The sequence below is a fragment of the Humulus lupulus genome, chromosome 9, assembly GCF_963169125.1.
Source record: "Humulus lupulus chromosome 9, drHumLupu1.1, whole genome shotgun sequence".
In the NCBI taxonomy this organism is placed as follows: Eukaryota; Viridiplantae; Streptophyta; class Magnoliopsida; order Rosales; family Cannabaceae; genus Humulus; species Humulus lupulus.
Window position 1 is genome coordinate 79,548,402 of NC_084801.1, and position 72,089 is coordinate 79,620,490.

A 72,089-nucleotide genomic window follows, 5' to 3' on the forward strand; every position below is an offset into this window, starting at 1 on the left:
ATGTACATGTACTCATATAGCATCTTGAAAGTGTCTCAGACACAACACAATCATGATGGATCAATTTAAAATTTGGAATGAACTGAATATAGTAAGGAACTCTCTTTGTTATGCAATTTTCTTTATCACATGGTCATAAAAGTCTAATAAAATAGCAGCAAGTAAATATAAAGTAGACATGAAAAACATACATTAAATACCAGTATGTTGTCTTCCTTAAGTTCACAGTCGGTATTTATCACCACAATAAAATTTCATAGCTTAAAACCACATCAACACAAACTTTCGAAGTCAAGTCCTCAAAGTGGTGGTGCACGTCAAATACATTAACATTGATGACAAAAACTTCCGCAGCAATAGAGGAACTAATAAAGTTTAAAGAGAACATATTAATATTAGTTTTGAGAACCAAATCATACAAGCACTAATCTGTGTTGAAAAAATTCACCAAATAATATAGTGTACATAGGAGATGTGATCAAGGAGCTACAACATATATAAAAATATGCTTATGTGAGCCTTGCAATCCATGAACACTGACAAAGGACCAGACCAACTAACTAATAGCTACTATAATAGAACATAATTTGCTAGAATTAGCTTTTACTTTATTCCAATTGCATACCAAAAGAGTAAGACATTTTATAAGAATTATCTCACACTGACTTTCACTGTTATTTTCTTGAAGGAACTCAACAATATCAAGTTAATAGTACTTCCTATCTAGCACTTGTTAGTTATTAGATAGAGATCACATCCTCTACATTATATATACAATGGTTGTGGTTCCGAATACTATATATATATGTGTGAAGAACAAGTCAAATGGCACCATATTTGTGGCTACAAAATACGGACAGCTAAGATTGAAAAAGACTTCAACGCAATTGATCTAAGTTGCCAATTCTAATGAAAACCCATTAATATCTGACACATAAAACCATTAAAAAAAACCTAATTGTAGCACACCTCTTTCAATTATCTTCTTTTAATCCAAACAAACAAAAACCCATGTTTTGTATAAGATGTTACAATATGAAATAAATATGCTCAGTTACAGAGGAAAACAAACGAAGTTACCAACAACAAAATAAGTGACATGAATTCATCTGAAACAATCATACCATTTTTTGTGTTGTTGTCTTTCTTTTTTATATATGTACAGTAAAAGAGTTTTACAGGAAACATATATTGAATACAAAGGAGAAGACATTTGTGAATGCATGGGTCTCATCAACACACATTTTTCTGTATATAATTGACTGGTATTAACGAAAACGTGAAATCATCATTTTCCGTTTGTTTGGATAAATTTGAAATCTGTATTTGAACACAGTTGTTTAAGAAAAAACAACAAAACAGTGATTTTTGTGAGCGTTTTGTGTTTCAAAATGATAAAATCATTTTCACATTAGATATCAATCACGTCCTAAAAGTATTCTTTTTGTAATATTTAAGAACATTTCTCAGAACAAAAATTGATTTTTTTAAAGAAGAAAATGTTAGAATTTAAGAAACACTCGAGCAACATACATAAATATCAATATTTCAATACATAATCTCAGATCCTAATCATGTTACTAAAATTGTTTCAATATAAAATCTTAAATCATATTTTTATAGATCATTTGCTAAATCGAAGAAGATGAACTTGAGAGCGAAAGCACTAAACTGAGTACATTGTTGGAGATTGCAATCTTTCTATATAATATGTATCTCTATGAGAAAAAAGTTTATCTTTTCTTTTCTATTAATGGGATGACAGATAGAATAGAATGATACATATATATATATATGGGACCACAACTCTAATTTATAATTAGTGATTTCCAATTTTGCCTATTATAAAATTAAAAATTCACTTTCTTATTTCTACACATTAAATTCATGACACTTTAATACCCTATGATATTTATAACAGAATCGATCACTTAATTTTATATCACACTTTATAATAGCATTATACATTATACATATGTACTCATAAAATAGAATTTTAATCAACAATCTCTCATTTTGGCAACATATGTTTCCTTATAAATGTACAACCTTATGAGCTAAAAATTTGCTATCATATAAAGGTATTTTTTAACAATCTCGTCTATCAACCATATCCATATAGGATTAAAGCGGTATTTGTCATATTAATCATGACTGAACCCATCAGTGGTCACTTATACAAATACATTTAAATGACATAGATCAATCATGGATGGGTAGCATGGAAATTACATGCAATGTGAACCAAACATGTCTATTTCCAACTGGTCCTCCTTAAACTTTAGTGAAGTCAGAATCATAACAAAAACAGAGTGAATGAACTGAAAAACTTCATTTCTGATCAGAAAATAACCAAATACATAAATGTTTGAAATAAACATAAAGCTCATATGGTGTTTTTGCAACTGCTTTAGTTGGTACTCTATTCAAAATGTAAGTTGTTGTCTTTAATGCTTCTCCCCATAGGGACTCGGGTAAGGTAGAATGAACAATTATACCTCTTACCATATCCTTAAGAGTCCTATTGCGTCTTTCAGCAACACCATTCATGCTAGGTGATCCTGGCATGGTGTATTGTGGGACAATGCCGGATTCCTCTAGGAATTTAGCAAACGATCCTGGACGTTGTTCACCTGATCAGATCTGACGTTTTTAATCCTTTTGTTGAGTTGATTCTCAACTTCACCTTTATAAGCTTTGAACACATCCAGAGACTGGGGCTTTTCATGAATGAGATATAGGTACCCATAACGTGAGTAATCGTCTATGAATGATATGAAATATTGTTGACCATTCCATGATGCTGTAAGGAATGGCCCACAAACATCTGTATGAATCAATTCTAAGACATCTGAAGATCTGTTGGCACCTAATCTCTTAGTTTTTGTCTGTTTTCCCTTGATACAATCGACACAAACATCAAAGTCTGTTAAGTCAAGAGACTCTAAAATGCCATCAGACACAAGGCGCTCAACTCTACCTTTTGAGATATGACCTAAGCGCTTATGCCATAATGACGCTGAATTTTCCTTATTTAATTTGCGTTTAGTACCACATGATTCCACATGCAAGGTTTCATTATAGGATGTAATTGTTTCTAGCAAATAAAGGTTGTCATAACAATTCAAGTAACCAGTTCCAACAACATTTGAATTTAAAGACAAACTAAACTGATTGTTTCCAAAAGAACAACAATATCCAAATTTGTCCAACAAAGAAACATAAACTAAATTCCTTCTAAAAGACAGTGCAACAAAAGTGTCTTTCAAATCCAAATAATAACCAGTACCTAACAACAACCTAAAATGCCCAATTACTTCCACTTCCACCGATTTTCTATCGCCCATGAAGATGTGTCTTTCACCATCACTTGGCTTTCAGTAGCTCAGGCAACCCTGCATAGAAATACTTATGCGAGTAGTAGCACCAGAATCTATCCACCAAGTGTTCCTAGGTACTGAAGCTAAATTAACCTCAGAACAGACCAAAGTAAGAATCATACCTTTCTTTGCACGCCATGCGTGATACTTAGCACAATCTTTCTTCATATGTCCAGACATGTTGCAAAAGAAACAACCCTCTGAATCCTTCTGTTGTTTCTTTTGGACTGGACCTTTAGCAGCTTCATTCTCAGGTTTCCTTTTCTTGCCCTTATCCTTAGGGGCACTGGCCAAGTGAGCACTTTCAGTCTTGTCATTTTTTAACCTTTCTTCCTCTTGCACACAGTGAGAAATGAGCTCATTAAGAGTCCACTTCTCCTTTTGACAGTTGTAACTAATTTTAAATTGGTTAAACTGTGCAGGAAGTGTTAACAAAACCATAAGCACAAGCACATCATCAGAAAAGCTCAATCTGAAGTGTCTTAAGCCTTGAGACAATATGATGTATTTCCATAATGTACTCCTTTATATTTACTTAACCCTTATACTTCATGGTCGTCAAAGAACCTAGAAGTGTTGTCATTTCAACCTTATCATTTTTAGCAAAACGTTCCTCAATTTGTTCAAGGAAATTCTTGGCGTTAGTAATCCCTTCGGATTCTTTGCCCCAAAAGGCTTCTGGGATGCTATGTTTCATAATCATTAAACTCATGCGATTTGAACGATCCCACCTCTCAAAATCTGCTTTCTCATCACTGGTGCTTTCCTTAATAAGAGGTGCAGGTTGTTTATCCCTTAATGCATGGTCTAAATCCATACATCCCAGAACTATAAGTAAGTTCCTTTTCCAATCCTTGAAATTGGTCCCATTAAGCATGGGAATAGAATTAATATTAGCAGATATTGAGGTAGCAAAAGATGAACTAGCTGATTATAGAACAAAACAAATAAAACAAGCTCACATCAATATGCATAATCAAACAATAATTCAAAAATGGTTAATCCCATCTCAAGATACCAAACACAACATTAATATCAAATATTTGGACAATAATATTAACTGTAAGCAGTACTCTTGTTGTAGCAATCAAACATTGACAATAAATTATGTCAAACAATATGTCAATCTTTGGGCTAACATATTGCTCGCACAAAATACCTTATAATTTCCACACATTTATCACCACAAATGTGCATGATATTCAACGAAATATTCGCTTACCTTTGGGTCAGTTAATATATGCATAAATTACAAACACGCAAGTGTAATGACCCAAATTCGCTAATAAGGCTTAAGGGCCTTGATTAGTGTGCCTGAAGGGCATAATGGTAATTATGTGTGACTTTGATGAGTAAATGCATGATTATGATTTAAAGCATGATGTATGACTATTTGAATATTTGAGATGCATGACTATGTGTATTAATATGCATGTAGGCCCTGATTAGGTTAGAAGGGTATAATCGTAATTTTTGCTAGTATGGGCATAACTGTATTGATGTATGTGATAATTGTCGAGACCACATTATTATGTGGATATATCTGCGATCTGTGACTCGAGACGATCCTAGTGAGCAAAGTAGCGAAAAAGTCATGGCGGGGATTTATACCCGGCCCGGGGTGAGCCTAGGGGTATAAATGGGAATTTAGTGAGTATATTGGGGTCTATTTTGACATTGAGGAATATTATTGGTGATTAATTAGGTATCGGGAATCAAGCGGTAAATATTAGAGACACTTGAGGAGTTAGCGGGAATTGGGGTGAAATGACTAAAATGCCCCAAGAGGATTAAAGGGTTAGAATTAAAAGGGAGGGCATAATAGTCATTTGGCTTACAGGAGTTAAGTGTTACTAAGGCTTTATGTTAGTGGAAGTTGTAGAAAAGTATAGAAGCCTGAAAAGAAAAGAAGGGAAAAGAAAGAAAAAGAAAGGGAGAAAACAAAGAGTTTCTAAGGTCGGTTTATGCTTTCTTCATCATTCTCTTGAGTATTTTTGAGGCAAAGCTCAGGGAGGAGCTAAGCTAGGCTGAGCATCAAGAATCCTAAGCTAGGCTTGGAGAATTGGCAGAGGTTTAGCAAGAACACCCTAACACTTGAGGTAAGGTTTTGTAGTTTCTTCAGTTTCTGGTTTTGGTTTTTTGAACTATGGTGTGTAAGCTGAGTTTGATGGGAACTTTAGGGAATTCAAGGCAAAGATTGAGGAAGAGCAAGCTAAGGAGGTGTAGAGGTTGTATTGAAGTCGAAATCCCATTAAAGGTATGAATTCTAAGCTTGTAACTTTGATGTTTTGACTGGTTTCAGCTGAGTTTCTGAACTTAGGGTCAGCTATGATGAATTTTGAGATTAGGGATGCATGCGTTTGGGTTTTGGGTATTTGGGGTGCTTGGGATGAATGGAGTATGTTCATAAGGTTGTTTTTGAGCTTGGTGAAGGTTTGGAGAAGTTTTGGTTGAGTTTGGTTCGAGGGAATCGTAGGAAGAAAAACTGAGGTGGTGTCTGTCTGTGACTAGCGCTACAGCGCTAGCCTTTGGGCGCTGTAGCGCTAGGCCATGCATGCTAAGGGGGTTTTGCTTCTATTTGTAGCGCTGTAGCGCCCTCCTAAGAGCGCTGTAGCACTGCCCTTTTTCCAGAAGGGGATTTTAGGGTTGTTTGCAAGGGTTTTTGACCAAGGGTTTGATTCCACAACCTTGTTTGGTGGAACTAGGACTTCCCAGGGGCTCAGGATTGGCCCCGAGGGTAGGTTTTGGACTTGAGGATTGATGATGACTTTGGCCTATGGTTTTGTTTAGGTGAGCGCTAGGGCTCGAGGGGGATCGTGCTCAAGGAGTCGAGAGATCAAAGCTAGCGAATCGAAAGGTAAGAAAACTACACCCGGTTATATGATTGTGATGGGACTAAGTGCTCCCGATACTTGTATTATGTCAATGATGGTATTACGCCATGGGACATGTGATAGCAGCCTAAGGGTGTCGTACACAATATTTGCGCACAGGGCGCGGCTTGGCCACTGGTAGCCGAGGACAGCTTAATATTCACTGAGCTCGGTTTAAGCGGGCCAGAGTCAGTGGGATAACGGAGGGAGTGGCCTGAGGGTGCTAGCCCTAGTTATCATTTGTGAACTGATATAGGATATGAGTTGATATGTTTAGTATGTAGAATACTTGATTATACTGAATACTTATATGGTTGAGAATATGTGATGCAATATGAGATATTGATTTGCATGTTGATTTCTTATGCTCTACTGTTGTGTTTTCTTGCTGGGCCTTGGCGCATGGGTGCTACGTGGTGCAGGTAAAGGTAAAGGCAAGCTGGACCAATCCTGAGATGGAGTGCTGCGGGGTTGAATGTACATAGCCAGCTATTCGATCGCCATGGTCGAGGAGTGGATCAGGACAGGGATTGCCTAACTGTGTGTTTTGCCTTAATATGGCTTGATATTGTACTTAAACCTTATGACTTTTGTAAATGGTCTTGAAACTTATTATATTTTTTGGGATCCCGTGTAAACAGACAATGGTTCTTAATGAAAAATGTGACTTTTGAGACCAAAACATTTTAACCCTAGTTCCTTTATAGTTTCAATAGCACGTTTTCAATTAAAGACTTGATTAGCAAGTCTAGCACTTTATAAACACACAGTGTAATGGTCTTGGCTATCCAGGGTGTTACAGCAAGCATCTTGATATTTTAAATAAATTAATCTACACAAAAGAGGTCACTTTGGTGACTTATTGTTTCAATTAACCTATTTAAAATATTAGACATTGTTGATGCTCAAAATCCCACCAAGGGAAAATATGAGATCAATGCCATGAAGCCCCCATTTACACGACATAGAAGCCATGGCCTCGCTCAGCCACGCTCGGCCACGCCCGCACGCACCAGGTGGCCTCGCTCAGCCACGCCCGCACGCACCAGGTGGCCTCGCTCGGCCACACTCGAACACACCAGGTGGCCTCGCTCGGCCACGCTCGCACGCACCAGGTGGCCTCGCTCGACCACGCTCGCACGCACCAGGTGGCCTCGCAAATATGGGCACGCGTCATCTAGGCCCGAATGGCCTCGCCCATGCCCACGGAGTGGCCTCGCCATCTAGACCCCGTGGTGGCCTTGCCCATGCCCACGGAGTGACCTCGCCATCTAGGCCCCGTGGTGGCCTCGCCCATGCCCACGGAGTGGCCTCGCCATCTAGGCCCCGTGGTGGCCTCGCCATCTAGGCCCCGTGGTGACCTCTCCCATGCCCACGGAGTGGCCTCGCCATTTAGGCCCGAATGATGGCCTCGCCCATGGCCTCATGGAGGTCACATCCGCAGCACACTCAGCCTCGTGAACAGCCAAGAGAGCCGCGCCATCAATAAGCCTTCCAAGGGGGCCTCGCGAAGGAATGAGAGCTACGTCACCTAATGGCCACGTGAGTAGAGCCATGCACCAAGGGTCCCATTCCTTACACCTTGAGACCCATATGCTTAGAGGCTCCAGTACGAGTCGAATGGGACATACTTGTATGACCTAGTACTGAGTACGGACACCGGTATCAGTGGGACTGTTGGGATAAGAGTTATGGCTTGTACGCCTACGACCAAGGGTCAGAGTCGACACCACTACCACCTGCGCCACTATGCCTGCCACCACTCATCAAACATGGGTACAGACAAGTATTGGAGACATCCTCCTGACACCTGCTCCTGTACTGGAGGTACGACCACAACCTCCGAAGCCACTCCCCTGACATAGTACTTATGTACCACTTGGTCTCCTGGACCACCATGTACCTAAGGCCATTAGAGCCTACTATAAAATGAACTTGAACACCACCTGAAAGGGGGTTGGAAATTTTACTGTAGCAAAGGCTTGAGTGTGAATGAAAGACTGAATTCTCCATTATTATTCTATCATTGTTCTTGAGTGATTGTTTAAGTTTCTACAGCTTTTCCATTAGAGACCTTGACTTGATAATTTTTCCAACTCAACTTAGTTGACGAGTTCTCACCATCAACAGTTTGGCGCCGTCTGTGGGAACGTTAGTTTCAAGCTACTGTTCCACCATTGTTTCTGGCAAGAAGAAAATGCCAAGACGTTCAAAGCGACTGAGGGAGCCACGAGAGGTAGAGGTTCACCTGAACGTAGTCCAGCTGAAGGCCTCCATGAAGGACGCTCCTCCACCCAGAGACGTGGAGCCCCCGAAGGACCCTGAGGTTCACGGAGGTGATAGAGTGGCATCGTCACCGGCCGCTCCACCTGGAGAAAGTCCTCCAAGAGCACCACCAGGAAATGCTAATGAGTTCCCTCCTCCAAAACCACCGCAGGTACCGAACTCCGGCCGGCAGGACTCGGGCCCTTCTGCCCGTAGGCATGATAAGCACCCCCAGGTCCATTCCATGAGCTCGAGTTCGAAATCTCGGTTTTATGAAGAGGAAATACGTGAGCTCCACCGTAAGAACCAAAGGTTGGAAACCACCTTGGAGAACATGCAAGAGGTCCTGAACGGCCTATTGCAGGGTAAGTCGAGCGTGACCTTGCCTAAGAGGAAGGAGAAGGGCAAGGATGGGGTGGAGACCACTGTACCGGTAGAAGATGGGAGAACCCGACACTCAACCAGTAACACCCCCCGAGCGAAGCAACGTGAGCACCCTGAACCGCCTAAGCAGGCCCAGAAACCAACGCTGAGGACCAACGCTGCCCCTCGTAATGAGGACGAGGTCACCTCTAAAAGAGCACCCTCAGACTTACGGGAGGAGCTCAATAAAAAGAGGGCGGGCAAAGGGACCAGGCCGCCTGTGGCGCCTCGAGAAGGCAAGGGAAAGGCGGATCTTAGCCCGTCCGCTCTGAGGGACACTCTAAGCAAGAGGAGGCAGGACCTGGACACGGAGATGAGGAGCCTGCGAAGCAAGATCGTCACCGCATCAGGCGGCCATGTCTTTGAGGAAGAATTCGACCATGAGTCACCCTTCGTCAGGGAGATCCAGGCCATCAGGCTCCCTGCCAACTTTAAAGAGCCCCATATGACCCCCTACGAAGGAGACACGGATCCAAAATATCATCTAGATACATTTAATGACCTGATGAAGCTGAGGGGAATTGGCTGCGAGGCACGATGTCATTGCTTCGCTGTCACCTTAAGAGGACCTGCCTACAAATGGTTCAGGAGGCTTAGACCGGGGTCCATCCGATCTTGGCAGCAACTTTCTGTGAATTCCTCCAGCAGCACCACGCCATGCGAGATTACACAATGCCAGGCACCAGCCTCGCCAATGTGAAACAAGGAGAAAGTGAGAGTTTGAAGAGCTATATCCACCGGTTCAATATGGAGGCGGCTAAGGTAGGGAGCCTGACCCGTCGAGAGCTGAAAATGGCCATCACTGCTGGAGTACGCCCAGGGAGCAAGTTATGGGATAACATGCTCAAGAGAGAGGTCATGGACTTGGATGATTTCTACGAGCGGGCACAAAAGTACATTCGCGTGGAGGATGGTCACGAAAACCTTAAAGTTGGAAAAGGCCCATCGCCCCTGAAACCTTCTGCCCAGGAAGACCAAAGTCGTGCCAAGAAGAAGGGTGTATATGAGGGAACGAGGGACGATCGTCCCCGGAAGCACCAACGCTCTGGCGAGCGCATACAGAGCCCCTACACTTTTTACACAGACCTCACCCATGCGAGAGAGGATATTTTCGTTATGAACGAAAACTGGGTCCCTTTTAAAAGGCCCCCGCCAATAAAAAAGGATCGGTCTAAAAAAGACCCGGGCAAGTATTGCCAATATCACAAGGATATCGGCCACACCACCGCGGAGTGCAGCCATTTGAAGGTGGAAATCGAGGAGCTCATCCGCCGGGGACATTTGGGCAGATATGTGCTCAAGGAGAACCAAAGGCCAGAAGAAGGAGAGTCCCCTCCGCGGGCACGAAGGGTGGCCCCAGAAGTGCAGGGAGAGGTCAGGACCATCTTTGGAGGACCAGGAGTCGGAGGCAAGTCAAGGAAGGGGCGAGACAAGTACGCCAAGGAGGCCAGACGAAGTCCACCACCTTGTGTTTTAAGTTTGGAGCAGCGCCCCCCAAAGAGCTTCAAAGGCGAGAATGACTCAATAACTTTCACTGAAGAAGATGCACAGGGGGTGCGTTTCCCTCATAATGACCCCCTGGTGCTAACCGCCCAGCTTGCTAACATGAGGGTACGTCAGGTCATGGTGGATAACGGGAGCTCTGTGGACATTTTGTATCGACCAGCGCTGGAGAAGATGGGGTTGAGCCTCCGTCACCTAAAACCTTGCACTACGACTTTGTATGGGTTTACGGGAGATTCGATGCAACCTCTAGGGACAATCGAATTAGCCCTCACCATGGGGGAGCAACCCAAGCAAACCACCATAATGGCTAACTTTGTCGTGGTGGAGTGCACCTCAGCCTTCAATGCGGTATTAGGGAGACCCTCTCTGAGAGAATTGAAGGCGATAACTTTTGTGTATCACCTAGCTATGAAATTCCCAACCCCTGGGGGAGAAGCATGTGTGAAAGGGGAGCAGAAGGAAGCGAGGGAATGCTATAATATGTCCCTCCGCGCAGCCACTAAACCATCTATACCAATGACAATGGCTGTGTATGAAGGAGCGACCCACACAAGTTAGATCCACACAAGATTGGACCCACGGGTTACGGAGCCTCTCAAGAAGTACTACCAGCAAGGCTTCAGCTCTCAGGGCCAAAAGAACCTATGTTTAGTTTGTTCTTCGTTGTTTTAGCTTAAGCAAGTAAGAATCAAAGAGGCTACCTAGGTAACCTCCTAGTTAGATGTAACCCCCTTTTGTATTTACAAAGTGAGTTGTAAACCGCGTGTTATGAATGAAACTGTTTGCAACTTCATGTGTTATTTTTCTTCGCTACGCAGGCATCAGCCAAAGTGTCAGCCGAAATAAATTTCACCAAACACTTGGGGGGCAGGACAGGAGGCAATAACATGCAGCTAGCGAGGGGAGCCTAAAAAGGGCCCTCTAACGGAGGATCCTAAAAAGGACCCCTCGCCCTCCTAAAAAGGAGACTCCTAAAAAAGAGGCTCCTAAAAAAGACCCTCTAATAGGGGATCTTAAAAAGGGCCCTCCATCAGGAGGAAGTGGCATGTGAAGACAAAGCAAGCAACAAGCAGGAGAACCCAAAAAAGGACCCCTTGCACCCGGATCCTAAAAAGGATCCTATGCACCAGGAGGATCCTAAAAAGGGCCCTCCATCAGGAGGACCCAAAAGGGACCATGGCCCTAAAAAGGACCCTTTAATGGGAGGTCCTAGAAGGACCCCTTATATCGGGGCCTTAGGCGAAGTCCTTAAATACAGAAAACAGGGAGAGGACCTTGCAAGGCATCCCTTGGGTTTACAAGGATTAGCTACCCTTGTGAACATCAAGGAGGCCAAAAGGTCTTACGAAAGAAAAATATATAGTGACAACACTAATAAGTCTAGAGCGGCCACCAAGCCGTCTAGCCAAAAAGGGTCCTAAAAGAGACCCTTGGAAAAATAGTACTATGCATAATGACGAGAGGGACGCTTCTCGCAAAAAATAATAAGCGCGCGCAAGAATATATAAAAGGATAGCTAGGACCCAAGGGGTCAAAATATCCTTATAAGAGTAATCAAGGGGCACCAAAAGAGGTCCCAGTGAACCCTTTCACATGGGCTCCCAAGGACCTCCAGCCTGGTAAATAAAAGAGGGGAACCAACCAAACCCCATCATACAGGCTCAAAAGGGCCTCAAATGCAGTAGAATAAGAGACACTCCACATGGCCGCTCGAGTGACGGCATGCTCACCAAAAGAAGAGAAATCAAAATTGGGATCCTGCCTCCATACGTTGTAAAGGGCGCGGTCTATGGACCTATACTCAATGACAGTCTTCTCTGCCTCCAAGGAAGCACTTCTCTCCTGCAAGGGGTCCTGGTAACCTCGACTTCGGCCCTTGCAGTCTGGAGTTCGACCCTGATAGACTCGACTTCGGCCTCTAAATAAGTAACCCTCTCCTGCGACACCATCACGATATCCTTGGTCGCTTGGAGTTCGCTCTTCAGGATGGCAACTTGGTCCTTCAGCTCCTTGGCCTTGGCGACCACCTTCAGCTTCCTCCTCGGTGAGGTGGCAAGTTCGGCCCGAACCTTCTTTAGCTCAGACTGGGTTTTCTCAAGCTTTTTCTCGAGCTCCTGGACCCGGGCTGTAAGGCAGTCCCTCTCAGCAGTAGACGCAGAGAGGTTGCTAGACGAGTCGGGAAACCGTAGAGCCACAGTATTGGCCTGCAAAAATAGACCAAAAGGATGTATTAGTCTCCAAATAGATACCCCAAGAAATTAGCCCATACTTAAAAAAAAAAAAAAATTTAAAAACTATGGAAAAAGTGAGGTGACGGGGGATTGAACCCCTTACCTCTTGAAGGAAGGGTTCTCTAAACCACTAAGACAAGGAAGTAAGGTGGAAATATTAAGCCACGCATGAAGGCCTACTTATAAGAACTAAGGTGAATAGTCTACAAGAGCACCTAAAGGTACTCTCTTAGACTGGGGGGGGAAATGTTGATGCTCAAAATCTCACCAAAGGAAAATATGAGATCGATGCCAAGAAGCCCCCATTTACACGACATAGAAGCCATGGCCTCGCTCGGACACCAGGTAGCCTCGCTCGGCCACGCCCGCACGCACCAGGTGGCCTCACTCGGCCACACTCGGACACACCAGGTGGCCTCGCTCGGCCACGCTCGCACGCACCAGATGGCCTCGCTTGGCCACGCTCACACGCACTAGGTGGCCTCGCTCGGCCACGCCCGCACGCCTGATGGCCTCGCAAATATGGGCACGCGTCATCTAGGCCCGAATGGCCTCGCCCATGCCCATAGAGTGGCCTCGCCATCTAGACCCCGTGGTGGCCTCGCCCATGCCCACGGAGTGGCCTCGCCATCTAGGCCCCGTGGTGGCCTCGCCCATGCCCATAGAGTGGCCTCGCCATCTAGGCCCCGTGGTGGCCTCGCCCATACCCACGGAGTGGCCTCGCCATCTAGGCCCCGTGGTGGCCTCGCCCATGCCCACGGAGTGGCCTCGCCATCTAGGCCCCGTGGTGGCCTCGCCCATGCCCACGGAGTGGCCTCGCCATCTAGGACCCGTGATGGCCTCGCCCATGGCTCCAGAGTGGCCTCACCCATGGCCTCATGGAGGTCACATCCGCAACACACTCGGCCTCGTGAACAGCCAAGAGAGTCGCGCCATCAATAAGCCTTCCAAGGGGGCCTCACGAAGGAATGAGAGCTACGTCACCTAGTGGCCACGTGAGTAGAGCCATGCACCAAGGGTCCCATTCCTTACACCTTGAGACCCCTATGCTTAGAGGCTCCAGTACGAGTCGAATGGGACATACTTGTACGACCTAGTACTGAGTACGAACACCGGTATCAGTGGGACTGCTGGGATAAGAGTTATGGCCCGTACGCCTACGGCCAAGGGTCAGAGTCGACACCACTACCACCTGCGCCACTATGCCTGCCACCACTCATCAAACATGGGTACAGACAAGTATTGGAGACATCCTCCTGACACCTGCTCCTGTACTGGAGGTACGACCACAACCTCCGAAGCCACTCCCCTGACATAGTACTTATGTACCACTTGGTCTCCTGGACCACCATGTACCTAAGGCCATTAGAGCCTACTATAAAATGAACTTGAACACCACCTGAAAGGGGGTTGGAAATTTTACTATAGCAAAGGCTTGAGTGTGAATGAAATACTGAATTCTCCATTATTGTTCTATCATTGTTCTTGAGTGATTGTTTAAGTTTCTACAGCTTTTCCATTAGAGACCTTGACTTTATAATTTTTCCAACTCAACTTAGTTGATGAGTTCTCACCGTCAACAGACATCCTTAAGAAAATTCTCAAAACCAAAATTTAAATTTAATTATTACTTAAAAAAGTATCAATCCTTAACTTTTTATCTTTTAATTAAATATAAATCGAATTGAAAATCTGTACAAAATTAGTTAAATGAAACCATATATGAATATATATACATATATTTAGTAACTATTCCATATATATAATATACCAAAAATAATAACCAGGCTTGAGTATAAATCAACTATAATAGGCACATAATATATACATGCATCAGATTGAAATTATTGTACCCTAATTTTAGCCCGAGTTCATTCACTCAGTTTGAGTACAGCTAGCAACTAAATATACAGAGAAATAATCAAGGGAATGATATCTGCTTTATCCACGTAGACAACTCCAGTTTATGTGGACATGTGTGGTATTAGGCGTCCTGGGTTTAACCCGAGCTACAAACACGAAGGTAGTGAAGCGCATAATATTCAAATGGCAGTCGAAGTACGAGCTTCGAGGAGATATTCAGCTCGTGGTAATTCGAATATATTGCACACCCACAGATCCCCAGAGACTTGGGTCCTTTTATGCGTTTATTTATGACCAGACTGTCATATTTAATGTCTCAGATATTAGAAGAACATTAATTGTATGATCAAATCATATCCCATTATAAATGGGAAATATATGTATTAAATGTAATAAATATGTATATGTGTGATTGACTCACGCGGTTACCCAACCCTGTCTATGAAATTCCCTTATAAATACTGGGAATGTAGGACAGGGAGGGGGCCATTATTCTGTAATGCTGAAACTCTGCCAAAATAGAGAGAAAAACAGCAATAATATAGACTCGTGGACTAGGTGGATTTTAACCACTGAACCACGTAAAAGATTTTTGTTCTTGTGAATTCAATTCATTTTTCATTACGGTTTATTACTAAGCACGAATCTACCTTATTATTTCTTAATACACTGTTGGCAAAAAACCGCGTCAACAGTTTGGTTCTTTCATTGAGAGGGAAATTAGAGCTTCAACAAAATCCCAGTCAAATCTCAGCATGGTTCTCACTCGCTCAATGCACAACAATGAGATAGAACAACCTGGTGGGCAGGAAGCCCATCATACCGCTGTTTCGAACGAGCATGGCCCTGAAGTCCAGCAACGTCCGGGAAAACAACCAGCGGGTCATGGCGACACTGGGAGCTCAGCGTCATTGCCACCGAATCCAAACCTAGACTACAAACTGTCGTTGAGATGGAAAATATGCAATTAAGAAGCCATCTCGCTGAGGCAAACAAGCAAATTGAGGAGGTTTTGGCTCGATTACCCCCTCTCGCAACCGACATTAATTTTGGAAAGAGGCAAAGTGGGTCTCACAAGTCCCACAGGAATAACCAATCCAAACCAAGTCGTTCAGTCAGAATTGCCACCCCCAAGTTATGTGCCTACAGGGCGAGACCGCCAGAATGCTCATCCCAGTGGCCCTCATAGGGGTCATCAGTATATATCAGTCGATCGGTTAGAACCGCAACCCCAAGTTCGGTGCCTCCTTTACAAGCACCTAGGAATGCCCATGGAAACCCACGAGGAGGGGCTGGGATAGGCTCACAGATACAGAATTTTCCAGAAAAGCCTTCTACGTCACGATCAGATCGTCAGACGCAAAAAGCTAGAAATAATGGGGCACAACAAAGGCGAGCTAATCTAGTTCGCCCTGATGGGACAAGGATTGCCTAAACAATAAGGCATCCCCTGTCACCTATAAGACATCCGACGTCACCTCATCCTACACAAGACATTCCAGCTTATGGAGACAGCAGGAGAAATCTTCCTCCATCTGCCAATACCTACGTCCCACGGACACGTGTTGAAAACCCAGATCCTCGACCCCAACCATGAGCTGTAAGCTTTGCAAATGCGAGTTACTAGACCAAAATTCATCAAAGTGGTAGGTCCGAGGGCGATCTGAGAAATCAGCTAAGTTCGACACAAAGCCCTCGGTACAATTCACAACCTAATTTGCGTGATCGTATGAATTCGTAGAGAAGAAATCCAGCTCAGAATGAAGATGTGGACGAGTTTTTGGCATGAGCTCAAAGATGGATTAACCTAGAAGAGGTGCGAGCTTCCATCGCAAGAACCAACCAGATCCTTGTCCAGCCCGTTGGAGCGGTAACGGACGTTGCAGCTACGACTCAACCCTTTACCCAGAATAACCAAGGGGGGAGTAACAAAAGGAAGGGAAATGGTGAGGGCGACCAGAGTGGAACAAAGAAAAATAAGTCTGGGGAGAAATTCAAGCATGTTTACGCCACTTATACCGACCTCACAGATACTAGGGAGCACATCTTCCTGGCGAATTCTACTCACCTTCCATGGAGGAAGCCAGAACCTTTGAAAAACCAAAGAGCGAAGAAAGATCCTTCGAAGTTCTACCGATTTCATAATGATATCAGTCATAACACTGATGATTTTCGACAGCTAAAGGATGAGATCGAAACTCTCATTAGAGCAGGACCTTTGGCCCAGTGCACCTGAAATCGGGTGGTCCCTAATCAACCCGCAGGACCAAACCCTCTGTCAGCCCCCGAAGCTCCAGTAAGTCAAACCAGAGCTCAAGCCAATCAGGACAATCCTCCTCCAATAATAGGGGAGATATAGCCACCATTTCGGCAGGACCTCATCTGGCAGGCACAAACAGAGGGGCCCAGAAGAGGTACATCAATGAACTAAAATCCCATAATGAAGTGGAGTTCGTCCTGGAACAGCGCAGCGATTGGAAAAACAACCAATCATTTTTACATAAGAGGATTCTATCCACGTCCAATTCCCAAATAATGATCCCTTGGTCATAACCATTCAGCTCGCAAACCGGAGGGTATGGAGGACACTAGTAGATAACGGGAGTTCTGTGAATCTACATTTTAGGCCCACCTTAGAAAAAATGTGGTTGTCTGTAACAGAATTGAAGGCGACCTCGATGACTCTGTACGGATTTTTTGGCGAAGGATCAACAACCATCCGAATGATCGAATTAGTGGTAACATTGGGAGAAGGCTCATGAACTGTCTTCAAGTTACTTGAGTTCGTGGTAATCGACTGTCTAGCCGCATACAATGCGATTTTGGCCCGACCTGCATTAATGGCATTTGAAGCCATAACCTCCATCTGCCACCTAGCAATAAAACTCCCCTCTGCTGCGGGAATATGCACTGTCAGAGGAGATCATCTCACTGCCAGAGAATGTTATAGCATTTCTATGAAGGGAAAATCACAACCCGGGCAGCAAGCTATAGTCATAAATGACATAGGCGAGGAGTCCCGGGAAGTAGAAGTTACTTGTGGGATGGAAGAACCTCAGCAAAAAGAGGACAGTAACGACGCCAAACATGATGACATTGACCCACGGATAGGCGAAGACAAGTCAGAGCTCACGGATATAGAGGAGCTCGAGGAGGTAAACATTAACCCCAATGAAGCTTCAAGAGTCGTAAATATTGGGAAGAGCCTAAATGATAAAAGGAAGAAGGAGCTAATCAATTTCTTACAAGAGAATCTAGACGTTTTTGCCTGGTCACATGAAGACATGGTGGGAATAAGCCTGAGTGTAATCATGCACACTCTAAATTTGGACAAGAACGTGCCTGCAAAATCCCAAAAATGGAGACGCTTGGGAATAGTCTGAGCTTAAGCTCTTGAGGAAGAAGTAGCTCGACTATTAAAGTGCGGGTTTATTCGTGAAGCAAAATACCCGATTTGGGTTGCCATTCCCGTGCTGGTCCCAAAGCCAAACAGGAAATGAAGGACCTGCGTCGACTTCTCTGACCTGGACAAAGCTTATCCGAGGGATTACTTTCCAATACCAAGGATTGATCAATTGGTATATGCCATTGCAAGTCACGAGCTCTTGTCCTTCATGGATGCATATTCTGGATATAACCAGATCGCGATGAATCCTACAGACCAAGAACATACTAGCTTCATGACCCCAAATAACGTATATTGTTATAAAGTCCTGCCCTTCGGGCTGAAGAATGTCGGAGCTACATATTAACGCTTAGTCAACAAAATGTTCGCTAATCAAAACGAGAGAAATATGGAAGTGTATGTCGATGATATGCTTGTCAAATCCAAGACTACCGATAACCATGTATCCGATCTAAAAGAATGTTTTGAAATCTTAAGGAGGTATGACATGAAGCTGAATCCTCAGAAGTGTACTGTAATGCCCCAAATTTCCTAATAAGGTTTAGGACCTTGATTAGGAGGCCGAGAGGGCCATAATTGCTTTATTGTGTTATTAAATGATAATATGCATGTGTAGGTGTATTAAATATTCATGTGAACCCATTTCTGAGTAATTGGGTGATTTTCATATTTTGTTCATTTTGGGAATATTTGGCATATGTGTGAAATGTGTGTGGGGCTTTTTTATTATTTGGTTATGCCAAGGTTACCCAGTGCGAGACGATCCTAGGAGGTAAGCTAGTGGGAAAGTCACAACAGGATTTATGCTTGACTCGGAGTGAGTCAAGGGGTATTTAGAGCATTACTGGGTTATTGGGTAATGGGAATCAATATTTGGTGATAAATTGGGAGTTAGTAAGATCAGGGGGAAATTCTGGAGGTTTTGACTATTTTGCCCTCAGGGATGTTTTCGGGACCCTGAGCGTTAGGATTTTTTTGAGGCTACTTAAGCTTGAAGTAACCTTTTAAGAAATAAAAAGAACGTTCTGTACGTTCTCTCTCCCTCTAAGTTCCATTTTTGTCTCCCAATCGCATTTTCAAAGGAAACTTAAGTTCTAGGACTCGGATTTAAGCGAGGATCAAGGCATAGCGATCCTAGGGAAGATTAGAAGCTTATTAGCCGAAGTATTTAGTTGGAAACAACTCAATCGAAGGTAATTCCAATTTTAAGTTTTAAAGTTTTTTAAGCTTGAATTGGACTTTGTGTTTTGATGAGTTTTTGATTGAATTGAAGCTTGGGTTTTGTGGGTTTTGGACCATGGGGATGTTTGGGAACTTTGATTTTTGAGTTTGGAGATGTTGGGATATGTTTTTGGGAGGTTTTAAAAGGTTAAATTTGGAGAAAAATGGCTGGACTGAGGTTGGGCCGCGGCCCTGTTCTTGGGCGTCGTGGCCCAAGCTCGATGAAGCATGTGGAGTGCTTTGGGAGCTCTGGGGGCCGCGACACTAGGTGTAGGGCGCCGCGGCGCTTGCCCCTGGTTTTCTTGTTTTGGCTGGGGGCCGCGGCTCAGTGAGTTGGGGCCACGTCGCTTGGGGGTATTTATGGCTGAAATGATGTTTTAAGCTTGGGAACTCAAACCTTAGGCCTCGGGATCATTCCTACTACCCGGATTGGTGGGTTTGATGTCTCTAAGGCTAGGTCTTGGTTCTGGGATTGGTTTTAGAACTTGAACTCATTGGATCATCATTTGTGGTTGTGACTAGGTTACCACTAGAGGCTTGGAGTAAGGATCGTCCTTGTGGCTTGTTTATTGGTAACCTGTGCTTGGACCAAAGGTAAGAAGGCTGCACCCTGTGAATATGACATGCATGGTTATTCTTGATGCATGTTGGATGCTTAAATGTGACATGCATGGTTATTCTTGATGCATGTTGGATGTTTAAATGTGACATGCATGGTTATTGTTGAGGCATGTCAAGTGACTAAATGTGATGCATGTGTTGCACGAGAAACATGAGATTAGGGCATGCTATGAATATTGAATATGAGATTGTTCAAAGCTTAAGCCTCTGTGTTTATGCATGATCCTAATTATGCTTGCAATGGTTAAGTAAGCATGTTGAATGCCTTGTATTCGGATATTTGACGTATGATATATGTTTGGTAGCATTGCTTACTTGTGTATGGCACTGATTAGTCAGGGACGGCACTGGTCGCGTATTACTGACCTGAGAGTCAGAAATGGCATAAGCGTCCTGAATGCATGGACGATAAAAGATTAGATCTAATTGATCTCAGCGTTGAATGACTCTGGGAGCGTTGATGCTGGACCGACCCTAAGGTCGATGAAAACTATAAGCGCTTGATTAGTCTAGGCTAGTTACTCAAAGCCAGGGCCAAAGGCCTAGGTGACTGTTTGTCATATGGCTAGGGAGCGGAATCCCATGGTTGTGACTCTATGGTCATGCGGTAGGTTATCTTGGTGACTAGTTCATCAAACACCTATTTTGTTTAAGCTAGTGAAATGATCACTTATCTATAAAGCCCCGGTGACCCTATCATCACATGGCTATTGGGAACGGAACCCACCTTAGTGACTATTACAACTGTCACTCTTCTATTTGGGGCTAAAAGCCCTGGATGATTATTATGATCATCGGTTGATGTTGTATATTCATCATTACGTGAACTCATTTGCCTGCTTGAACAGGGCTGTATTTTCTAGGAGTGTGCCTTATGATTTGATGTCATGATATGATTGTTCATGAGCATATTGAGTTTTCTTACTGGACTTCGGCTCACGGGTTCTATGTGGTGCAGGTAAAGGCAAAAGAAAGCTGGACCATCCTTTAGTTGGAGAGCTTAGGTGACGATGTGTACATATGCAACTGCTCGACCGCCACGGCCGAGGGTTGAAAGAGGAACTAGGGTTAAACCCTGTTTTGCCGCTTAGATCGGCTAGTTGTAAATATTTTCTTGTAATAGACCATTAAATTATATTTTTGGGATCCCAATGTATACAGTAAATGTTCTAATGAAACGTTATATCTTAACCAAAAAAATTTAATCCCTAAATCGCTAATCATACTTAGTTACACAATTTTGGCCAAATGACTCGATTAGCGAGTTTAGCACTGTTTACGAGGCACACTGTAATGGTCCCTGGAGTTTAGGTCATTACAACTTGGTATCAGAGCGAGCCAAGGTTTATGGTTCATAAAGACATGTTGGGCATGTACACTCATCACTGAAGATAGCTTCACTTAGGGAATGGTAACTATTTATGTAATTATGTGCTTAACTGCTTAAATAGAATGTAAATGCTTTACCTGCACATTGTATTAGGGAGCATGAGATTATGATAGAGCCTGGCTCTTGACTATATGATTATATGCTCCGTGAATATATATATATATGAATGTGATCATATGACTACCTGCTCCATGAACATATATAATTGTGATATTTGCATGCTGGAGTTGGAGGCATGGTGTGAGTGTTGGAAGAGCAGGGATTATGATTGGTATATGAATGCCATGAGCATGTTTTTTTTAGCACTGCAAGTGGTTTGTAAATGTGATGTGGTAAGATTGATCCCGTGGGGGAAAGCTCTTGATATGCTCATCATGACTAATGGGTCAAGTTATTGACTGCAGATTCAATCAGCAGGTTTATAGCCAAGGTAGATAATGAGGCTTGGTGGTGGTTATACAGAGGCTAGGAGTTATAGCCAGGGTATTAGTTCTTCATCTGCTCCTATGAATTTTCAGCAGATGTTCACAGATTTGCAATTAAGATTGCAAAGGCATGAGGAAGAGATTAGGTGTCTGAAGCAACAGCGAAACCTATCGGGAAACACTTCTTCCTTGGTTATGCCAGGAGTGGCATCAGCTTTGGCTCAGCCTAGGGTTGAGAACAGATGGGAATTTCTCTATGGAAGATTCCATGAGTATTACCCTCCAGTCTTCGAGGGAGGCCTAGATCCATTCAAAGCTGAGCAATGGATGGGCATGATATGTTCCATTCTTGATAGTATGGGACTGGTAGGTCAAGATAGGGTGGCTTGTGCGATATTTTTTTTGCGAGATGATGCCCGGACGTGGTGGGAGGTAGTATCCCAGACATGAGACACAGCTGTGATGGATTAGAAAGAACTTAGGCAGCTGTTTAATGAAAGGTATTACTGTGATGCAGCCAAGACTGCTAAGATGAATGAGTTTCTGAATCTCGTTCAGGGAAATGCAACAGTAACCGAGTATGTTAATAGATTTGATGGGTTGGCCAAGTTTTCTTTTGACATGGTACCCACAGATGTAGCTCAGAAGGAAAGGTTTATTCAGGGATTGAATCCTGGAATAGCTCGGAGCATTAGAGTTGCCCAAGTGTATGAAATCTCTACCTATGCTCAGATGGTAGAGAAGGTTCTTGTTGTTGAGAGCAGGAGAAATGAGAAGAAGAGTGCTAGGGAGCACGGAGCTCGGATAGTGGTACCTCCACTTATTGGAGCAAGTAAGAATGAAAGCTGGAAGAAAATTTATCCAATCTGCACTCAGTGCAAGAAGTGTCATCGGAGAGAATGTTGAGCAAAGGCATGTTTCGCATGTGGTATGGTTGGGCATATTGTGAAGAATTGCCCAGTGCTAAGAGAGGATGAGCAAAAGGGGATGGACAGCTCGACTCTAGCTCGAGTGTTTATTCTGAGGCATTCAGAGTCTAGGAGTGAGACTAGTTCCTCAAGGGTGTCAGGTCAATTTTCTAGTTCTAATTTTTGAGTTATGTTGATTGGTTTTGATGCCATGCTGTTTCTTTGTTTGATGCTTCTAGAGAAGCATAAAGATGTTATGCAAATCACATGGTTATGTTATGATGGGAAGGCAATACTGTATTGTTGACTTAAGAGATGAGTGGGGTTATGATAAAAAGGACTCATCAGTGATTATGATAAAGCTGGTTATGACAGGCATGGGTATGGTATGGGATATGGATTGGTTAAGTAAGTATGGGGCAATGCTAAATGGCAAGGAAAGGATGGTAACTCTTGGGCTTGAGAGTGAGAAGTCTTGTGACAATTGGCAATGTATGGATTCAGTATGATTATAACATCTGTAGTGAGAGCTAGAGTTTTATGGCGGAGAGATGCATGGAACTCTTAGCTAGTGTGGTGGATACCACTTAGATTGTGCCAGTGGAGTTAGAACAGACTGGATTAGTCTGTGATTTTCTGGATGTGCTTCCACGGGATCTACCATGGTTTCCTTTATGTGTAAAGGATAGAATGGTGATTGGATTGGTGCCAGAAATGGAAACAGGTTTAAGGGCACTAGGAGTGCTGAGCTATGATTTGAGAGTGTGACTAATGTTAAGTTGTCTTGATGAATCCGATGAACAGAGCATTCAAGAATTTATTTGAATGGGATTTGTGATCGTCTTGGACGATGGTATTGTGGTGTATTTTTTGCAGAAATTCGCCAAGGTCAAGGAATGCCTTAGGGGCAGGAGTTACCTTGGGTGGTAAGGATATTACAGGTGCCTTGGGAAATAGTTTTGAGTCTTCTTGCATATCAGAACCGGTTAGCAGGTTGTTATGACACCTCAGTAGCAGGAGAAGTGATTGCCTATGCAATATGTTGAATAAAGTATCTGACCAGAACTAGAGTAGAGTTTCTGGTAGGCCAGGTGGTCAGTTTTATGTTTGAGATCATCATTTCGGAAAGGATAAAAAGGAAAGATGACTAAGTGAACCACAAATAGGAAAGATTGAGTAGGAAGTCTTAGTTGGATTAGCAGGGCGTTATAGTGTCAGGTATGAATTTATTATGGTATAAGGATCGGATTTGGGATCCGATGGACACTGAGGTTAATTGGGAGATTCTGAATGAATCTCATGCTACTCTCTTATTCTCTTCATTCAGGCATCATGGAAATGTAACAGGATATGAAAGCTTTATAATGGTGGCCTAAGATGGAGAGGGATGTAATGGTATATGTGGTAAATTTCTTAGCCTGTTGGCAGGTCAAATCAGAGTATCAGAATCAGTGGGGCCATTACAACCTTTGAGTATTTCGTAATGGGAATAAGGAAGCATCGCGATGGAGTTGCCCAGGTTAGTGGATCAGCATGAGTTGGCATTGGGTCATTATGGACCAGTATTTAAAGTGAACTCATTTATATCAATAAGGACAAATAATGCAGCTGATCAATATTCAGGTCTCTTTGTGAGAGAGATAGTGCGCCTTCATGAAATTCAAGGTTTATCTTATCAGATGAAGACTCTATTATTACTTCCAGGTTTTGGAAGGGTTAAGGAAGGCCATAAGTATATAGATGGAATTCATTACATTTCATTATTCTCAGACTGATGGTAAATCAGAGAGGGAAAGAAAGAGTTATCCAATGTTGAAAAGGTACCTTATGAGATAAGGTATGGTAGAGCGTGTTCGTCACCTAGTTCATTGGAATGAGATGGATGAGATGTTGATTCTGGATTATGATATGGTTTAGGGGACCATTGAGACTATTAGAGGTTGGAGCTTCGATGCTCACTTCTCAAAGTAAATGGAAAAGTTTTACTGAATTGAAAAGTAGGAACATGGAGTTCCAGGTAGAATATTGTATCTTCCTTAAAAGTATCACCGTGGAAAAGGGTGAGGAGATGAGGGCAGGTTGAGCCCTAGAGTAGTATAACAGTTTGAGTCCTTGATAGGACTGGTCAGGTTGACTTTGGTTCGACCTTATCTTTGGCACTGTCAGTTGTGAACAGTGTACTTGGTATTTCCATGCTGAGGACGTGGGTTAAAAGAAACTCATGAGTTGAGTTATGATAATATGGAGATTGAGGCTAAGTTATCCTGTAAAGAATAGCCAGTTCAGATATGAAATAGAAAGAATAAGGTTCTGAGGAACAAAATTATATCTTGGGTTAAGGTATGTTACAGATACAGTGAGATCGAGGGAACGACCTAGGAAACTAGAATCAGTTGTGAGGAATTTATATTCCAGGCGATTCAGATAAATTTCATCTCGAGGACGAAATTTCTGTAAGGAGGGGATAGTTGTAATGCCCAAAATTTCCTCATAAGGTTTAGGACCTTGATTAGGAGGCTGGGAGGGCCATAATTGATTTACTGTGTTATTAAATGATAATATGCATATTTAGGTGTATTAAATATGCATGTGAACCCATTTCTGAGTAATTGGGTGATTTTCATATTTTGGCCATTTTTGGCATATTTAGCATATGTGTGTGGTGCTTTATTATTATTTGGTTATGCCAAGGTTACCCAGCGCGAGACGATCCTAGGAGGTAAGCTAGTGGGAAAGTCACAACAGGATTTATGATTGACTCGGAGTGAGTCAAGGGGTATTTAGAGCATTACCGGGTTATTGGGCAATGGGAATCAATATTTGGTGATAAATTGGGAGTTAGAAAGATCAGGGGGAAATTCTGGAGGTTTTGAATATTTTTCCCCTGGGGATGTTTTCAGGACCCCGAGCGTTAGGATTTATTTGAGGCTACTTAACCTTGAAGTAACCTTTTAAGAAATAAAAAGAACGTTCTGTACGTTCTCTCTCCCTCTAAGTTCCATTTTTGTCTCCCGATCGCATTTTCAAAGGAAACTTAAGTTCTAGGACTCGGATTTAAGTGAGGATCAAGGCATAGCGATCCTAGGGAAGATTAGAAGCTTATTAGCCGAAGTATTTAGTTGGAAACAACTCAATCGGAGGTATTTCCAATTTTAAGTTTTTAAGTTTTTTAAGCTTGAATTGGACTTTGTGTTTTGATGACTTTTTGATTGAATTGAAGCTTGGGTTTTGTGGGTTTTGGACCATGGGGATGTTTGGGAACTTTGATTTTCGAGTTTGGAGATGTTGGGATATGTTTTTGGGAGGTTTTAAAAGGTTAAATTCGGAGAAAAATGGCTGGACCAAGGTTGGGACGCAACCCAAGCTCGATGAAGCAGGTGGAGTGCTTTGGGAGCTCTAGGGGCCGCGACACTAGGTGTAGGGCATCGCGGTGCTTGCCCCTAGTTTTCTTGTTTTGGCTGGGGGCCGCGGTTCAGTGAGTTGGGGCCATGGCGCTTAGGGGTATTTATGGCTGAAATGATGTTTTAAGCTTGGGAACTCAAACCTTAGGCCTCGGGATCATTTATACTACTCGGATTGGTGGGGTTTGATATCTCGGAGGCTAGGTCTTGGTTCTGGGATTGGTTTTAGAACTTGAACTCATTGGATCATCATTTGTGGTTGTGACTAGGTTACCACTAGAGGCTTGGAGTAAGGATCGTGCTTGTGGCTTGTTTATTGGTAACCTGTGCTTGGACCAAAGGTAAGAAAGCTGCACCCTGTGAATATGACATGCATGGTTATTCTTGATGCATGTTGGATGCTTAAATGTGACATGCATGGTTATTCTTGATGCATGTTGGATGTTTAAATGTGACATGCATGGTTATTGTTGAGGCATGTCAAGTGACTAAATGTGATGCATGTGTTGCACGAGAAACATGTGATTAGGGCATGCTATGAATATTGAATATGAGATTGTTCAGAGCTTGAGCCTCTGTGTTTATGCATGATCCTAATTATGCTAGCAATGGTTAAGTAAGCATGTTGAATGCCCTGTATTCGGATATTTGACATATGATATATGTTTGGTAGCATTTCTTACTTGTGTATGGCACTGATTAGTCAGAGACGGCACTGGTCGCGTATTACTGACCTGAGAGTCAGAAACGGCATAAGAGTCTTGAACGCAGGGCTGATAAAAGATTAGATCTAATCGATATCATCGTTGAATGAATCTGGGAGCATTGATGTTGGACCGACCCTAAGGTCGATGAAAACTATAAGTGCTTGACTAGTCTAGGCTAGTTACTCAGAGCCAGGGCCAAAGGCCTAGGTGACTGTTTGTCATATGGCTAGGGAGCGGAATCCCATGGTTATGACTCTATGGTCATGTGGTAGGCTATCTTGGTGACTAGTTCATCAAACACCTATTTTGTTTAAGCTAGTAAAATGATCACTTATCTATAAAGCCCCGGTGACCCTATCGTCACATGGCTATTGGGAACGGAACCCACCTTAGTGACTATTACAATTGTCACTCTTCTATTTGGGGCTAAAAGCCCTGGATGATTATTATGATCATCGGTTGATGTTGTATATTCATCATTACGTGAACTCATTTGCCTGCTTGAACAGGGCTGTATTTGCTAGGAGTGTGCCTTATGATTTGATGTCATGATATGACTGTTCATGAGCATATTGAGTTTTCTTGCTGGGCTTCCGCTCACGGGTGCTTTGTGGTATAGGTAAAGGCAAAAGAAAGCTTGACCATCCCTGAGTTGGAGAGCTTAGGTGACAATGTGTACATATGCAGTTGCTCGACCGCCACGGCCGAGGGTTGAAAGAGGAACTAGGGTTAAACCTTGTTTTGTCGCTTAGATCGGTTGGTTGTAAATATTTTCTTGTAATAGACCTTTAAATTATATTTTTGGGATCCCAATGTATACAGTAAATGTTATATCTTAACCAAAATTTTGAATCCCTAAACCGCTAATCATACTTAGTTTCACGATTTTGGCCAAATGACTCGATTAGCGAGTTTAGCACTGTTTACAAGGTACACCGTAACGGTCCCTGGAGTTTAGGTCGTTACATGTACGTTCGGAGTGGCGTCAGGAAAATTTCTTGGTTTCATAGTCAATACGAGGGGAATAGAGGAAAATCCCGAGAAAATAAGGTCGTTGGTAGAAATGCCCTCACCCAAGTCCCGAGAAAATACGATGAACGATGAACCGTGAATTTAACTCGCTACCCGAGTTCTTTGATTAAAACGTGCTTCCAAGTGTTTTTAATAGGTTAAGGTGAAAACCAATCAAAAGGGAAGGATATATTTTACTTAAAACATACAATTTTTCATGGTCCCATAAAACGTTTACAAGTTATTTACAACTCAAAATGGTCATTACTGTTTAAATTTACAACCCGCCGACCTAAGCGGCAAAAATAGGGTAAACCCCCTAGTTCCTCTGAGAACTCCTTGGCCATGGTGGTCAAGCGGCTGCATATGTACACATCACCACCTAAGCTCTCCACTCAAGGCTGGGTGAGCTTTTCTTTCCCTTTACCTGCACCACATAGCACCCATGAGCCAAAGCCCAGCAAGAAAACACAATAACGCATGAATATAGTATCAACAATGATCATAATAATCATTCAGGACTTTCAGTCTAACATAGAGGAGTGACAGTTGAAAAGTGACTAAAGTGGGTTCCGTTCCCATTAGCCATGTGACGATAGGGTCACCTGGGCTTTACAAATAAGTGATCATTTCACTAGCTTATCAAGATAGGTGCTCGATGAACTAGTCACCAATATAACCTACCGCATGACCATAGGGTCACAACCATGGGATTCTTCTCCCTAGCCACGTGACAAGCAGTCACCTAGGCCTTTGGCCCTGGCTCTGAGTAACTAGTCCTAGACTAGTCAAGCACTTATAGTTTTCATTAACCTTAGGGTCGGTCCAGCATTAATGCTCTTAGATTCATTCAACGCTGATATCAATTAGTCTTGACCTAAACCCCACTCTCGGGACTCCGAAACATACCCACATGGTGAGTAGATTCGATCCCGGACCTTAAGGATTGAAACCTCGAGCCAAAAAAACCCTTAAAAACACTCAAAACGGGATTCTGAAGGAATAGAGTAGTGCTACAGCGCTACTCTCTAACGCCCCAGCGCTAATCTCATAACCAAAAACGGCCCCAGCCTAACCCTGGGTAGCGTTGTAGTGCCCCCCTTGTGGGTGTTATAGCGCTACACCCAGCCTGATCAGCCCCTGAATCTCTTCCTTCGACTCCTTCATTTCCAACTCGATTCCAATGCTTCCAAACCTCGAATTAAGTGCCAAATGAACCCAAAATCCATCCCCAAAAGCCCTAAGCATCACAACCACAAGAACCCTAGCCAAAAACTCCCAATAAAACCAATCAACCAACCTAGAAATCTCAAATGAAAACCAAGACGAAAACGGAGAAAACCAGAGATTTAGTGGCTAGAATCTTACCTCAAGCTCAGATTATGATGCTCTTCAATGGTGAAACACACTCCCAAGCTCTCAAGACCTATTTCCCAAGCTTGGTTCCTCAAGTTAGGCTCAAAATCCAAAGAGAAAATGAAGAGAAATGGTGCACGGTAGCTAACTTTGATACTCTGTTTTCCCCCTTCCTTCTACAGCCTTCATGGCTTAATACTATCCTATAGGTGAAAAGACCAAAATACCCCTAGGTCAAATAAAGGTTTCTAAAGGCTCCCAAGGGCAAAATTGACATTTTCCACCTATTTTGTTAATCATAATTAACGCTCTCCAATTCTCGTTAATCTCAATATTCTCAAACACCAATAATTCATATATCGTTAACCTTTCATTCCTAGCAATGCTCAAATCATTAAAATCACTCCGAGACTCACCCCGATCCCCGAACTTAATCCCGTTATGCCTAACCTGCTAATCTACACTCAAGATCGTCTCATGCCGAATGGCTCGAACAAATCCACATTATAATGTGGTCTCAACAGTATGTCACCGACATGCATACAAATATACAATTACGCCCTCAACGGGCAAAATTACCAAAACACTCTTGTAATGAAATGTGGACCCACATGCATGCACTTAACATCATATTATAATATAATTCACATAAACATGCATATAATCATTTAATGGCGTAATAAAACAATTATGGCCCTCCCGACCTACTAATCCAGCCATTAAACCGCATTAGGGATTTTGGGGCATTATAGATTCGGTCAGATCTTTAATTATTAAGTGCATTTGTTTTTTTGTTCTTTTTATCACTTAATGGATCTTACTGAAAAAGATCTATAATGGGCTCTTAATATTATTAATACATATACAACTCTCTCTTTTATTTTATTTCCTTTGACATATTAGGTATTCCACTTCTTCTTTTGTCTCTCTACCTCTCTGCCGCAATCAAATCAAGGTCAATTTTTTGCTTTTATATTTTTGTTTATTCTTATATTTTTTCTTTTGTTTTTTTGCTTAATATTTTGTCTAGAAAACATAAACGTATCAAATCAAGGTCAGTTTTTTGCTTTTATGTTTTTGTTTATTCTCATCTATTTCTTTTTTTTTTTTTTTGCTTGATATTTTGTCTAGAAATCATAAACTGATATAAAGTATATATATTATGTCATTTGTTTGTTCCCTCTCCAAAAACGTTTGATATACTTTCCAGAAATTGAAAATTTTGTGTATACTTACTTTATAATATTATATATATTATATCTATCATTGATTACTTTGTTATTTTTAATTTTCAATCCCAATCTTATTCACTTTCTTTGTCTTGATATGCTTTCATTTGTTGTTATTATATCTATCAAGATTGTGCCTTTTATTTGTTATTATATTTCTTATGTAACCTTATGTCACTCACATATTCTATATATTTTGTTGTAAACTTTTTTTTGCATAAATTTTTTTTTCAATATATATTATTTTTATATTAGTATATGGAACAATCTAGTGAAAATCAAAGAGTGAGTTGGAGGAATATGGATGTAGTAAAAACTTTTTTGGAGACTTGTATTCAAGAAGTTTCTCTAAATGGAAGACTTGGAAGTAGTTTGAAGCCAGATTCGTGGAATAAAGTTAGACAAGTGTTGGAGACTACTCATTCTTTCATTGCAAATCAAAAGCAAATGAAGAATCATTTTGATTATCTAAAGGATAAATATCAAGCTTGGTTTCCAATAACTAAGAAAACAGAGACTATTTATGATCCTACAACTAATACCATTCTTATGTCAAATGCTGAATGGGATGAGTAAATTAAGGTTATTTTTCTATGATCACTGTTTTATAATTTTAGATATTTAAGTTGCACATATTAAAATGCATTCTCTTTTTGTATTGGATATAGGCCCACCCAAAGGCAAAAGCATTGAAAACCTCTCCTTTACCCTTTCTGGATCTTTGTAGAGCACTCTTTGATGGTACTACTGCAACCGGAGTTTATGGTTGGAGTCCTAGTTGTACAATTCCTCGACCTGTTACCTCATCTACATCTCCTAATATGGAGACAGATGCTTTTTCTGAAGAAAGTGCACCTAGTAACCAAAATGATGACGCTGTAAACACTTCTCCATCTCAATATTCAAATCCTTTAGGAGGACAAAAGAAGAAAAGAAAGCTCTCGTCTCAATAAGATATTGATGATAAGATGTCTGTTGCATTGGAGTTGTTAATTAAAAAGAATAGCGGTCCTAAAGTTGAGGACTGCTTGGAAAAATTAGATGGACTTGGATGGGAGGAGCCATTGTATAGTGCAACTATTAGTATACTTTGCAAAGGTGATAGCTATAGAAAAGCATGGATGAACATGAAAGACGTCAACATAATGGAGAATTGGGTTAAGGCTATGGGGAAAAAATTGGGATATTTTTTATATAGTTATTTAAGTTATAATTATGCTTAGATAACTTTTTATTTGTTACATTATGTCATACTTTTTCCCTTTGTGTATCGAAGTTTATTGATCTATTACAATGATCTATGAATGTTTCATTTTCAATCCTAGTATTATTTATGTTCCTCTAAAGTGGCTATAATTTTCTTAACAGATTTAATATGGATTTTGAGGATCAACTTTTACTCTTAATGATTTTCTATTGGTATGTATGTCGTAAACGCAACTATTTACCTAGAGTTAAAGATAATACATCAACTCTATCCGGTGCAAGATACACTTTGGAGTTATTATATGGCTCAAATCGACAATGCATAGAGTTGATGTGGATGTCTTGTGATGCATTTGTTCTTTTGTGCAATCACTTTAGACAAAGAGAATGGATTAAAGATAGTAAGCATGTATCAGTTGAAGAAAAGATAGCAATGTTTTTAATTATCATAGCACATAATGAGCGATTTATTGTCATGAAGTGAACATAATGAGCGATTTATTGTCATGAAGCGAAGATTTCAACATTCTTCACAAACTGTTCACAAGTATTTTCATGAGGTTCTTGAAGCAATGATGCACTTTGCAAAAGAGATAATAGTACCCACAATTGATCTTGATTCCAATATTCCAATTGCTCAAAAAAATATCAGAAAATTTTTTAAGGTATTGTATTTTTAAATCATAATTGTATTAATAAAATATTTGTTATAAATATTTGAACTTATAAATTTATTGCAGGGGCAATTGGTGCACTTGATGGAACACTAGTGGATGCTATAATCCCACTTGATAAACAAATTGATTATAGAGGAAGAGGAAAGGGTAACTGCTACCAAAATGTTCTAGAAATATGTGACTTCAACATGGTCTTTACTTATGTTTATGCAGGATGGGAAGGAGTAGCACATGATTCGTGAGTTCTAAAAGAGATAGTAGTTAATCCAAATAATTGTTTTCCATTTCCTTCTCCAAGTAAGTGATTAGTGAAATGTAATTTATTAGGACGATAACTCAATTCTCTATTTTAACTAATTTAACATTTTTATGTGTATAAATTTCAGATAAGTATTACCTACGTGATGCAACATATCCATTTACTCAGGGATTTTTACCTCCTTACCATAATGTTTGATATTAGTTAGGAGATTATCGTCGTAGGGATGTTGTAATGAAAGAGGAGAGGTTTGACCATGCTCATGCTCAACTTAGAAATGTTATTGAACGTTCATTTGGAGTTTTTGAAACCAAGATTTCCAATACTAGATAAGATGGCTCCATATGAGTTTCATGTCCAAAGAGATGTTGTTATTGCATGTTTTGCAATTAACAATTTTATCAGGAAAGAGCGTATCAATGATGAATTATTCAATCAGTTTGATCAACCTCAAGTAATCTTTGAGGAAGGACTAGAAGAACAAATATTGGAGGAAACAAATGAACCCAGTTGGAGAGCAGAAGATGCACAGTTCATGAACAATTTGAGGAATGAACTTGCACTAAAGCTAATGCAAAGAAGAGGAAACAATTAATACTTTAAATTCTTAAAATTGATTATGTTTTGTATTTGAATATTTGAATACTTTTTTTAAATAAAATATAATATTATAAATTTATTAATAATATATAATTAAAAATTCTGATATGATATCTTATTATTCAGATGTGCATTCAGATGTGAAAAAAACAAACAGTCTTAATATTTCTGTATTCAGATTCAGATATGATATCTTATTATTCAGATGTGCATTCAGATTCAGATGTCTGGAACTTAAAAAAACAAATGCACCCTAAGCCTATGTCTGGAGAACCTCTGCTCCTTTATTTGGCTGTGACAGAAATGCAGTTAGTGCCGTGTTAGTCCGAGAAGAAGACCGTGCTCAAAAGCCAGTATATTATATAAGCAAGAGACTTCTCGGAGCTGAGTCACGATACCCACTGATAGAGAAGCTGGCATTCTGTCTGATATTGGCTTCCAGGAAGCTCCGGCCATATTTTCAGTCTCATTCAATCAACGTCTTGACTGACCAACCCTTAAAACAGGTGCTACAAAAACCTGAAACGTCGAGACATCTGTTAAAATGGGCTATCGAACTTAGCCAATTCGAGATACTATACATGCCATGGACCGCAATCAAAAGTCAGGTCCTTGCTGATTTTGTGGCTGAATGCACCGAATATCAAGATGAGCTCTTGAAGGAACCAGTGCAGGAATTATGGAAAATCTCCGTGGATGGATCATCAAACGAGAATGGATCGGGAGAAAGGATCATCTTAATCTCCCCATAAGGGCATCGATTCCATACAACTCTGAGATTCGAATTCGAAGCATCCAACAACGAAGCTGAATATGAGGCTTTACTAGCTGGGCTGAGAGTGGCAAGGGAGCTCGAGGCAAAATATGTCCAATGCTAAAGTGATTCTTAGCTCGTGATTAATCAAGTGTTGGGAGAATATCAAGCTTGAGGTACCAAGATGGTGGCCTACCTAGCTAAGGTGAAGGGAGAGATGTCCGAATTTGAGTATAGTACTATTGAACAGATACCTCACAAGCAGAACTCTAATGCTAACGCTTTGGAAAGGCTTGCAACCACCAAGGAAGCTGAGACATTGAATGTCATGTCAATGGAATTCTTGGAGAATACGAGTGTAACAGAAATGGTAGGAGTCGAAATGATCGACACAAGACCAACCTGGATGACTCCCATAATGGAATACCTCACAACAGGAAGGCTACCTAAGGATAGAAAGGATGCAAGAAAAATACTATTTCAAGCTCTGAGGTATGTGATAGTGGATGGGACATTGTACCGATGTGGTCATTCATTTCCTCTCCTATGATGTGTTCTATCCGAGGAAGCTAAAACCATTTTGCAAGAAGTGCACGAAGGCTTTTGTGGAGATCATGTTGGGGGCAAAACCTAGCACTGAAAATACTGAGGCAAGGCTATTTTTGGCCCACTCTAACAAAAGATTCAATCTCATATGTCCAGAAGTGCGACAAATGCCAACGTTTTTCCATTATTGCCTGAGCTACTCCAGTTGAGTTAACGATGATCTCATCCTCGTAGACATTTGCAATATGGGGAATCGACATAATATGGTCCTTACCTATGGGAAAGGGAGGAGTTCGTTACGCGGTGGTGGTGATCGACTATTTCACGAAGTGGGTAGAAGCCGAACCTCTGGAAACCACCACTTCAAAGAGAATCCTAGACTTCCTAGTGAAGAGTATAATATGTCGATTTGGGCTTCCTAAAAAGATCGTGTCAGACAATGGGACACAATTCGACAATGATCTCTTCACTGACTTCTGTGAAAAATACGACATTATTAAGAGTTTCTCCTCAGTAGCGTATCCGCAGGCCAATGGACATGTCAAGGCTGTAAACAAACCCTAAAGGCGAGCGCGAAGAAGAGGTTAGACGAGGCCAAAGGATTATGGCCCGAACAACTCCCACAAGTACTTTGGGCATACCGAACTTCTCACAGAACCTCCACGGGACATACTCCTTTTTCCTTAACTTTTGGAACCGAGGTCGTCCTTCCAGTCGAAGCCATGGTAGCCACTCACAGGCAAAGGACATTCAACCAGGAGCAAAATGAGGGGCTACTTAACGCATCCCTCGATCTGATTGAAGAAAAACGAGAAGAGTCGCAGTTACAGCTCTCCCATTACCAACAAAAAATCACTCGCTATTTTAATTCTAAAGTTAAGACGCGTAGATTTGGATTGGGCGACCTGGTTCTCTGAAGGGTATTTCTTGCAAATAAAGATCCCAAGGATGGTGTTTTAGGCCCAAATTGAGAGGGACCATATCAAGTCATTGAGGTTTTGTGAGAATGAACTTTCAAGATAGCTCAGCTGAATGGGGAAGTACTCCCATAGACCTGGAATGCCCTACATTTGAAAAAATATTATCAGTAGCACCACAATCAATGTAAGGGTTATTTATAAAAGCCATTTTATTAAATAATAGGTGGGTTATTAAATAATCTTTAAGATAGCACGAGTTCGTGTTCTAGTTTTGTAAAAGCAACCAAGAAAGTTTCTACATTCTGGTTACTTGGGGGGCATATAACTCGAGATTGGAAAAATTAAGCTTGCTTGGTAAGTTGAAATCATTTAAAATCATGGACGTAACCAAGTCCAAAACTTAGAGGCTTGGAAAAATTGATTATTCGACAACTTTTTAAGAGCTCGAGTTTTCAATAAACCTAGCGCGAACTAAGTTGAAATCGTTTAAAATCCTGGACGTAACTAGGTCCAAAACTTAGAGGCTTGGAAAAATTAATTATTTGACAACTTTTTAAGAGCTCGAGTTTTCAATAAACCTAGCCCGAACTAAGTTGAAATCATTTAAAATCCTGGACGTAACCAATTCTGAGATTTAGAAGTTGGGAAAAAAATTTAATATCAAAGGGCTTGTTAAAGCTCGAGTTATCAATAAACCTAACACGAACTAAGTTTAAATCAACCCTAGACGCAACCAGGTCCGAAACTTGGAAAGTTGGGAAAATTGTTTAATATCATGGGCTTCTTAAAGCTCGTGTTATCAATAAACCTACCACGAACCAAGTTTAAATAAATTAAAAACCTTGGATATAACCAGGTTCAAGGCCTGACTCTTAACAAGTATGATACAAATCAACACACAAAACTTGGATATAACCGAGCACAAAATATCTATCCCGATCTAAAAATCAATTCCTAAAATCTCGAATGTACAAATAAGGATTCATAAACATGAGAGATAGTAAAGGAAAGATAAATGGATTGAAAAGTTAGATGTATATTGAAATTATCCTGAGGAGAAAAACCTCGAATTGAGCCCAAAGGCAATTATTTAATAAAAAAAATTGTTAAGCAATTACAAACAAATACAAAAAAGGGGGGTATCACTGAGCTCCACCAGCTTGCTCCAAAGATGTGACCTCCTCGCCATCCCCCTCGGCTGCTAGGAAGCCTCCCCAGTCTCTGACAGTTCTTGCAAAATCTAAGCCTTGAATTTTGCAAGGTACGGATCCCACAGCCTGGGATCCATGAAAGAGAAGTTCCCATCCTAGTTGACGGCCCAGCACTGGTATAGCATCTCTTCCATGGACAACAATGAGGTCGATCCCACCATAGCCAATCAAGATTCAGAGATGGCCATGGATATAATGAAGCCGACTCCGGCAAAGGAAATGCTGGTCGGATGAATAACAAAAGAGGTGGAAACAGGAATCAGCCACCTCAGGATGACCAACCCGGCAGACGGGACGCTAGGGGGCAATCCAGACAGAATAATGTCTTTAACCGGCTCGGAGCTAGCGAGCAGCGGAGAAGATACGAAGACTTCAGAGATGTGCTCAACGATTGCCGCGAGCGGCATGGCGAGAACATCCCCCCAGCAACAGAGGCCACAACGATTCCTGTCACTGTGCAGGCCCAGATAGATGCCCTCAACCAGGTTGTGCAACAGCTGGTCAGGGGAAGAACATCTTACATCGACCAGGACAGGAGGAAAGGTACTCCTTTCATCCAGAGGATAGCTATGGCAGAGACTCCTAGCAAGTTTAAAATGCCTACGCTTCTGAACTTTGATGGGTACGGTGACCCGGTATCTCACGTTAATAAATTTGAGATACAAATGGACATTCAGAAAGTGTCCGAAGATGCTCGGTGCAGGATCTTCCCTACCACACTTTCTGACGCTGCGCAGGAGTGGTTTTTCAAGTTCCCTCCTACGAGTATAGTTTCCTGGGAAATGTTAGTAAGGGAGTTTTACGGACAGTTCTACGCAGGTCGTGTACACCCGACCGAGGCAAACCAGCTGGTTGAAATTCACCAGCAGGATGGAGAATTGCTAAAGGACTACATCCAGCGCTTTATGCGAGCAGCGGCTGGAGCGAAAACAGTGGGGGACGAGGGCAAAATGATGGCCATAACCGCAGGGGTTAGGCGTCGCTCCCCCCGCAAAGATGGGGTTAGAACTACCCAGGAATTCTTGGACCGGGCTGATCGTTACATCAAGCTCGAAGATGCCATTGCCGATGATGGAAAGCCTTCAGGCAAGGATAAGAAGGTTGTCGAGCCCGCCAAAGCCGCCAATGGGTCTAAACCCAACGGCAACGGGAACGGTAACACCAATGGCAAGAATGGTGGAAAACGGCCACACAATGAGCCTTCCACCTCCGACAATAAACGAGCCAAGGGTAACCATTATGAACCTCGGTTCACTAATACACTGCCCTTGTTGAGTCTCGGGGAGAGGTTTATCAGGCCACGAGTTCCAGTGTGCCTTATAAGAAGCATGCCCCCATTCGAAAGGATATTTCGAAAAGAGACACTACCAAGTTCTGTCGCTATCATAGTGACAACGGACATGATACCAACGAATGCAACCAGCTGAAGGATGAAATCGAGTTCCTTATTAGACAAGGACACTTGAGAAGATACGTACGGGCCTCGGGAAATTCCCAACGAGAAGCTCCAGGTGGCAACGAGCAAGCGCCAACACGCCAACGCTCGCCACCTTTGCAGCCTGCCCCCATGACTGGCACACTGTTAACCATCTGTGGAGGCCCGCACCTCGCGGGAAATAGCGGAAAGGCCAGGGAACGATACGCTTGGACTCTGCGCCACGACCAAGACATCGAGATGATGACTGTGGAGGACCGCGCACCAAAAAAGGCTCGGTCAGAAGAGGGCGAGATAACCTTCTCTGATAGCGATGCCCAACATGTCCGGTTCCCACATTCCGATCCGCTAGTCGTGGATATCCAAATGGCCAACATGATGGTGAAGAGAGTGTTGGTCGATACAGGAAGTTCGTTGAATATCCTATATAAATCTTCGCTGGAACGCATGAAATTGTCCGTCAAGGACTTGGAGCCCTGCAACCAGACAATATACGGCTTCTCTGGTGAGGGACTCGCCCCTGCCGGATCAATCAGACTACCAGTGACGACAGGTACAGCGCCTGCTACCAGGACATTACTCGCTACTTTTGTAGTAGTCGATTGTCCTTCGGCGTACAATGCCGTCATTGGGAGGCCTATACTGGTTGATCTACGGGCCGTCATCTCTATGTGGCACTTAGCCATGAAGTTTCCGACAGATGCAGGGGTAGGACGCGTGTTGGGGAACCAGAGGGAAGCCAGAGAGTGCTATAACGCCTCAGTCACGAAGGCGAAAAAGGGAACATCGAAGAGCACTACCTCAGATAGGTTGCAAATGGCAGTTGATACACAAGCCCAATCCGGTGATGAGGTCACCAAATAGGGTGTTGCCCAAAGTGAGGATAGAGATCTAGATCCTCGCTTTGGATATTTTGAAGAGAATGTTGGACCCGTCGAGGACCTGGAAGAGGTCCAACTCGATGAAAAAGACTTGACCAAAGTCGTAAAGGTCGGGAAAAATCTAGAACCAACCACGAAGCATACACTGGTGGAATTTTTGCGGAGGAACCAGGAAGTCTTTGCCTGGTCGCACAAAGACATGGCTGGGATAGACCCTGCAGTTATCAGCCATGTCCTGAACATAGACAAAACTTTTCCACCCATACAACAAAAAAGAAGGTTGCTCGATAAGGAGCAATTGAGAGCCTTAAAAGAAGAAGTTGAAAGATTAAAGGAGAATGGGTTCATCAGGGTGGCGTTTTATCCATCGTGGGTCTCCAATCCAGTGCTGGTTCCCAAGCCTAACAGCAAATGGCGAACCTGTGTGGATTTCACAGACCTCAATAAAGCCTGCCCAAAGGATTGCTTCCCACTCCCAAGAATCGACCAGTTGGTCGATGCTACTGCAGGACACGAGATCCTCTCGTTCATGGATACATATTTGGGCTACAATCAGATTAGCATGCATCCCCCTGACGAGGATCACACCATCTTTCGGACCGATACAGGCTTATACTGTTATAAAGTAATGCCCTTCGGACTGAAAAACGCAGGTGCGACTTACCAGCGGCTAGTCAACCACATGTTTAAGGAGTTGATCGGAGTAAACATGGAGGTGTACGTGGACGACATGCTGGTAAAGTCTAAAAAGGCAGAAGGACATGTGAAGGATTTACAAGAATGTTTTGATGTACTAAACAAGTACCAGATGAAATTAAATCCTCTCAAATGTTCCTTCGGAGTTGGATCAGGGAAGTTTTTGGGGTTCATTATAAATTCAAGAGGAATCGAGGCCAACCCCGGCAAAATAAAAGCCCTGATTGACATGAAATCGCCAGAGAGAATCAAAGATGTACAAAGTCTAACCGAGAGAATCGCAGCCCTGAGTAGATTTATTTCGAAGTCAACGGACAAATGTGTCCCTTTTTTCAATCTACTTAGGGGCAATAAGAAGTTTGAATGGACAGGAGATTGCGAGCAAGCTTTTCAGGCCTTGAAGACTCACATGGCACAGCCTCCCATTTTATCCAAGCCGATCGAGGGGGAAACTTTGTTCATTTACCTGGCGATCACGGAAGTTGCTGCTAGTGCGGTACTAGTACGCGAGGAAGAAGGCGTACAAAAAGCGGTCTACTATGTTAGCAAGAGGCTGATTGGGGCAGAACTGAGATATCCGCCCATTGAAAGGTTAGCATATTGCTTAATCCTAGCCTCAAGGAAGCTACACCCGTACTTCCAAGCCCATCCCATCACAATCTTAACTGACCAGCCCCTTCGGCAAGTCCTCCAAAAACCAGAGGCGGCTGGGCGCTTGTTAAAATGGCAGTCGAACTAGGGCAGTTTGATATCACATATTCATCGCGAGCAGCAGTAAAAGGACAAGTCTTGGCTGATCTTATTGCAGAGTTCACCGAACTCCCAGACAGTGAACAGTACAAACAGCCTAGTGCGCCTGAGCCTCAAGAGAAAGCTCCTTCGTGGAAGTTATTCACGGATGGATCGTCCAATGAATCCCACGCAGGAGCGGGAGTGATCTTGATAACGCCGGAAGGGCATCGATTTCACTGCGCCATTAGATTCGACTTCACCGTGTCAAATAATGAAGTCGAATACGAAGCCCTCCTCGCTGGACTGAGAATGGCCAAAGACATGGGCATAAAGACGCTTGATATTTACAGCGATTCACAGCTGGTGGTGAATCAAGTTCTAGGGGAATATCAAGCGCGAGGCTTAAAAATGGTGGCCTACTTGAATAAAACCAAAGACCTGCTAGCCCAGCTCACGAAGTATACCCTCTAGCAAATACCGCGGGATCAGAATTCAAATGAAGATGCCTTAGCTAAACTCGCAAGCGCGAAAGATGCTGACACTTTGAACATTGTGCCAGTAGAAAGATTGAGTGAGCCAAGAATGTGGGCAATAGAAGCCAGTATGGAAATTCGAATGGAGGATACATGGATGGCGCCTTACTTGGAGTATCTGACAAAAGGTGTATTACCAACAGATAGAAACAAAGCCAGAACTCTGCAAAGGCAGGCCGCTAGGTACATACTGGTCGATGGTGTCATGTACAGAAGAGGATATTCCATGCCACTACTCAGGTGTATTACACCAGAAAAAGCTAAGGAGCTAATGAGAGAGGTACATGAAGGCTTCTGCAGGGATCACGCTGGGGGGCAGAGTTTGGCAAAAAAGATTCTAAGGCAAGGATACTTCTGGCCAACTATGAACGAGGATTCGATGGAATTTGTACGAAGATGTGATAAATGTCAAAGGTTCTCCAAAATTCCACGAGCAGCTCCAAGCGAGTTGAAACAGATGCAGAGCCCATGGCCTTTTACGGTATGGGGGATAGATTTGATTGGATCCCTACCAACGGGAAAAGGCGGAGTAAAGTACGCAATCGTGGCAGTTGATTACTTCACCAAATGGGCCGAAGCTGAACCACTCGCTACCATAACGACCAAGAAAGTTCTTGACTTTGTCATCAAGAACATTGTTTGCCGGTATGGTTTGCCCCGAAAGATAGTTTCAGACAACGGAACCCAATTTGACAGCGACTTGTTTACCAACTTCTGTGAAAGGCACGGAGTTATCAAAAGCTTTTCTTCAGTTGCGCATCCCCAAGCAAACGGGCAGGTCGAAGCCGTGAATAAGACTCTTAAGGACACTCTGAAAAAAAGGCTCGAAGACACTAAAGGAGCATGGACAGAGCAGCTACCTGAAGTCCTCTGGCCGTATAGAACGTCTCACCGAACAGCGATAGGTCATACCCCATTTTCCTTAGCCTACGGATATGAGGCTATGTTACCTGTCGAGCTAGATCCCCCCTCACATCGACGCTTAACATACGATCAGGACCAGAATAGCCAATTGATGATGGAGTCCCTAGACTCAATTGATGAGATACGAGAAAAAGCCCAACTCCGAGTTGCTGCGTACCAGCAAAAGGTCGCCCGGTACTTTAACTCAAAAGTAAAAGAAAGAAAATTCAACATCGGTGACTTGGTGCTACGACGAGTTTTCTTGAATACCCGCGACCCCACTGTTGGAGTACTCGGACCTAACTGGGAAGGACCTTACCAGATTGAAGAAGTCCTTCACCCGGGCACCTACAAACTTGTACGCCTAAACAGAGATCTCGTTCCACGTTATTGGAATGGAGAACACCTGCGCAAGTATTATCAGTGAACAGTTCTTTTTAAAGAACTGGCTTGTATTAAAATTCTACTTTTTACAAGTTTTGCAAAAAGGGTTAGCCACGTTGTATGGCTAATCGCTTATAAATGTAAGATCTTTTTTTTAAGATCACTCGTAAAGACATGTTTAGTCCATTTTTAATACGAGATTATAAGGGACTGTGCGCAGCCAGTCATTCTTGCCAACTATTGTAAATTTATTTTTACAAGTATTTGTTCATTACGTGTGTTGTTTTGCTGTATTACAAGTGTTAAATTTTGCAACGAGCAGTAATGTTCGCACAGGTCGTGGTCAAGGCAAGTGACCCAGGACCTAAAGCTCCTCGATCGCTTGGGAGGCATATAAGGTACATCGATAGCAAAGCATACCACGAGGTATGTAAACACATGAACAAAATAAGTGAAAGCATGCTACGGTACTTAGAGTATTTTTCAAAATTTATGATTTTGTTAAATCAAACCAAAGTACTATGCTAAGTTTGGTCATGCGAACAGGTATTATAATAAAAGATTATAATATCAAAGGCAAACGTTTACACCGCGAGCATTAGCGCTCGGATGTAAAAATAGAATTAAAAGGAATAAAAACCTTTACACCACGAGCAGTATTGCTTGGATGTAATTGTTCAAGCATAAGCAAAAGAGATGCCCTCGCAGCAATAAAATTAAAAAAAGGATTGTCTTTACAAAAAAACCCGTGGGCCATAAAGCGAAAAAAGAAAAAAAATAAATATTAATTTTGCTGGAGGGCAGGAGGGTCTTCTAGATTAGGAGCGTTTGGACTAGCCGGAGGTTTAACCACAGCAGCAGCAGCAGGAGTTTGGGCCTTGGCTTTCTCTTCTGCGTCCAGCCGAGCAACACACTACATCATCAGTGTCTCTTGCAACTGCTCGGAGAGATAGCTAATGTCTGCCTCCCGATTGTGCTTCCTGAAGTCGTAGAAGCAGAGGAAGGTGGCTTCCTTATAATTCTTCAGAGTTTTAACTCTGTCCTCCTCAAGATCGCACACCCGTTCCTCAAGCTTCTTTACCTCATCCCTGCTGGCGGTCAGGTCGAGTGTGAGCTACTTGCACTCTTGGGTGTTGAGTTTACAGTTCTCCTTCCATTTGTGCCGCTCGTCGATGGCTTTATTCTGGGCTGCTTCGCTCTCCTGAAGCTCTCGAGTAAGAGTGGATTGGTCCTCGCATAGCTTCTCGTTCAGCTTAGCCATCTCCTTGTTCTCCTCGAGCAGCTTAGCCTTCTCATCCTCAAGCGCTTGCGTGGCCTGGGCAAGCCTGGAGTCAAAGTTCCTCTCTCAAGAAACCATCGCCCCAGCGCGACGCCAGCTGGTAGTCAAGGACAAAAACCCCTGAAGAAAAATGTGAGTTAAGAAAGGAAGTTTAGCATAAATGACAAAGCAGCGAAAGACGACTTACACTGGCTATCTCGTTCAGCCCCCTGTTAATGATTTCATTGATGTCCATCGTGGCAGTGTCAGTGATGGCGACCTGGGCGCGCTTATGCGTGGAGAGCCGATATAATCTCTCCCTGGCCATGCCAACTATGTGGCTGGGCAGGGAGCCTTCAAACAATTGGTCTGTGGTCTCTTTGTCTGCGGCCTTTGAGGAAGGCTGAGGGTCGGCAGGCGTGGGAGTTTGCTGCTCAGGGGCAAGCAGATGTGTTAAGTTCTCTTTGGAGGGGGCGTCGGTGGGAGCGTCTTCTGTTCGGGCTTTCTTTGAATGGGTCTTGCTACTTTCCCCACGAGCTCTTTTGCTGTCCTTCTTCGGGACAGAAGCTTCGACAGCAGCTTGGTAATGAGCAAAGAAGTCCCCGGGGTCCATGCCTGCACAAAGAATGGCATTTCAAACGATAAGATTAAAGGCTCGCAGAGAAACAAAGGATAGAATATAAGAGATGCAAAAGTAAGGTACCCGAGCTACACCTACTGGCCGTAACATTATCTACTGAACTACCTAGTTCCTAGAAGAAATCTGAATTTAAAAAAGGAGCGTTCCTAAAGTTGCCGTCCCCATCAAACAGGTGGATGGGAATGGGCAAGTTATTTGAAAATGAGAATGGTGTACCGTATACATCCGACGAGTCGTCAGACTGTTCAGCAGGCTCAGCAGCCTTTTGTTTCCCCTTGCCCTTGGGGACCGACGGTTCTGCTGCTCGGTGGGGAGCAGCGGGTTCCCTGATTGTAACCCCAGTTGGCCTCCTCCTAGGAGGGGGTGACTGAGGCTGCTGCTCGGGACCCTGCTCGCGTCCCACGCCAGCATGGACACCACCCGTCGTAGGTTCGCTGGTCGTAGGAGGGGAGCCCTTAAGGCCAGCCAACCTAAGGTTAGCCTCAGTAATCAAGTTTTTCACACTCTTAGCAGCATTGGACATGCTGGCTAAGAGTGCTGCCCTCGACTCCATTCCTGGAGTGGGGGTCGGGCGTAACCATGGACCTGGAGTACAGTGGAACAGTAGAGTATTATGACAAGAAAAAATTTAAAGGGCAAGAACTACTGGTTTAAGGTTCGTTATTCCCCTTACCTCCTCAGGTGAATTCCAGGTTGTTCACAGCAATGTCAGGTGTGAGAAAGTATTCCAGGTGATACTTCCCCACATTGGAGATATGGGTGGTCTCGGACAGAAACATGCGTCCAGTCTCCTGATGGCAAAAATGGAAGAACCCCGTACCGTCCTGGTTGGGGTTGGACTTAAGGTCAAAAATATAATTGACCTCATGAGGAGAAGGGGCTGGCCATTTCTTGAGTTTGTAAAGGATATAGAGCGCGGTCAGCATCCTATATCCATTCGGGGTAATCTGAAAAGGGGCCACCCCGAAGTAATTAGCCACCCCTTGGAAAAATGAATGCAGAGGCAGGGTGGCACCCGCCTCGATATGGTATCTCGACCAGGCGCTATAAGCCCCCCTGGCAGGTTGGCTCGCTGGTCGATGGAAGGTCTGACTAGGGTCACCCCCGTCAGATTGTACTTAGTTAAATAATTGGAGACCATGCGAATGGTCACCGTGCTCGGAGATACCACGTGCCACTCGACTACCGACTGGTCGGCATGACGAGGACGGGCACGCGCCTGAACTTCGGTCTCAGGAGAAAATTCTCGTCGACCACTGGTCGAGGGGGCATCAGTAGGAGGCTGACTTGGAGAAGGGTTGCGTCTTTTTCTGGCCTTGGTTTTTGTTCTGGCCATTTTCTGGGTAGGAGCTGGTGGAGGATTTGGGTTAGAGCGTGAGAATGGAATTTCTAGAATTATCGTGGATGGATTCTCTTCGCCTTCGAGCAGTTGGGCTAAGAGATTGTCTTCGATAGGTCTTTCTCCTCCCCAAGGGTATTGCATATGAACTGCAAACAGACAATGGAGGAGATAAGACAATCTGCGAAGTAGTGTGGGGAAGCTGGGATAACGTTGCTCGTGCCTAAATAGCCAGCAGCATCCTAATCCTACACTAACTTCAACGCGGGTAAATAAAAAAAAAAAGAGCAGGGAAAGAAGAACGTTTTCTGAAAAGAACCTTTTTTCAACTCCCAAAGGGCGGGAAAAAATTTCAGTTTTTTCGTCTAGCTTAAAGGTTGAATCTTTCGACAACCTAACGTCCCAAATGAGAAACTCTATCTATCAAAGTACTGATCTAACCCATACAAGGCATGATGATGCACTTCTACAGAATATTAGGCGATTTATACCAAAAACCCTAAAAACCCTATTCAAGAACGCAGACATATCAGAGCAAAAAAATAGCATGCATGGCGTAGTACGGAGCTTAAAGGATGGAATCCTTACCTGAGAGGAAGAGGGGATTCGCAAGAAAATGAAAACTTGAGGCGGAAGACCTGCGGCACGACATCGAACTGGTTTTCGAAGCTCTGAACACTGGTGCAAGTTCTTGAAAATTTTGGCGAAAATGACGGGTAAAGGTTTCTTGAAAAAGAAGAAAGGCTACTTACAGAAGATCAAAGGGGTAGCCAAAAGGCGGTAATCATCACTTCCCACTTTCAAAACGTGGGGAAGTGGACAAGCCGTCAGATTGCCTTTTTGGAAACCGAAAAGACTTGATTAGACATAATTATGTCACAGTTTTTGAAAATGCACGGGGATTCTGACAGACGTGGGAAGACGAACGATTGTTCCTTTAAGTTTCTTTATTACTGGTCGCACTAAACAAACTTGGGGGGCAACTGTTATCCCAAAAATCAGAAGTGAATGACGTGGCAGGAATTAATTGCACGTGGCTGACACCTGGCAAAACCTGTGTTCGACTATCGACCAGGAAGATGTTCGGAGTTATGCTGTCGATCTCTTCATACGACCAGTCTGGTCGTATGCATGTAACACGCGAAGGAAATCTTAGGCAGTTATGATGGAATCCGAAATTCTCTCCCATGATTTCCTGAGTATCCGATTATTTAGGAAATAATATCTGTAACAAATCAATGTAAATCTTCCCTGAGATTATAAATAGAAGAAGAGGGCTCAGAGAAGGGGATCCGACCTTTTTTCTCTTTTTCGGACATCTAAATCGCTGGAGTTTAGAGTAATCATATCAATCATATTGTATTGTTCTTCAAAGGTTAGTGAAACTCATTGAACCCTAGTTCTTTGATCACTCCTTTGACTCTCATACCAATAACAATCTAAGTGGACGTAGGTTATTACCAGATTCTGGGGCCGAACTACTATAAAATACCGTGTTCTTATTATTTTCGCTATTACCTTCTTTTCAACGCATTCATCCACGTCAAGCGTATTTTGACTCCGTGTCAGTTGCCCAAAATCAGGGTCAACAAACATGGTGAAGAACAAAAGTCCATTAATAAAACTCTTAAAACCAAAGAATGAGATACTTACAGTGTGTTCTTCGAGGGTGATATGTAGACTTTGCGAAGGGAAGTTCCTGGAACACTTCTGGATGACTGGGTACAGTGAAAGATTTTTGGGGATTTCTGGGAAAGAAGAAAGGCTCGGATGTGCAGAAGAGGAAAATTTTTAAATGAAAGGTGGTGAAGTCTGAAACTTGGCCATCCCTTTTATACGTAAATTGTGTAGATTGTTCTGGGCCATCCAATTGGGTTAGTTCAAGATCCAAGGACCAAGGTTAAATAGACAAATTGGCGGCAAAAAGGTGACAAGACAATTATTTCAGTCCTCGAAACCCGAATAGACGCCAATTGTAGTACACCACGTGTCCAATACTCGAGTAGTGGGCAGGCATGGTTTTGTGTAACAGAAGTCTAAAAGCCCCTACTGTGTAGGTCAGAAAGTGACAACGTCATACACGAGCAGGAGCTTGGGGGGCAAATGTTGTACCCTAATTTTAGCCCGAGTTCATTCATTCAGTTCAGGTACAGCTAGCAAATAAATATACGGAGAAATAACCAAGGGAATGATATATGCTTTATCCACGTAGACAACTCCAGTTTCATGTGGACACGTGTGGTATTAGGCGTCCTGGATTTAATCCGAGATATAGACACGAAGGTTGTGAAGTGCGAGCTCATAATATTCAAACGGCTGTCGAAGTACAATCTTGGAGGAGATATTCAGCACGTGGTAATTCGAAGCACACCCGCAGATCCCCAGAGACTTGGGTCCTTTTATGCGTTTATTTATGACTAGGCTGTCATATTTAATGTCTCAGATATTAGGAGAACATTTACTATATGATAAAATCATAACCCATTATAAATGGGAAATATATGTATTAAATGTAATAAATATGTATATGCGTGATTGACTCACGCGGTTACCCAAACCTGTCTATGGAATTCCCTTATAAATACTGGGAATGTAGGACAGGGAGGGGGACCATTATTCTGTAATACTGAAACTCTGCCAAAATAGAGAGAAAAACAACAATAATATAGACTCGTGGACTAGGTGGATTTTAACCACTGAACCACGTATTTGTGTTCTTGTGAATTCATTTCATTTTTCATTACGGTTTATTACTAAGCACTAATCTACCTTATTATTTCTTAATACACTGTTGGCAAAAAATCACGTCAACTGAAATCTTTATATTAATTTGTTATTATATATATAATCAAATCTATATATTATATAAATGAGAGCTTTAAGGAGATATGTGGCACTATAAAATTGTTCTAAAACACTTTATCTATTTTCTCATTTAATCTAATTTTTTATTCATTTTATAGATTATAATAATATATTAATTTTAAAAAATTATAAGTAATTACATATTTTTTAAATTTAAATAAGATATTTACAAGATATTATTATATACTCTATCTATTTTATACGTTTAAAAAACTATATAGATTATAATTATATAGTAATTTAAAAAAATGTAAGCAGTTACATTTTTTTTAAAATTTAAATAAGATATTTACAATATATTATTATTTACTCTATTTATTTTACATGTTTACAAAAATGAAGTAGTAATAAAAAATAAAAACAAAAGACGTAACTACTAACTATGCCTATATATAAATTAATACAATCAAAAAACATATTTTATAAATTAATGTAGAAATATATTTTACATAAATGTTATATAATTTTACATATATGTGTTTTAAAAAAAGTAGTTTAAAAATAGCATTTATCTATAGATAAAAAACCTAAAGAGCTATTAATTAATACTTAAATATCTAACTTTTAAAAAAAAAAAAAAAGTTAAAAATTTTCAAATTCCAAACTAAAATATCTTAACAATTAAAAATATCAATATATGTACACATCAATATATATACACATAATATTATTTTAATTAAAAATTTATTTAAAGAGATATTAAAACGTAAAAAATTTCAAATTCAAAACTTAAATATATTAACAATTAAAAATATCAATATATATACACACATAATATTAATTTGATTAATAATTTATTTAACTTCATGACTTGACTCTCAATTACTCAAGTGAGTAATAATCAATAATTCAAGTTTCAAGGTATTCAATCTCTCTGTATATATGAATATATGTGTATATATACAAAATGTATATCTAAAAGTGTTAGTTTGTGTATATCCTATTATTATCATTTCCAAGTGTACCAACATATCATAAAGTCTTTGTATATCATAATTTATTAGCTTCATGGCTTGACTCTCAAAAGAGTAGTAATCAATAATTCTAGTTTTAAGGTAAAAATCTCTCTCTCTCTCTCTATATATATATACATATATATCTACATGAATATATGTGTATATATATAGAGATTGTATATCCAAAAATATTGGTTTGTGTATATTCTATGTGTATCATTTTCAAATGTACCAACATTTCTTTAAGTTTTTCGTGTATCATACACACGCACATGACTTTCAAATTATACCATGCATATTTCCATACACACATGAATATCAAACTATGTTGACACTGCAATATATCTCAAAAATGATTTTCAAGTAAGTTTTGTGCACCTGACAAATGTAGAGAGAACTCACTGATTGAAAACTCGCGCGATTGTGCAATATATGTATATTTATTTATGGTTGATTTATAGATTTTGATATTTTTCTTAAGTTTCAGGAAGGAGAAGAAATTGAACGTGGATCATGGTGGCATGATATTGTTTACTATATGTACTGAAAAAAAAAAAAATTGTGTCTTCGAATTTAATTAGCTAACCCAGTATTGGAATTAATATTGTTTGAATTTTGGTTGTGTATGTATCTATTTTCTTATTATAATATAACTATTATGGTTTTTATTCAAAAGTGAATAGTTGTACAAAATATTATAATTATTATCATCAATTATCAATATTAATAATTGTATTTATCTCTCATTTGATATTTTCTCAAGCTTGTCACAAAACGATATTACTAATGGTATTGTTTGGATTTGTGATTTATTTTCACTATAATAAATAAATATTTTCTAGATTGTAATTTAGTGCACATTCCAGCAGCAACGAAAGATGCAAAAGTTGATGAGAAGCATAAAAAAATCTTTTTTAGAAACAAGGAACATATTATGAATTAAAAAGTATATAATCATGACAATTGATGTTAATATTGTTTGTTAGCTAAATTTTTTCACATCTATTGCTTTTCAAATGCTATTATACATTATATTAATTTCTTGAAAGGAGAGATAAATAAATAATTGATTATTTAGATACTTTTATTACAATTTTACTATTAGAGCATAACTTAAAAAAATGCAGAAATTACAAAAGGTATAAATTTCTCACTCACATTATACAAATTATAAAATTAATCAAACAAATATAGAATTACGTTAAATATATATAGTTGAATTACAAAATGTATAAATTCAATTTATAATATTTATCAAACAAATATAAAATTACCTTAAATATATAATTAGTATTATTATAAAAAAAATTATGTGAAGGTGAGTATTTTTTTTATAATATATTTATATGATGTGATACTCTAAAATTGCTCCAAAACATCCTTTCTACTTTCTTCTTTTTTCCTATTTTTAAATTTCATTAGATATTTAATTACAATAATTATTTAATTAAATTATAAATATAAATAACCATTAACTTTTCTCATTTTTTATATTACTTTTCTAATTTATGGCTATTAATTAATATAGGAAAAAACTCTATCTATTTTCTCTTTTTCTCATTTTTATTTTAATAATAATTATAATAGATGTCAATTAAAAATATCTATATATATAATAATAATAAATATATATAAGTAAATAATCTATCTATTTGTATTTTTAACATTTTGACAAAACACAGGATCCAAATGTTAATTTTTAATAATAAATGATCCAAATGGGTAATCAATATTTTGACAAAATACAAGGTACACAAGTTAATTTTAAAAAATAAAGGGTCCAAACGGGTAATTGGCTAAAATATAAAGTTCAAAATGGTGTGAACCCTTATAGAAAACATAAATTATATAGATAATTATATGTATAAAAATTAAATAAAATAGAATAAAAAATGTAGAAAAATTAGAAATAGATTAGAGATTTTGACTTGAATTATCATTTTATTTAAAAAAAAAACCGTGTGACATTTTTCAATTTTGACATTTTCATTTAAAATATATTTGACGACAAACTTTTTAGGTATTATTTATGTTTTTGCCAAATAAAATTGCTTCAATTGGCTTATCACATTATTATCATGGCAATATGGTAGTGTACTAGATTTTGATTTGTTGGTTATTTGAGCTTAGGAACAAATGGAACTTGAGTAGCTTAATTCTATAAAGCCAAGGTTTAAGGGTTTTTGCTTCCTATTATTAAGTTCTTTTATGCATAGAGACCTTTTATTTAATTTAGATTTGAAGAATTGGATTTATGGACCTAATAATTGTTTACCTTGTATGGTAACTTCCTAAATGTGCGAATATGTTATTGATCAATGATATTATTCATACTTGTTAGTTTTAGAAGTTGGTAGGTGTGTTAAGTTATTATATACTATTGCTACTTAAAGATATTACAATACATATACATATATTATTTTTTTTATGTAGCAGCATATTTTGATGTGATGATAAATTTAGATTTTTTCCATTCTATTTACTCATATCTCTTCTGAAAAAGGGAAGGATTATTAAGAGAAATTATATGCTTTGGTATCATAATTATAAATTCAATTCAAATTGTACCAAAAATTCAAATATAATTGTTGACGCCGTTTTTCGTCAACTTAAAAAGGAGAGCAATTAAACAAAAAAAATATCAGAGGAAATGAAAGAAGATGAATACAGGAGATTTTTACGTGGTTCAGCAGTTAAATCTGCCCTGTCCACGAGTCTGTGTTATTAGCACTTGAGAGTTTTTTGGAAACTTTTCAAATAATAGTTGCCCAGAGTTTTCTCTCAAGATCTCAGAATTTCGAACCCTTATAAATGGAGTTTCCTTATCTATTTATAGAGAAGGTTACAGAATTCATTCCCACATATTTTCGGAAGATATTCTGGGAATCAAATAATATAATGTTATTTAATGCATTATTTTCTACGTATACAGAAACGTCCCATAAAATGTGGGATCGGATAACAAATTAGATAATATCCCTTAAACATTGTGATTGCACAATAATAAATATGTTCACATGTAACTGATTAATTCAGATACGAGATTCATTACATCTCTGAGACTATCAGTCGATCACGAGCTCTTCGCTTAACTTCGTTTACGCTCGGAACAAGTAACCATTGACGACGTCGCCACATTCGAACTCACACATTCCCAACTCGAATCATCTCGACCAAAGGTAAGACATGTATCAGGGAAATATATGTGTCAAACCATAGTTATTGCGAGCTAAGAGCATATTCAAGGCTACACATCCTTGAGCTTTTCGAGGTCGTTATTTACAACAAAGCGATTCGATTGAAGGATCATATAACGACCGTGCATATTTTGAACTTACACCTAACGAGCCTAGATTTTGGGGTCATAACTTCCCTATGCTCGAAATCTGTGTGTAACAATAATAATAATATATTTGATAATATCCATTGAGAATAATATTTAATTAATTTAAAAAAATAATTATTTAAATTTATATTCATATACAAAAAGATAAATTTAAAAAAAAAAGTCTACAAAAATAGATATGAACATATTATTATAAATAAAAAATTAATATCTTATTTAAATTTAAAATAATAATAGTTAATTAATTAACCACAAATAAGCAGATAAAAAATAAGATGTTTATATCAATTTTATTATTTTTTATTCATTTTAAATAACAATAGTAATTAAATAAAGGGTTTATAAATTTTTAGACCATGTGTTTTGCCTCATTACCTGTTTGGACCCTGTGTTTTGACAAATTATTTTTTGGACCATGTGTTTTATAAAATGGTTCAAATAGGCCCCTAAACCTGATTTTGATGAACAAAAAATTGAGTATAACAACACAGTTCTTAGGCAGAATGACTGTATTTTTGTTCTGAGTTGTTAGTTTGATGAATTATTTGTGATTTTAGTTCAAAAAACTTTTATCAAAATCGGGTTTAGGGGTCTATTTAAACTATTTTAGAAAACACAGGGTCCAAAAATTAATTTGTCAAAACACAGGGTCCAAACAGGTAATGAGACAAAACACAGGGTCTAAAAATGTATAAACCCTTAAATAAAATATAAATATATTAGAACTTGCAATAGCTTCCACAACATTGGAGATGGTGGAAAATCTTTCGATTAATGATGCTACATAATCTATTTGAAGATTTATCGATTAACTTGTACTTACTAATTTGTTAAAACGTTGATGTCTCTTTTTTGCCAACCACCTTCAACAATCTCAATGTCACTCACACAACATAAACATGTGATAACATCTAAACACATGATAGAAAAATAAGATGAAGATGTTAGAATATCAAGAGCAATAATTTAAAATAAAAACTTTAAAGATTAACAAACATTAATAATTGAATAAATACCCAAACTTTAAAGATTCACAAACATTAATAATTGAATAAAGACTCAAGAGGATTGTGTTATCACTAACACGTAAATGAGTTAAATTTGGAGATATGAATTAGAATTCATTGAAAATTGAAATTGAAATAATTTAGAAAGAAGAAGAGAAAAAAAATTAGAGTAGAGGAAAATATGAGATTAATAGAGAATTATATAGATTCACAAAGAGATATTTATCTATATTTAAATTATAATATCTTATGAATATCTCATTTCAATTTTAATATATATATTATTATTATTATTATAATCTATAAAATGAATAAAAAAATTAGATTAAAGGAGAAAATAGATAAAATGTTTTAGAGCAATTTTAGAGTGCCACATCATCTCCTTGAAGCTCTCATTTATATAATATACATATTATTATATTTTTTTATTCAAAAGTGAATAGTTGTACAAAATATTATAATTATTATCATCAATTTCAATATTAATAATTGTATTTTTTTTCTCATTTGATATTTTCTCAAGCTTGTATAAAACGATATTACTAATGGTATTGTTTGGATTTGTGATTTGTTTTCACTATAATAAATAAATATTTTCTAGATTGTAATTTAGTGCACATTCCAGCAGCAACGAAAGATGCGAAGGTAGATGCGAAGCATAAAAAAATATTATTTAGAAACAAGGAACATATTATGAATTAAAAAGTATATAATCATGACAATTGATGTTAATATTGTTTGTTAGCTAAATTTTTTCACATCTATTGCTTTTCAAATGCTATTATACATTATATTAATTTCTTGAAAGGAGAGAGAAACAAATAATTGATTAATTAGATACTTTTATTACAATTTTACTATTATAGCATAACTTAAAAAAATGCAGGAATTACAAAAGGTATAAATTTCTCACTCACATTTAGGGCTGAGCATAAAATTCGAAAAACCAAAAAAGCTGAGTACACTGACCTTCCGAACACCGAAAAAACCGTTAACGACATAAACCGCCACTGTTTGGTCGATTTGAAAAATCTATGTGGACCGACCGATTTGAACCGAAACTGACCGAAATTATAAATATATGTAAGTTATGTTATGCTTATGGACTTTTAATTATGTTTTCAAACTTTTAAATTTGTGAATATAACTATGTTCTATGTATTTATGTTTTGAAAAAGCACAAAAATGGATTCCAACAATCCAATTTTTTTTAACTAAAACTTTTTCAAAAATCATGGAATTTTAAAAAAAAAAATGAACTTCGGTTTGGTCGGTTTAACCGACCAAACCGTGGTCCAAAACGGTCGGTTTTTTTCTTTAATTAGTTTGGTCGGTCGGTTTTTTGATCGCACCAATCTGGACAGAAAACTAAATTCTGGATTTAATAATATGAAAAAACCACCCAAACCAATCGATGCTTAGCCCTACTCATATTATACAAATTATAAAATTAATTAAATAAATATAGAATTACGTTAAATATATTTAGTTGAATTACAAAATGTATAGAATCAAATTATAATATTTATCAAACAAATATAAAATTACCTTAAATATATATTTAATATTATTATAAAACAATTACGTTAAGGTGAGTATATTTTATAATATATTTATATGATGTGGCACTCTAAAATTGCTCCAAAGCACCCTTTCTATTTTTTTTTTTCCTATTTTCAAATTTGATTAGATATTTAATTATGATATCTGTTTAATTAAATTATAAATATAAATAACCGTTTCTCATTTTTTATTTTGCTTTTCTAATTTATGGCTAATAATTAATATAGAAAAAAATTTGTAACGACCCAAAATTGCTAATAAGGCTTAAGAGCCTGGATGTACCGAGAGGGCATAATTGATATATATGTGAATAAATGATTAAATGCATGATTATGTAGCATGAATGATTATATGATTATATTGATATGATTAAATGTATGTGTTGTGAGTATTAAATATGCATGTGGACCATGTTTAGCTTATAAGGGCATATTTGTAATTTTGGCCCGTTGAGAGCATAAATGAAATTTTATGTGATAAATTGTTGAGACCACATTATTATGTGGATATATTTGCAGTATATGGCTCAAGACAGTCCTAGTAAGCAGATTGGCGAAATAATCACAGCAGGGATTTATATCCGACTCGGGGAGCCTGCGGGTATTTTCGGGAATTTAGAAAATATTTTGGGAATTATTAAATATTGAATAAATAATTGGTAATTAATTGGATGACGTGATTAATTGGTGGATAATAGGAACATTTGAGGAATTAGTTGGAATTGGGAACGAAATGACTAATTTACCCCTAGATTGATTAAATGACTAAGTGTTATATGGGAGGGCAAAATAGACTTTTCATAATAGGGATATACTCAGAATTATTTGGGGTAAAGGCAGAACATTTTAGAAACAACTTTGGCTCTCTTCTCACTCTACCTCACGAATGCTCTCTCTCTCTCTCTCTCTCTCTCTCTCTCTCTCTATGTTTTATACTTTGAGAATAAGGGAGAAAAAGGCTGGGAATTAGGCCTAAGTTGGAATTTTTTTTTGAAGAAATTGAAGGACTAAGGAGCTGATGAACTTGGGTTTAAAGCTTGGAGAAGTCAAGGATGGCTGAGGATTAAAGGCTTGGGAAACAAAGCTGAGAGTTGAAGCTAGAGGAGTCCTTGAGGAAGCTAAGGTGGAAATTAGTGGCTGAAGGCTTAGGGAAATTAAAGGCTGGAGGTGGGATGGACTGAGATTTAATTCTGGAATTATAATTTTTATGAGGTAAGCTCAAATTCTATTGCTGGTTATGTTTAATTTGCTTGATTTTAGTGTTCTTGAGTTTTGAGTTCAAGAGGTGAGTTTGACTGGTGTTTTGGGCTTGAGAGCTTGAGTATGGGTTTTGGGGATTTGTTGGGAAAAACTTGGTTAGGTTTTGTTGCCTTTGATGAGTAGAGTGTATTGTTATGGTTAATTTTGGGTTTTGAGGTTTTGAGGCATGGATTTTGGAGCTTTGGCTCGGGGAAATTCGAAGAGAAAACCCATAATTTTGAAACTCTAGTATCAGCGCTGTAGTGCTAGGTTGGGAGCGCTACAGTGCTAGGCTGTGTTTTTGGGGGCTAGAGTCTCTGACTCTAGTGCTGTAGTGCTACTCAGCTTTCAAAACTTGATTTTGGGTACTTTTTAGGGTTTTTGCTGAGGGGCTCAGGGGACGATTTGACCACCCCGTTTGGTGGAATTAGAGGTCCCGAGAGCGTGGGATTGGTCCCAGGATTGTTCTTTGGAATTTAAACTCATCGAAGTACCATTTATGAATTGTGATTAGGTGTTCACTAAGGCTCGGAACGAAATCGTGCTCGAGGGTCGTTCTTATTAACCGAAGTACTCGGACCTGAGGTAAGAAAACTGCACCCTTTTATGTGGTTGTGTTGGGACTAGGGTTCCCTATATTTGAATACAAATGTTGTATGATTATGATATGCCATGTGAGCATGAAATAAATGGCCTAAGAGTGTCAGGACTAATATTTGCGCACAGGATGCGGCTCGGCAACTCTAAGCTGAGGATAGCTAAATAGTCACTAAGCTCGGCCGAAGCAAGCCGGAGTCAGTGGGTTAAACTGAGGGTGCAGCCTAAGGGCATCGACCCTGAGTATTGTATCATGATTGTGATAAACTATTGATTATGAATGTGTTTACTGTTGTTAATCTGATGCTTATGGCTTATTGAATACCTGGATGATAGACTGATGATTCCTTGATTGTCGTCATTGATTTTTGTGCCTGTTATGGCCTACTGAATATCTGGTTAATGTCTTATGAATTATTTGATTCTCGTTATTGAATATGTTATAATTTTATGGTTTTCTTGCTGGGCCTCAGCTCACGGGTGCTACGTGGTGCAAGTAAAGGCAAGGGTAAGACAGTTCAACCATGAGTTGGAGAACTCTGAGGGTGAGGTGTACTGCAACGACCCCAAATTCACTATTAAGGCTTAAGGGCCTTGAGTAGTGTGCCTGGAGGGCATAATGGGATTCTGTGTGTGTCTTTAATGAGTTTTATGCATGATTACTGTAACGACCCAAAATCGCTAATAAGGCTTAAGGGCCTTGATTAGTGTGCCTGGAGGGCATAATTGAATTTATGTGTGATTTTATGAGTTTAATGCATGGTTATGATTTAAAGCATGTTATATGACTAATTGAACATTGAGATGCATGACTACGTGGTTAGTATGCATGTTAGGTGAAATAATTATGCATGTGGACCCCGTTTGCATGATAGGGGTAAATTGGTAATTTTAGCCCGCTGAGGGCATATATGTGATAATTGTATTATGTGAATTGTACCACGTGAGTGTGGTGTTATTATTGTGATGCATGTGCCGAGACGGTCCTAGAGAGCAAATTTAACTTAAGAGTCACAACAGGAATTCTATAGCCAGCTCGGGAGGAGCCTAGGGGTCCCTCAGGAATTTTATGGCTGAGTTGAGATTTAGCGGGTAATGGTTATTGGTGATTGAGTAACCTGGGTAACCATTAGTTACTGCTGAGAGTAACAAGTTAGGTGAAAGAAATGGTAGAATTGCAATATTAGTGAAAGGACTAGAGTGCCCTTGAGGACTTAGTTGGGAAAGGATTATTTGGAGGGGTAGCATGGTCATTTGGCAAGGGTAATATACAATTTTCAGCTGGGTTTTAGGGGTACACGGTTTGGGCATTTGGGGTCACTTGATGCTTTGATAGAAACTAGAAGAGAAGGAAAAGAAGAGGGGAGAAAGGCTAGGGCAAGAAGAAGAAAGAAGAAGAAGGGTAGAAGGGCTGAAGTGGGAGCTTAGGAGGAGTCCAAGGAAGCTTGTTGGGAGGATTCTTCACTTGAGGTATGGATTTTATACACACTTAAGTTTGTTTTCTGTGTTGATTTGAGGAATTTAATGCTTGAGTTAAGCTTTTCAAGGTTTTGGGTTTAAGTTGTTGAAGTTGAAATCAATTGGGTGGATTTGTGAGTGTGATTGTGTTTTGAGCTTGAATCTAGTGTTTATGGGTTGTTAGATGGTCCATTTAAAGTCTTAAATTGATTTTGGGGTTTGGGTATTGGTTTGGTATGATTTGGGAAGGTTTTAACTCGGTGAAAACGCGAAAGAAAACCCAGAATTCTGGGTCTGCGAAGGCGTGCCGCGGCGTGGAGCTACTGACCTGCTGGGTGCCGCGGCACAAGGCCAATTTCAGGATGTCATTTTTGGAAATTTTAGGCCTTTGCTCCGGGGGTTCGGGGGATGTCTCCGGGGTGTTGTTTTAAGGTTTTGGGGGTTCCGAGAGTGCGGGATTGGTCCCGGGAAGTGGTTTTGGGTTGGTTAGTATTAAAGTGTTATATGTGTGTTGTGACTACGATTTCGAGGAGGCTCGTGCTAGAGGACCGTGCTTGTGGCCTTGGTGCATCGGAAAGCTCGGGAAGCAGGTAAGAAAACTATAACACCCGTAGGATAGGGCATGGGCCCATAGTGTGATTGCCGGGCATGGCCCTATATTGCATGTTGCATGATGAGATGATTGCCGGGCATGGCCCTATATTGCATTACATGTTAGGGTGCAGATTTAAATAAATTGGCATTTGTTTGAATGTTGCTTGATTTATGCTATATATGATTATAATGAAATGAACGGCAAGGGCCGAGTGCGGCGTAGGCCGAGTACGGCAGCGGAGCCGGAAGTAACACTTAGCACATGGGATGCTTATAGTCAGGGCAGGGCTCGGTGGATACATGTGTTATCCTTACGGTGAGAACCGATACCCCAGGCTTCGGTAAGGCTTCTGGGGCGGCATGGCCGTGTTTGTTTAGTCTAATGGTTGACTTGTTTATCTGTGGATTATCTGATATGATAAACTGTATAAATTGCATATGTTATGTTCTGCATGAGTTTTCTTGCTGGGCTTCGGCTCACGGGTGCTCCGTGTTGCAGGTAAGGGCAATGGCTGCGTCAGCCAACCATGAGTACGGAGAGCGTGAAGCGACGCGTACATGTTTGGCCTGCCCGACTGCTTTGGTTGGGGGTTTATTCGAAAATGGCTGTAATAATCTATGATTTTTAGAACTGATCAACTGTAAACTTATTTCAAGATGTAAATAGTTTTCAAACCTTATTTTGGGATCTCAATTGTTTAATACTAGAAGTTTTTATTAAGTCAACGCATTTTCAAAGATTACAGCCTTAACTTTTATTAGTCACACTTTTGTTTCAAAACCTCGGTTAGCGAGTTCATTGCACTGTTTTGTCTTAAAACTCACTTAGTAACGGCTCTAAGGAAGTAGGGCGTTACAATTACGATTTAATGCATGTTACATGACTATTTGATTATTTAAGATGCATGACTATGCGAATTAGTATGCATGTAGACCTGATTATCTTAGAATGAGCATAATTGTAAGTTGGTCATTTGAGGGCATAACTGTGATAATTGTATTATGTGATTTGTGCCATGTGAGTGTGGTGTTTTTATCAGGATGCACGCATCGAGACGGTCCTAATGAGCCAATTAGTCTAAAAGTCAAAACGGGATTTTGTACTCGGCTCGGGAGGAGCCTAGGGGTACTTTGGGAATCTTATAGGTTGAGTTGTGAATGAGTGGTTCTAGTTACTGGCAATTGAGTAACCTGGGTAACCATTTGTAACTGCTGTGAGTAACAAGTTTTAGATAGAAAATGGTAGAAATGAAAGGACTTAAGTACCCTTGAAGGTTTAGTTAGGAAGGGTTATTAGGAAGGGGGTAAATTGGTCATTTGGCAAGGCAATTAGACAATTTTCAGCTGGGTTTATGGGGTATACGGTTTGGGCATTGGGTGTTTTGATAAAATTGGAAGAGAAGAAGAAAGAAAGGCTAGGGCAAGAAGAAGAAAGAAGAAGAGGTGTAGAAGGGCTGAAGTGGGAGCTTAGGAGGAGAACAAGGAAACTTTTAGGGTGGATTCTCCACTTGAGGTAAGGATCTTATGCATATTTAAGTTTGATTTCTGTTTTGACTTGTGAATCTAAAGCTTGAGTTAGTTTTTTTGAGTTTTGGTTTGAGTTGCTGAAATTAGAGATCAAAGGTGTGGATTTTGGGTGTGTTGATGTTTTGATCTTGATTCTAGTGTCTATAGGTTGTTATATGGTTCATATGAAGTTTGGAATTGAGTTTTGGGGTTGAGATATGTGTTTGGACTGGTTTGGAGGTATTTTGGATGAAGGAATTGAAGGAGAGAAACCCAAAAATTTTGGGTTCGTAAGGGCGCGCCGCGGCCCTGTTCTTGGGCGCTGCGGCACGAGGCTGGTTCCAGGCGGGGTGGCTCTCTGACTTGCTTAGCGCCGCGGCCCTCTAGGGCTGAGCCGCGGCGCTAGGCCATTTTCAGGGCTTGAAATTTTGCAAATTTGAGCTTTTGCTCCGGGGGTTCGGGGGATGTTTCCAATGATTTGTTTTAGGATTTTGGGGGTCCCAAGTGTATGGAATTGGTCCCGGGAAGTGGTTTTGAATCGATTAGTATTAAAGGATGTTTCACTCATGTTGTGACTAGGTCTTTGGAAAAGCTCAGGTTAGAGGACCGTGCTCGCAGCTTTAGTGCATCAGGAAGCTCGAAATACAGGTAAGAAAACCGTAACACCCGAGAATAGGGCATGGGCCCACTGTGTGATTGCAGGGCATGGCCCTAGACTGTGTTATGTGCAATTGTTTGACCTTAGATGAATTATTATATGCTTGAATGATTATCTTGAAATGTATTATACGTGCGATTCTAATGAAATGAACGGCTAAGGCCGAGAGCGGCGAAGGCCGGGTACGGCCTTGGGGCCGGAAGTAACGCTCAGCACATGGGATGCTATAGCCAGGGTGGGACCCAAAGGATACATGAGTTATCCTACGATGAGGACCGAGACCCCAAGCTTTGGTAAGGCCTCGGGAGCGGCATGGCCGTGCTTGTTTAGTCTGATAGTTTTCCTTTTATCAGTGGATTATGTCAGCTATATTAATTGCATGTGTTATGTACTATTTGGGTTTTCTTGCTGGGCCTCGGCTCACGGGTGCTCCGTGTTGCAGGTAAAAGCAAAGAGTCAGTCAACCGGCCATGAGTATGGAGAGCGTGGGGGCGGCGCGTACATGTTCGGCCTGCCCGACTGCTTTGGTTGGGGGCATTTTTGTATATGGCTGTATTTACCATTCTTTTGATAGTTGATCAAGTGTAAATCTATTTTTGAGTTGTAAATATTTTGTAAACCTTATTTTGGGATCCCAGATGTTTTATACTTAACGTTTTCAATGAAGTTAAACAAATTAAAAGAGTACAGCCTTAAACTTTGATTTATTCACACTTTTGGTTTTAGAACCCACTTAGAGTCAATCAAAAGCACGATTTCTGTCTTAACCTCACTAAGTAGCGGCCCTAAGGTAGTAGGGCGTTACATGTACACTGTCAGCTACTCGTCTGCCACGGTCGAGGGATTATACAGGGATGGAAACCTAAAATGTGTATTTTTCCATTAGAGTGGCCTTGATTGTATATAACTTTTGGAAATTTTGTAAATCTGTCCTTTAAACCCTGTTTTTGGGATCCCATGTACTAAATATTTGTTTTAATGAAAATTATCCGTTTATGACCAAAATCTTTTAAACCTAACTTGTTTATGACCGTAGGGATCACATTGTCATTTAAATGACTTGATTAGCAAGTCCTGCACTAATTTAAACACACGGTGTAACGGTCTTGGTTATCCAGGGCGTTACAACTTGGTATTAGAGCGGTCTAGGTTTAAGGGTTCCTGAAGACTGGCTGGACATGTACACTTGCTGCTAAGGACAAGCTCGACTCAGGGTTTTGTAATTGAGTACATGAGATTATATGCTTAAGTGCTTGAATGAAATATGAATGCATTAATTTGTATGATTAATAGGGAGCATGAGTGTAATGACCCCAAATTCGCTAATGAGGCTCAAGGGCCTTGATTAGTGTGCCGGGAGGGCATTTCTGGGTTAAATGTGGTTTGCATGACTTTATTGATTTAAATGCATAATTATATGGTTAATAATTCTTGTGTGATTATATTGGCTTTAATGTAATATGTGTATATGGTAATTGTGAGAACCACATTATTATGTGGGTAGGTCTACAGAGCACGACTCGAGGCGATCCTAGGGCTAGTTAGCAGGGAAAAGTCACAACAGGGCTTAATAGCTGACTTTGGATAAGTCAGGGGTATTTTAGGTATCAGGTAGCTATTTGGACTATCGGGTTATGAAAATAAATATATGGAGATATAATTGAGGTTAGGAGGTCTAGGCGGGAATATTGGGGGATCTTACCATTTTGCCCTCGGGGACGGTTCCGGCACCCCGAGCCTTGGGATTAACTTAACAAGTAAGACAAACTTAAGGAAAACCGTAGAAAGAAATATTAGACCGACTCTTTCTCAACTCTTCTTTTTTTCTCTCTCTCAAGGAAAAACAAGGAAAAAGGAACACTGAAATCTTAGGGGAAACAAGCTGGGAATTTCTGAGAATTGAGCTGGATTTCTGAGGCTTAGTTCAAGAATTATTTAGGGGAATCAAATCAAGGTTAAGGTAAGGATTTAAACCTTGTGTTTTCTGAAGTTTAACCATGAGTTTTCAGTTGGTTATTGAGGTTATTGTCCAATTGATGTTTAGGGTGGAACTTGAGCTGGAAAACATTGGGAATCAGCTGGGTTTTGGTTAGAGGAAGGATTCCATTATCAAGGTAAGCATAAATTTATGAATTAGTGGTTTGAGTTTGGGTTTTTGACTGGTTAGTTTGAGTGGTTATGTTCTTAAAGTTTCAGTGATTAAGAGTGGGATTTCCATGAGTTTTGAGTTGAATTTTCTGTTGAGTTGTGTGGCTTAAGTTGGTCTATGAGTTTTGGTAATGTTGGGTGTTGAAGTAGGGAGCTTAGGAGTGGTTTTGGCTGAGGTTTTGAGCTTTGAAATGGTGGATTTTTTGGGCACGAGGGGAAGGGCCGCGACTCTGTTCTAGAGCACTGCGGCCCTAGGATGAAGATGAGCCAAGGAGGCTCGGCCAGGGGTGAGCGTCGCAGCGCCCATTGCAAGGGCCGCGGTGCGTGTCTTTGCCAGGGTGGTCCTTGGTTCTGTTTTGAGGCTAGGGCCGTGGCTAAGCTTCAGGGGCCGCAGCCCTTGGGTGCACACTTGAACTTTTGGGGATTTTAGGCATGAGAATGTGGTCTAGTATGCTCGGGATTGATTTCACCACCGTGCTTGGTGGAATTCGGATTCCCGGAAGTTAGTTTTGTAACTGGAAACCTATATTTGAGTATTAATGGAATCCTATACATTAGTTGTGACTAGGTGATAAAAGCTTAGGCTCGGGAACGGATCGTGCTTGAGGAGCGTTGCTCATTACCTACAACTAAAAAGATCAAAGGTAAGAGAACTGCACCTGGTTGAGTATATGTGACGGGACTAAGGGTTCCCTATTGTGAATGCTTGAAAAGATGGTATTATGCCATGCAAGCCATTTAGTGAACCAACGACCTAAGAGTGCCAAGGGTTACACTAGCGCACAGGGCGCGACTCGGCCACTGGTAGCTGAGGACAACTTAATATGCACTGAGCTTGGTTTAAGCGGGCCGGAGTCAGTGGGATAAGCAGAGGGTGCGGCCTAAGTTGTCGACCCTGACTTTTATGTGACATAAATGTTATAAGTGTTTGATTGCATCCATGATACTGAATATATGCTGAGTGGTATTAATGTGGATTAATTGATGAGAGTTCATGCTTGGTGAATTTTACTATCTGATATCATTGATTGTATTGCATTTCATGTTTTCTTACTGGGCCTTGGCTCACGGGTGCTACGTGGTGCAGGTAAAGGCAAGGGTAAGCTTGATCAACCTTGATTGGAGGGCTCTGCGAGCGGAATGTACATAGCCGGCCGCTCAGCCACCACGGTTGAGGTTTAGGCAAGGACGCGAAACCCAGAGATTGTCTATTTTGCCTTAGTATGGCTTACCTTTGCTTATGTACTTTTGGGAAGACTGTAAATCAACTTTTAACTCTATTTCTTTTGGGATCCCGTGTATATAACAGTTCAATTACATAAAATGAGTCTTTTGAGACCAAAACCTTTTTAACCCTAGCTCATACATGTTTAATGACACGTTTTCAAATTAATGACTTGATTAGCAAGTCTTGCACCTTTATAAGTACACCGTGTAGCGGTCCTGGCTATCCAGGGCGTTACAATGAGATTCTGATAGGGCCTAGCCCTTGATTGTTGTGTGATGATATTGAGGTGTGTTGATTAGCATTTCTATCACATGTGGATGAATATTTGGATAATGATTTGTATATTGATTGCATGTGGTTAATTGTTAAATTGAACTTATATGCTTTATGTGCTTGTTGGTATATGGAAAGCATGATGAATATGATTGTATTTAGTAGCAATGAAATTTTATAATTAATGCATAGTAATGTAGATTGGTGTTTGATATGCTTTATGTGTGTATGATTATTGTGGTTGTTTGGACCTGCTCGTGGGATGGTTCTGGATATGAACATCAGGGCTGAGGGGTTTAGTCAGTGATGGCAGATTAATTCAGATTGTATGTGCTCAGAATGGTTAATTGGACCTGGTATTGTTCTAGTGAGGGTTGCAGATGATACCTAAGGCTGGAATCCTCCATCTACCCTTGAAAGTCGCAGCAAACGTTTGCTGGTACGTGTAATAAAGCTGTGAGGTTTAATAAAGGAGATTAGATGGGTGAAATAGCGGGTTGTGTTGGGGAAAGAACTGCTTTGTATATTTTGACAGTAGAGGCACCAGTGCTGATTTAATTTGAGGGATAGACAGATAAGAATTGCTGTGTGGAAGGCTTTAGAAGCATTATCATCTAGTTTTGAGAAGTGTTTAGGTTTGCTCGAGAATTGATTAGTGAATTGGCATAGCTAATTCCATCCTTGATATTATGAAGATGATAGGTCATGACAGAGTAGCTGTGCCAAGCATTTGTGGCTGAAGGATGGCCAGAAGTAGCGAGAAGTGGTACCCCAGACCTGAAATGTTGACATGATGGGTTGGGAGGAACTCAAACAGTGATTTGATAAAAGAGATTACTATGAAGTAGTTGGAGCTGCAGATGTTAATGAGTTTATGAACTTGGTTTAGAATGGTAAGACAACGACAGAATAAGTCAATAAGTTTTGTGGGTTGGTCAATCCGCTTTGGAAGTTGATACAAGTGGATGTAGCTAGAAATGATGATTCATTTAAGGATTAAACTCTAGAATGGCCCAGAGCATCAGGGCCGCTCCAGTGCATGAGATTTTCATTTGTGCTAGGCAGCAGGGAGGGCCATGTTATTTAAGATATAAGGAATGAGGTTTGGAGCGCGAATGTCGTAGGGCAAGAAATGCAAATGACGGTATTCCCATTTGTGGGATTTAGTAAGGGCAGATGCTCAGTAATTGGAACAGAAGAACCCCTGATAGTTCTATGGCTCCTGGTTTTGACAGGAAGGGGTCTAATTTACGGGATATCCGTTAGGACAGTGATGAGGCCTAGTGAAGTTATTTAGTATGCACCAGAAGCATGAGACACCATCTAGAAAGATGCCAGGTAAGGATGCGTTATTTACATGGAATTTTTTAGTACGTTAGGGCGGATTAGGGATTGCCCAGGATTAGAGGATGGAAGACTAGAATGCCTTGTTACATTCGAAGCTCGAGGCTAGTTCCTCGGAGGTGACCAGTTGACTTGATAGTCCTCGTTCTTGGTTATATAATGAGCTGAAAGAGTTCGGTGTTGCGTATCTCCCAAGAAAGATTCAGATATGAGGTATATGCCTCAAGATTATTATATGAGGGACTTGAGATATTAGTGCTTGTTGGGGATGAATTAGAAACTTCTTAAAGAAGAATTTGAATACAAGTAGTAAAGGGGTTCGTAGTGAAAGTGATTGAGCTCGTCAGATGAGAGCCTTGTTATGGGCCTGAGTGAGAGCTAATGTGTTAGATAAGGGAAAACCATGGATTGCAGAGGACATCACTTGTAGTATATTAGTTGGACTGAATGGAAACTGAGTTGGTCAGTAGGGGTTCAGATGGGTATGTAAGGAGTGGTTGGGTATGCTTCAAGTTTGGCTATGGCCAGATTCGGTATTAGGGGCATTATGAAGAATGGTATTTATTTGGCAGAAAGAATTACTAATTGAGTTGAAGAAGTATTTGACTTAGGGATGGATTAGATGGAGCATCGTATCGTGGGATTCGTTGACATCGCCTGTTAAGGATGTAGAGTTTAAATGCCCGGTTACAAGACATGACTTCGATCTGATTATTACCAGCTGAGGATCAAGGAAAGAGACATTTCATGAATTATTACTTGTTCCAAGTAGGGTGTGATGGATTATCAGTATAGGTTCTTAACTAACTTATGCTTCAACGACACAGGTAAGTTTGACAAGCAGAGAGTACAGGAACGAGATGAATGAGTCACATCCATGTTCGTTAAGGATGTGTTGAACTACTTCCCTAGTTAGAAGTAGAATGTAGACGACTACTACACTAATGATACTAAGACTGAAGAAGCATGATCACAGGTAAGGCTCCAGAAGGTGTTAGCTTCAATGTCTCCAAGGGTATTTAAGGTCACGCTACAGGAAGAGAAGGGATCAAGTATGAAAAGATTCAATCAAAAGCCACAAAGAAATTACTGAAGAACGTCTGAGGGATAAGAGGCACAATGAGACCAGTGGACATGTCATTTACTACCTTAAGTATCTTCGAAGACAGCTACACCAGAGATTGGGATGGCTGAGGAACTTAAAGTTAGACTGAATGGATAATTTTGTATCAGATTTTTAGAAGACAGAATAAGGATTGGTTAGCACCCTGTGGTATAGGAATCTGTGTGAAATGGATGGATATGGAAGGGTAGTGTGAAGGACCTTGTCTTTGTTTAAAACATGGATCTGTAAGCGGTGCATCCAAGTCTTAGATGCGCCCATATATAGACTGAAGGGATGATGGTTTGTGCCTCGCGGTAGGTGAAAGACGGTCCTAGTGAGCGGATTGGCGAAATGGTCACGACATGGATTTATACCCGGCTCGGGGGAGCCTGGGGGTATTTTTAGGAATTTAGAAAATATATTGGGAATTATTAAATATTGAATAAATAATTAGTAATTAATTGGATGACGGGATTAATTGGTGGATAATAGGAACATTTGAGGAATTAGTTGGAACTGGGAACGAAATGACTAATTTACCCTTAGATTGATTAAAGGACTAAGTGTTATATGGGAGGGCAAAATAGACTTTTCATAATAGGGATATACTCATAATTATTTGGGGTAAAGGCAGAACATATTAGAAACAACTTTGGCTCTCTTCTCTCTCTCTCTCTATCTGTTTTATGCTTTGAGAATAAGGGAGAAAAATGCAAGGAATTAGGCCTAAGCTGGAATTTTTTTGAAGAAATTGAAGGACTAAGGAGCTGATGAACTTGGGTTTAAAGCTTGGAGAAGTCAAGGATGGCTGAGGATTAAAGGCTTGGGAAACAAAGCTAAGAGTTGAAGCTAAAGGAGTCCTTGAGGAAGCTAAGGGGGAAATTAGTGGCTGAAGGCTTAGGGAAATTATAGGTTGGAGGTGGGATGGACTGAGATTTAATTCTAGAGTTATAATTTTTATGAGGTAAGCTCAAATTTTGTTGCTGGTTCTATTTAATTTGCTTGATTTTAGTGTTCTTGAGTTTTGAGTTCAAGAGGTGAGTTTGACTGGTGTTTTGGGCTTGAGAGCTTGAGTATGGGTTTTAGGGATTTGCTGGGAAAAACTTGGTTAGGTTTTGTTGCCTTTGATGAGTAGAGTGTATTGCAATGGTTAATTTTGGGTCTGGAGGTTTTGAGGGATGGATTTTTGGAGTTTTGGCTCGGGGAAATTCGAAGAGAAAACCCAGAATTTCGAAACTCTGGTATCAGTGTTGTAGCGCTAGGTTGGGAGAGCTATAGCGCTAGGCTGTGTTTTGGGGGGGCTAGAGTCTCTGACTCTAGCGCTGTAGCGTCCAATAGGTAGCGCTGTAGCACTACTCAGCTTTCAAAACTTGATTTTGGGTACTTTTTAGGGTTTTTGCTGAGGGGCTCGGGGGACGATTTCACCACCCCGTTTGGTGGAATTAGAGGTCCCGAGAGCGCGGGATTGGTCCCGAGATTGTTCTTTGGAATTTAAACTCATCGAAGTACCATTTATGAATTGTGATTAGGTGTTCGCTAGGGCTCGGAACGGAATAGTGCTCGAGGGTCGTTCTTATTAACCGAAGTACTCGGACCTGAGGTAAGAAAACTGCACCCTTTTATGTGGTTGTGTTGGGACTAGGGTTCCCTATATTTGAATACAAATGTTGTATGATTATGATATGCCATGTGAGCATGAAATAAATGGCCCAAGAGTGTCGCGATTGATATTTGCGCACAGGACGCAGCTCGGTCACTGAGAGCTGAGGACAGCTAAATAGTTACTGAGCTTGGCCTAAGCGAGCCGGAGTCAGTGGGTTAAACTGAGGGTGCGGCCTAAGGGCGTCGACCCTAAGTATTGTATGATGATTGTGATAAACTGTTGATTATGAATGTGTTTACTGTTGTTAATCTGATGCTTATGGCTTATTGAATACCTGGATGATAGACTGACGATTCCTTGATTGTCGTCACTGATTTTTGTGCCTGTTATGGCTTGATGAATATCTGGTTAATGTCTTATGAATATGTTATGATGTTATGATTTTCTTGCTGGGCCTCGACTCACGGGTACTACGTGATGCAGGTAAAGGCAAGGGTAAGACGGTTCAACCATGAGCTGGAGAGCTTTGAGGGCGAGGTGTACATTGTCAGTTACTCGTCCGCCATAGTCGAGGGATTGTACAGGGACGGAAACCTAAAATGTGTATTTTGCCATTAGAGTGGCCTTGATTGTATATAACTCTTGGAAATTTTGTAAATCTGTCCTTTAAACCCTGTTTTTGGGATCTCATGTACTAAATATTTGTTTTAATGAAAATTATTCATTTATTACCAAAATCTTTTAAACCTAACTTGTTTATGACTTTAGGGATCATATTTTCATTTAAATGACTTGATTAGAAAGTCCTGCACTAATTTAAATAATGGTGTGACGGTCTTGGTTATCCAGGGTGTTACAAAACTCTATCTATTTTATCTTTTTCTCATTTTTATTTTAATAATAATAATAATTTATCTTAATTAAAAATATCTATATAATAATAATAATAAATATATAAGTAAATAATCCGTCTATTTGTATTTTTAACATACTGACAAAACACACGATCTAAATGTTAATTTTTAACAATAAAAGATCCAAACGGGTAATCAACATTTTGACAAAACACAAGGTATATAAGTTAATTTTAAAAAATAAATGGTCTAAACGAGTAATCGGCTAAAATACAAAGTTCAAAATGGTGTGAACCCTTATAGAAAACATAAATTATATATATAAATTTATACAATTTACTTTTTATAAAGAACTTTTTAACACTTTGAATAAATACATGGTCCAAAGGTTTATTTTTAAAAATAAAGAGTTAAAACGAGTAATCGGCCAAAATATAGTGTTCAAATAACTGATCTTTCTATTCCTATTTTTAACATTTTGACATAACATGAGGTCCACAAATTAAATTTTAAAAATAAAATTCTCAACGGATAATTGGCTAAAATACAAGATTCAAAATGGTGTGAACCCTTACAGAAAACATAAAATATATATAATTTAATTTTTGCAAAAAATTTTGAACTTTTTTAATGAATACATGGTCCAAAGGTTAATTTTTAAAAATAAAGGGTCAAAACGAGTAATCGGCCAAAATACAATGTTCAAATAATCGATCTATGCATTCTTATATTTAATCTTTTGACAAAACACGAGGTTTAAAAGTTAATTTTAAAAAATAAAGGGTTCGAATGGGTAATCGGCCAAAATAAGTCTTACACAAAACATAAATTTTGTTATACATAATTTAGACGTTTTATAAATAAAAAATCACACAAAGCGTATAATCTTGATAAAGATAATAATTATAATAATAAAAATAAAAACACGCGTACAACAAGCTTTTTGGACTTTGTTTTCGATACTTTAATTTTTCAAATTTTTTCAAAAACCTGCAAGAGATTTGCTATACAATGAACACCATTATGAAAAAAAATTGTGGTCAAGAAGCCTTCACATGTCTATATAAAGAATATGTTGTACGAGTAGGGTGGAAATGAATCCCTACTATACAATCTCCCAAAAAAATATTTTAAAATATGTATAATTTTTAATAATTACAAAAAATTGTGCGAAGCGCGGTTATATTTTCTAATTATTTAATATATAATATGACATTATCAAAACAAAGGCATATGTTTAAATAGGCCAAAAAAGCAATCCGAAAAGCAATAGACATGAAAAATTCATATACCATATAAACAAACCTTTATTATAAAAATGGGCCCAGACTTCAATCAACACATCAAACGTATATATATACACACTGATATAAATTGGAAGAAGATAAAAAAAAATTGAATCATATGCATTAAAACAAATTCCAGCTACAATATTATTCAGAAAGATAAAAAAACCCCAATTTTAGAAAATTCCCAAATTTCTTAAACAATATCATCGAACCTTCAATTAATTCAGTAAACCTGTTTCTGATACCACTTGTTAGAATTTAAGAAACACTCAAGCAACATGCATAAATATCAATATTTCAATACATAATCCCAGATCCTAATCATGTTACTAAAATTATTTCTATATAAAATCCTAAATCATATTTCTATAGATCATTTGCTAAATCAAAGAAAAAGATGAACATAAGAGCGGAAGCACTAACCTGAGATTATTGTTGGAGATTGCAGAGAGGGTTTAGATCTTCTTATATAATAGTATCTCTATGAGAGAAGAGTCTCTCTTTTCATTTTTGTTAATGAGATAACAGAAAAAATAGAATGATACATATATATAGGAGACCACAACCTTAATTTATAATTAGTGATTTCCAATTTTGCCAATTATAAAATTAAAAATTCACTTTCCTGATCCTACATATTAAATTCATGACACTTTAATATCCTATGATATTTATAACATAATTAGTCTCTTAATTTTATATCACACTTTATAATAGCATTATACATTATACACATGTGCCCATAAAATATGATTTTAATCCAACAGAAAAAGTACTCTTAAGAATTTTCCTACAAAGCCAACAAGGGAATAAAAAAAAACTAGAACTTGTAATAGAGATTGACTGAATGAAATATAAGCAAAATCCCCCAGTGTGAGAGAGAGGTTTTGTTCAACAAAGGGGTTTCTGTAAAAGAAGTGAAAAAAAAATCGCTTCAAAAGAAACACTCAACACTGATTGAGTTTTTTCTTTTTAAAAAAATCATAAATAAGGGAAATTTGAGTTTTTATGGTGTACTAAGTAAAAAAAAATGTTAGGCGTTCTAATCATTTAAAAAAAATGTTAAATATTTTGATAATACTCAAAAATACCTCTCTCATAATTTTTGTCATCCACTTTCTCTTCTCTCTTCACTCTCTCTCCCTCAACCTATTCTTCTCAACTTTCTCTAGAAAAAAAAATTCAGAAGTAAGGTAAAATATAAAAGAACTCAATGTAATGACAAGTATTCCTCACTTATGACACTAAAATAGTGCATTTCAAACAT

The 72,089-nt window shown here is 39.9% G+C and overlaps 1 protein-coding gene across 1 annotated transcript; it reads left to right on the forward strand.

The window, feature by feature from the left end:
• Nucleotides 1-30,474: 30,474 nt before the first annotated feature.
• LOC133799826 (uncharacterized) lies at nt 30,475-31,169 on the forward strand. Its single transcript, XM_062237815.1, has 2 exons — nt 30,475-30,788; nt 30,944-31,169. The coding sequence occupies exons 1-2, from the start codon at nt 30,475-30,477 to the stop codon at nt 31,167-31,169; spliced, it is 540 nt and encodes a 179-aa protein (XP_062093799.1).
• The last annotated feature ends 40,920 nt before the right edge of the window (nt 31,170-72,089 follow it).

What these genes read in the sequence shown, in the direction of transcription:
- LOC133799826 (XM_062237815.1), top strand. Translation starts at nt 30,475, where the DNA reads ATGGAACAATCTAGTGAAAATCAAAGAGTGAGTTGGAGGAATATGGAT. An exon ending in TCAAATGCTGAATGGGATGA is followed by an intron (nt 30,789 to 30,943) that starts GTAAATTAAGGT and finishes GGATCTTTGTAG; the next exon opens with AGCACTCTTTGATGGTACTA.